The sequence below is a fragment of the Miscanthus floridulus genome, chromosome 1 (genome assembly GCF_019320115.1).
Source record: "Miscanthus floridulus cultivar M001 chromosome 1, ASM1932011v1, whole genome shotgun sequence".
Lineage (NCBI taxonomy): Eukaryota > Viridiplantae > Streptophyta > Magnoliopsida > Poales > Poaceae > Miscanthus > Miscanthus floridulus.
Genome location: NC_089580.1, coordinates 34181691 through 34252752, shown reverse-complemented (window position 1 = coordinate 34252752; position 71062 = coordinate 34181691). Strand labels below are relative to the sequence as shown.

Here is a 71062-nt window from a genome sequence, read left to right as displayed (position 1 = left end):
AGAACCTGTGGCACCGGTGAGGGAGACAGATGAGACTGATGCTGCATGGCAGAACAGAGAGCGGGATTTTGCTCCCGTAAAGATGTCCTATGACCTTGAGCATAGGAAATGGGTCACTGCCAACAAGAAGTGTCTGGCAGTGATAAAGAACACGATTGAGCCTGCTATTGTGGGCTCAATTCCAGACTGTGACACGGTCACAGAGTACCTAGACAGAATAAAGAGTCAGTTCACTGGCTCTTCAAAGACATATGCAACCTAGCTGATCAAGCAGCTGGTTACAGAAAGGTACTCTGGTGGCGACAGTGGCATTAGAGAGCACATACTGAGAATGAGCAATCTGGCATCTAAGCTCAAACCAATGGATTTGGCACTCAAGGATGAGTTTCTTATTCATTTGATTTTTGCTTCTTTGCCCAAAGAATTTGACACCTTTGTTGTTAATTACAACATACAGCCTGAAAAATGGGATTTGGAAAAGCTCATAGCCATGTGTGTGCAGGAGGAGGAAAGAATAAAAGTTTCACAAGGTGGTTCTGTCAACTACCTAAAAGATAAGAAAAAGAACTATAATAACAGTTCTTCCTCCAAGTCATCTGGAAAAGGTCCCATGCAACAGTCTCAGAACCAGCAATTCCCAGTGGCTAAAGACCAGTGTCTCCACTGCAAGAAGACGGGACATTATAAAAAGAATTGTCCTGATTTCTTAAAGATGATTATGAAGAATAAAGGTGAGAACATTATTACGTTCGTAAATGAATCCTTATATGTAAAGTTTTCAAAATCTACTTGGTGAATTGATTCAGGAGCAACTATTCATGTTGCTAATTCATTACAGGGATTCCGTTCGATGAGAACTTTGCAAAGAAGCGAAAGTTTTATTAAAGTCACAAATGGAGTACAAGCAGATGTTGAGGCCGTTGGAGATCTTCCTCTAGAGCTTCCAGATGGCTTCATACTTTTTCTTAGAGATGTTCTTTATGTACCTTCTTTGCAAAGAAACCTTATTAGTGTATTAAAGTTGGACCATGATGGTTATGATTGTCATTTTGGAAATGGCAAATGTCAGATATTGTTTAATAATAAATGTGTTGGTCTTGCCTTCCGACAAGACGAGCTTTATTTGTTATCACTTCGAGAAAATGTGAATTCCATATGTGATGTGAATGAAAATGTATCCTCATCGAACAATGGAAACAGAAAACGAAAGAGAGCTCACGATGCGTTGTCGAAATTATGGCACTGTCGTTTAGGCCATATTTCGAGGGGGAGAATAGAGAGACTAGTTAAGAATGATATTCTTCCTCCATTAGAGCTCTCAGAGTTAGAACAATGTAGAGATTGCATAAAAGGAAAGTATGTAAAGAAAATTAAGAAAGATGCCAAACGAAGCGCAGGAATTCTACAGATTATTCACACAGACATATGTGGTCCTTTTTCTGTGAAAAGTGTGGATGGTTATGATTCATTCATAACATTCACAGACGATTACTCTCGGTTTGGCTACATTTATCCAATTAAAGAAAGAACAGAAGCGTTGGATAAATTTAAAATATTTAAAGCAGAAGTTGAAAATCAGCATGATTTAAAGATTAAGATAGTCAGGTCTGACCGTGGAGGAGAGTACTACGGTCGGCATACCCCATATGGACAAGTTCCTGGACCTTTTACAAGGTTCTTACAGGAGAATGGTATAGTCGCCCAGTATTCAACACCGGGCGAACCTCAGCAGAATGGAGTAGCTGAAAGGCGTAACCGTACCCTGATGGATATGGTGCGTAGTATGATAAGTTACTCCACTTTACCCACGAGTCTGTGGATGGAGGCGTTGAAAACCGCCATTCATATTCTCAATAGAGTACCAAGTAAGTCGGTGCCCAAAACACCATATGAGTTGTGGACAGGAAGAGTACCCTCACTTAACCACTTGCGTGTGTGGGGGAGCCCTGCTGAGGCTAAAGTTTTTAACCCAAACATTGGGAAGCTAGATCCCAAAACAGTGAGTTGCCATTTCATTGGCTACCCAGAAAAGTCAAAAGGTTTTTGTTTCTACTGTCCTAACAGACATACAAAGTTTGTGGAAACGAGACACGCTGTCTTCCTAGAGGATGAAATGATTAGGGGGAGCATGGTAGCTCGAGAAATTGACCTTGAAGAGAAGCGGGTGTATGCACCCACTCCGATCATTCATGAGCCATTTTTCTCACTACCTGCTGTTGCTGCACCAACAGTACAAGACACTGTGGTGCCAGCACCTGTTGTTATCCCGCCTGTGGCAACAATGAATGATGATGAGGAACCAGTTCCTCAGGATCCTATAGAAACTATTGCCACACATGAGGGGGAGCAACAACAGCCTCAAACAGAAAATGTGCCAATTGAGGAGGCCCCTAGAAGGTCTCAAAGAGTTAGAAAATCAGCCATTCCTGCTGATTATGAAGTGTACAACACTGAAGAATTTCAAATGGAGGATGATCCCACCTCATTTGAAGAAGCCATGAAAAGTGATCATTCATCAAAATGGCTTGAGGCCATGGAAGATGAGATGAGATCAATGAATGCAAATAAAGTTTGGGATTTAGAGAAAATTCCTAAAGGAGTCAAAACAGTAGGCTGTAAATGGGTCTACAAAACAAAACTTGACTCTCAAGGGAATATAGAGAGATATAAAGCCCAACTTATGGCAAAAGGCTTTACACAAAGAGAAGGGATTGATTACAATGAGACTTTTTCTCCAGTCTCATGTAAGGATTCCTTCAGAATCATAATGGCATTAGTGGCACATTACGATTTGGAATTACATCAGATGGATGTAAAGACGACATTTCTCAACGGAGACTTAGAGGAAAATGTTTACATGGTACAACCGAAAGGTTTTGTTATGGAAGGAAAAGAACGTTTGGGATGCCGCCTAAAGAAATCTATTTATGGATTAAAACAAGCTTCAAGACAGTGGTACTTGAAGTTTGATCAGACAATAAAGAATTTTGGGTTTAAAGATAATGTTGGGGACAATTGTGTCTACGCAAAGTTTAAGAATGGAAAGTTTATCTTCCTTGTCCTGTATGTGGATGATATCTTACTTGCTAGTAGTGATGTCAGTCTACTACTGGAGACAAAGAAGTTTTTGTCCTCAAAGTTTGATATGAAAGATCTTGGTGAAGCTTCGTTCGTTCTAGGGATCGAGATTCACCGAGATAGAAGTAAAGGGGTATTAGGACTGTCACAAAAGGCATACATAGAAAAAGTCTTAAAGAAATTCAGTATGTACAAATATAGTCCCTCACCTGCTCCTATAGTCAAGGGCGATAGATATGGGGATTTTCAATGCCCCAGGAACCAATATGAGACCGATCAAATGAAAGTGGTTTCATATGCTTCAGCTGTCGGAAGCTTGCAATATGCTCAAGTGTGTACGCGCCCTGACTTGGCATTTGTTACCGGGTTACTTGGCAGATTCCAGAGCAATCCTGGAATAGAACACTGGAAATTGGTAAAGAAAGTCTTGCGTTATTTGCAAGGAACGAAAGGCCTCATGATGACGTATAGAAGATCTGATTCACTCCATATAGTGGGATATTCAGATTCTGATTATGCGGGAGATAATAGAAAATCCACGTCTGGATATGTGTTTACTCTCGCAGGGGGAGCTATTTCATGGAAAAGCTCAAAGCAAACCGTCACTACATCGTCCATAATGTATGCCGAGTTTGTAGCATGTTATGAGGCAACGGAGCAGGTGAACTGGCTAAAGAAGTTCATACCCGGTTTGAAGGTGGTTGACGACATCAATAGACCACTGAAGTTATACTGCGATAATAATCTAGCGGTACAGTATGCTCACAACAATAGGTCAAGTGGTGCTGCCAAACACATTGACATAAAGTATTATGTTGTGAAGGATAAAGTCCGGGATCAAATGATAAGTCTTGAGCATATAAGTACCGAAAAGATGCTCGCGGATCCGCTTACAAAAGGCTTACCACCCAACGTGTTCAGAGAACATGTAGCCGGCATGGGTTTAAGGGAAAGCCTATGATTCCTGGACTATAAAGGGCCCAAAAGTTAAAGTAACTATTTCAGATCAGAGACGTGCATTGTAGCTGTTAAATCTATCGGCGATTGACCGTGACGATGAGACATGCTCTATGCATCATCTGTGAAGAAATGAGTAAGGATAAAAGGATTGAAGTTTAAAGTTTAAAGATAAAAGTAATAGTGAGATCAAGGGGGGGAATGTTAGATTGATCTCCTGACCAATAAGCCCAACGGCCTATTGGGCCTTGGTCTCGCGCCCTGATCGGGGGCGCCCAACCCTACATGGTTGGTGGGCCCCCGTCGCACTGCGCTATATAAAGAGGTGGGGGCCGGCGGCTCAAAGCACGAGGTTCGCCGTAAGCCGCAAACCCACCGACAAACCCTAGACCGATCTAAGAGGGCGCGCAGCCAGCGACGGGAAGCTCCATTGACTTCGCCGTCGCCACTGCTACGCCACCAGTCTGCACCGCATCGACGTTCGTGCCACCTCTACTCCGCCCGTCGCTGCCCGTGTGCTGCCTCCATCACCGAACCTGCGATGGCCGGCTCTGCGACTCCCTCCGAGGGCTCAGGTTCATCACCCACACCTTTCTCTTTATCTCTCCGATCTTTCCCCTCTGTTCATCCCGTATTCAAAGTAAGAAAACACTAGATCTACTGCTAGAGATTCTCATTGTTTTTAACAAAAACTTGATATTCCAACACAATGAAAGTCGCCATGTGCAGCGGATGCAGATTAGGCCATCTCCAGTGGCTTCCTCAAAGCGATGCATCTTGGAGAGAGAGAGAGAGTCGGGCAAGTTTGGTAATCGATTCTTCCCAGAGAACAAGCAAGTGATGTTTCATGGATCCCACACAACTGCTTGCAACCGAATCTTGCTGCCAGAGAAAGATTTTTAAGGTGAACCCACTTGGTGAGAAGAAAAAAATAGCCTTTTGATGGATCATAGGTCTCTCACCCAATTACATGCAACATAACCTTGCTACTCGACAAGATTTTTTAAAGTGAACCCGTTTGCTGTTGGAGAAGATTTTTAAAGTGCACCATCGGACAGATGTGGCGTATGATCCTATGCAATGACTGCGGATGCTCTTATGTTGGGTGTCACAACTGTTTAAACCTAAAAAACAAGTGAATGGCATGGCAGCTTGATTCAGATGTATTCTATCCCCACTGACGTGGATAGAATAATGAAGACCGTATCCCACATCATCAGGCAGAGGAAGTGTGCTAGCTTGCCTTCATGCCTTGGCTGGCACCATGTCGTTGGCGGCGTCTTGGCCTCCGAAGGTCTCACAGCAGTTGAGCCACGATAGTGGGTCTGTCGTGCCGTCGATCATGGGGAAGGACAGCTGGGCTTAGTGTTGTTGGGGGGTTGGTGAAGGTCCTATTGCTATCAATTGCAGCGGTGGTATATGTGCTGAGCGTATTGCCTCTAGAGGTGCCGCTGTATCTGCTGGCAGGTACGGGGGCAGAAGAGGTAGCATCTCCTTGAGATGCTTGTTGTCCTCCTTGAGTTGATCTGCAACGATCTCCTGTTCTTGTTTTGCCTTGATTATCATTGCGGTGTTGGAGTCCTGTGGTGTGTTGTTCTCCGGCTGAATTGGATCCGTTATCGATGGGGAATTGTTGCACCCATCGAAGAACTCGTTGGACTTCCGCGTCCAACGATCGAGGACCTTGATGAAGTCATTGACGACGTCCTCCTTGGAGCGTGCACGCTCGATGTTGCTCAGGCGGGCGTTGTTGTTCGTCAGCTTGGTGGTGTCGGTCGCGGGAGCCCTGAGGTTGGTGATCGGTGCTAAGGCAGTCTCTTCCGAAAGCCAGTTTGGATCCGCTATCGGTTCAGGGTTGTCGAGGCGAGCGAAGAGGTGGCCGAACTTCTTCATCCACTAGTCGGTGACTTTGCAGATGTCGAGGTGCTCTTGGTGACGTGGGTGCTCGTTGTTGTGGCGAGCGTCGTTCTCCATAAGCTTGGTGTCGAGGCCGCTGTAGAGATGACTGGCGGCGGCGCGGCTGGCCGCATGTTTGATGCAGGGTGCAGCAGGGCAACGAGGGGGCTGTGGTACTGGACAATAGTGGGCTGTTGTTGTTGTTGTTTGTGGTGGCGGGAGCCCCGAAGTTGTTGTTCGGAGCATACCCGTTGTCGACGATGTGGTAGAAGTCGTTCCCATGAGGAACGAACCTGCTGTTGCGGATGTTCTTGTTGAAGTTGTCCATCAGCGCGGTTAGGATCGTTTTGGTCTCCGGATACCAGGTGTAATTCGGTTGGGAGGGGGCTTCTAAGGGGCAACGACTATGGTGGAGGAGAGGTGGCGGCTAGGGTTTGGGGAAAGAGGAGCAGGAGATGGCGCATGGAGAGAGGAGAGGGAGAGGGAGACGCTGGAGAGAGAGAGAGGGGAGGGGGGGGGGGGGGAGGGATAGGGAAGCCCTTAGGCTGTTCTTTTCTTGATCCCAGATGATTAAATTGCCTATTTATTTATAGTTCCGAGTAGACTTGCATCTTAAGTAATCTAACAAGGAATGTCCTTATAGATTTGGACTCCTCGATCCTATCTAATCTAAACCGGATCTTCCGGATATGGATGCCGGCGGTGTAGCGGGAGGCCGCCCTCACCGGGGAGATTAAAGAATATTTAGAAAAATATTAAAGCTTGACTTAGCTTGATTCATGGTCGAGAAGAGGAGTCGGTGAGCTGCTGTATCCGAGTAGGTGGATGTAGACTTGACGCCACGCTGGTCGATGCAGTCGGACAGGAGTCGGACAGCTTGCTTCCGGTTTGGACGGCTTGACGAAGTCGGATCCCAAAACTTTGTACGTGCAGGACATATGCGTACATGCATATACACATATACATATAGTCAGACCCTTGCCGTAGCAGCGGCAGGCAACCCGGAGGTGTAGTCCAACCCTTAACAGATTGCATTATCCGAGTGAAGATCGAAGCCCCCGGCGTGTCCGAGTTGGAGTCGAACTCGGTCGTCGAGGCGGAGTTAGCATGATCTGGTAGTCGGACATGGTTTGCATGACGGTGTTCGTACATGTATATACACATATACACCTTGCCCTTGCTTGGCTAATCGGCTTAAGCAGTCGGACGGGTGCCTTGGTCTCGAGTAGGAGCCAGTTCTGATGCACTCGTGTGCATGCAAATCCCAGTCGCTTGCATGGCAGATTCCTTGCTTATTTGCTTGTTGTTGATTGGAGAAAACATCCAGCAGCCAGCATATCCACTTTGGCGTACGAACCAGCCGGGATTCCCTTCCCACACGTGGTGCTAATGCCGTCGTAGTGGCGTCGTTGGCGAAAGCGTGTAGGGCTCCATACGAGTCCGATCAGTCTCGTAGCATCTTGATGGATCCCGATATGGTAGCGGCGGCAGCAATACCCAAAGCCAAGCTTTGCCGGATCGGAGTAGACTCCCGTACGGGCGCCGTGCTGGGTGCTGCGTCAGGCTTTGACTCCACGCTCGAAAGATGCCGACTCCTGCCGTGTGTGCATTACGGCCGAACAGCGATGCCGTGTGTGCGTCGTAGCCTGCCGACTACTCGAACCCGCTAGGAACATCGATCCTCGAGAAAAAAAATTTCCGCCGTAGTTGATGGATTCCGCCGTTAGAGACTTTCTCGAGATGACGGTAGGATGTACGCGTCGATCTGCATCGGAGGTTGCCGAGTTGCCGCCCTAGCAGATTGATTTCATCGTCGACAAAAATCATGGTCGAATTGAGGTCCATCGAGCTCTCGAGCGTAAAGTCGTCGAAAGCACCTACCTGGCGCATCAGCTGTCGGTGTTTGATGACCGGCAACTCATCACTGGGTTACCCGGGACGATGTTTGGTGGGCTTCGGCATATGTAAAACTCGATGGTCAACGCAGAGACAACAATTTATATTGGTTCGGTCTACCGGAATAGCGTCCCTACGTCCAGTCTAGGTGGAAAATATATTACGCGCTACGTTTGGGGTTTAGACCGTGAGGTCTATTCCTCTTTGCCGATCTAGAGAGCCTTGCCCTCATTTATATATCTCAGGAGGCAAGTCTCCTAGTCAGTTACAATATAAAAGTCAATTACAGGGTAGCATATACACACAGGGGCGGATTTGGGCCTAGGGCCATTAGGGCCATGGCCCTAGGTGTGGCCCAAAATCCACCTTATGTATATGTAGTTTTCTGGACCGGCTCTAGATGTTGGGCCAAATCTTGTAGACTCCGGCCCAGCAAAGAGAGAAGAGAGACTGAGAGAGGCAGCGCCCGTTCCGACTCCCCAACTCCCCCGTTTCTTCTCTCCGGAGTCCGGATTGGCAAACTTCAGCTCTCCCTGGCCCTCACAGCCTCACCGTTTACCGACACTGGCACGCTGCTAACCCTAGCCGCCGGAGTACCGGGCGCCGAGTGCTGATCGCCAACCACCGTCCTCCGTCGGTTCCCCGTCCCACTGCCCACCGGTCCTCCATCCCGCCGACGATCGGTCCCTGACGCTTGCCATTCCACCACGCCCACGCGCGGACGCGCACGGCGCACTGCCTCCCGACGCCCGGTGCCCACCTGGGAGTGGCCGTAGTAGCCCGCAGGGTGCAGGGTGCAGGGCGCAGCTGGCCAGCTGCACGCCTGGCCGCTACACTGGCCGAGTGGAGCCGTGGAGGTAGCAGAAGAGGACCTTGACGGCTGGATCTGCCGAGAACCTGCTGCTGCTGTTACTTTATTTGCTGTTGTCTTGCGGATTGCTATAGAAGAGGAGATTGGTAATTTCGTATTCTCAAATCTAAGTTCTATTTTAACATTGAACTTTTACCGATCTAGGAATTCCATGAATGAATAATTGATTATGCTGATTTTTGTAGCCTATATAGTTGCACAGTATAGAGTTGTTAATTTTTTTCAGGTATTATTTTTAACTACTTTCGTATTTCCATTAATTATGTTGTGGATTTAAGTATCATCTAAACTTATGCATTTATGAGTTAGTTTTGTTATCTATCAGTATTTTGACTCGGTGCGGATGGTATTTTGACCTGGAGCGAGGAGCATATACGCTTTGATAGTGGCCCTAGGCGTCTAAATTGACGAGCTCCGCCACTGCATACACATGTAGAGAATTATTAGTTGAACTACATCTTCTCCCTTATCGGGGGACTGTGTCCAACATTCGCTAAGCGGCTACGCGTGTGAACAACGCTGCATCGTCTGCGGTCCTGCACGCACGACGTTTGCTCGCGATTCACCGACTAACTGACGCGTACGGTACACTCCTCTGTTCGTGATTTGTGAAGCACCAACACGCATCCTTGGAATTGGTCACCAATGCAGGCGAAAATCCTCGTACAGCAAGCGGTAGTCGCACCAACACAGCAAGCGGCCCCGTTCGTTCTGTGAATATAATGGTGGTGGTCGCACCAACACTCTGATCCAGTTAACGAAAGATCAAAAGCCTGCTGTGCACTCACCCGGCCAGGGGCGGATCCAGCAGCCCCCTGCCCAAACCGAAGCAGTGCAAATTACTGTAGAGCCCCTATGAATTTTTAGGCAAAGTTCTATAGTGTAAGGGGGCTGAGACTTAAGATCGAGCAGCAGTGTTGTTCAGCCCCCCTAAAATATTTACTGGATCCGCCGCTGCACCCGGCTGTTATATATTAGCTGCTCTGTACTGTCTCTTTCGGCTCTGCCAGCGGAATGGCTTCCCGTACGGCACTGCTCATCACCGCCGCCATGGCCGTCGTCATCGCGGGCGCTCTGCTCCCGGCGACCGTGTCGGCGGAGGTCTACGTGGTCGGGGACGGGGACGACCGCTAAGTACGTGACCTATCGTCGCTACATCTGCAGTCCTGCATCTGCATGCATGACATGCGCTCGCGATTCACCGAGCGACCGCGTCGGAGGCGATGTACAGGGTTGGGGAAACCGACGGCGACCTCGATGTGGACTACGATGACTAGGCCAGCGGCAAGGACTTTAAGGTCGGCGACACGCTCCGTACGTGACCTATCACCACATCTGCAGTCCTGCTGCATCTGCATGAACTAATTTCAGTCAATATCTCGAAAATTTTAAGGTGTGAACATGAGGTTTTTAGTTTTAGGCTCCGATGTTTAAAGTGGGGCCCACATTTAAATCTAGCTGCACCGGTCTGCACAAAGTTGTAGACATCTATAATGAGTTATTTCACCAAGTTTCAGTTAGTTTTACTAAATTTTGAAGGTGTGAAACCAAAATTTTCAATCCAGGGGTCCGGCTTTAATGTGCAGTCCACATGTATATACAACACGTATATATGTAAAATATGAATAGAAACTAGCAGTTCAATTTAAAACAATGAGTATGAATAAGATTAACAAGGATGAGAAATGAATAATGGTGATATGGATTTGAACATGAATAAGCATGGATTTATCTATGCCCTCCCCAGTGGCAGGTATACGCCCGGGGAGACGGACGGACCGGGCGCAGCGCGTTGCCACAAGGCGTGCACGCTTGCTCGTTTCGCTTGCCTTCCCTGAAAGAGCCGCTGCGCGAGCGCGACTGAAATTTGCTCTCATCCTTCTGCCGGGAATCGCGCAGTGTCTGCTTGGGCGGAGATGACCATCGCCGCTCCCGTCGAACGGGCTCGGCGATCCGACGGGCTGCGGAGGCCTGGCTCGGCGCGGGCGAGTGTCTCTTCTGGCCTGCTTTGCGTGTCCTGCAACCGTCGACATGCCTCGGACTCGCTCAATTGTCACTGTTAAAAATCGAAAGAAAAGTCAGAGACCGGGAGAAGTTGGTGTCTACATGTGCACGGCTCATATGAGAAAGGTTCAGGTTCACACCCTGTACTGTGTGGCTGTGGCACGGACGCCGGTGCCATTTCATCGCTGGACCTTCATCGAATACACCATAAAACACACGTCTCTAGCAACGCTGCCAACGCAGCCGGTGGTCGCACCAACTCGTACAGCAAGCGGCCCCGTTGTTCGTTCACTGAATATAATGGTGGCGGCTGGCGGGCGGGGTATGTATACTATATATACACACATACGTGCGCAGTGCGCTCAACTCTGATACTGATCGATACATCCACCGTCCGATCTCACCTAATGAATGGTCCATATTTTTTTCAATTATTATAAAATTTCTCGTATAAGATACTCTGTAAAAAAACAGATTCTTGGAATTGATCGTCATCAATGAAGGCGAAAACCCACGCACCCTGCCAATGAGACGACGAATTCCAGCATGTTCGTTTGGTATAAACGATCGTCTCTCACACCAAATCAGTCAGCAGTAATAACCCACGATCGCAGCCTCAGCCGAACAGGCAGACCCTTGTACTGTGTGGCGGCTGTGGCCGAGTGCCGTTTTCATCGCTGGATCTCCATAGAATACACCGCAAAACACACGTCTTCTCGCAATGCTGCCAACGCAGCCGGTGGTCGCACCAACTCGTACAGCTAGCGGCTCCATCCATTGTTCGTTCTTGTGAATATGACGGTGGTGTTTCATGTATACTATATATACACACATACGTGTGCACTGTTGGAGTTGTTCCAAATTCACTCCAGGATATAGGCCAGGCTTTTGACGGAGCGAAGCGGAGGCCCGTCGCCGGAGGCTTGGGCCGGAGGTTCGGGGGGTGCGGGGGGCGGAGCCCCCCGCGGTACGGTACGGTATATATACCCTTGCTAGGGTTTCGTGGAGACTTGATTCTCTTGTAAGCCGCCATAGGCGTGTAACCCAAAACTCTTGAGATAGTGAGATTGTTGCTGGCTGGTGCCCGTGGTTTTTCCCCTTCACATCGGAGGGGTTTTCCACGTTAAATCGTGTGTCTCCTCTGTGGCTTGATTCTTTACTTCATATTCCTATACATCGTTCATAACACGCACTGCGCTCTACACTCTGCGGCATCGATCCAGTGAACGAAAGATCAAAAGCCTGCGGTGCACTCACCGGCTGTTAGCTGCTCTGTGCTGTCTCTTTCGGCTCTGCCAGCGGAATGGCTTCGCGTACGGCACTGCTCATCACCGCCGCCATGGCCGTCGTCGTCGTGGGCGCTCTGCTCCCGGCGACCGCGTCGGCGGAGGACTACATGGTCGGGGACGACGACGGCTGGCACCTCCATGTGGACTACAACGCCTGGGCCAGCGGCAAGACGTTCAGGGTCGGCGACAAGCTCGGTACGTGACCTATCATCGCTACATCTGCATGCATGACGTGGGCGGGCGATTCACCGATCGACTGACGCGTACGGGTCGTGATTCTTCGCAGAGTTCGTGTACTCGGTGGGCTACCACAACGTGGTGATACTGGACGACGCGGCGAGCTACGAGGCGTGCACCGTGCCGAGCGACGCGCTGAAGCTGACCTCCGGGGACGACAGCTATGAGCTTTCTGATGCAGGGGAGTTCTTTTTCATCTGCGGCTTCGAGGGCCACTGCCAGTCCGGCATGAAGTTCAAAGTCATCGTCCAGTGATATGATCATCGAGCGCGCCTTGCATTGCTCGCTCTCGACTGTTATCTACACACAACTGGAAGCCTGATGAAGCTGGAAGCCTGATGAAGAGAGTCCAGGACCTTCAGTTTAATATGTCTGTAAGTTGCAACGGGATAAAATAAGGGGCTACGTACCGGACGATCGGGTATAACAGGGACACCTCACTCGATTGGAAAAGAAAGGCAGAATCGAGTGTTTTTTACCCATCTGTCACCCGATTGGTACGACCAATAGATCGAGATCAAACGAGCCAAAAAATTATCAAAATAATAAAAAAAAAATTAAACAAACAAAACAAAAAAATAGTCAAATTATTTCTATCGAAGCCAAATTGAAAAATTTTAAAAGGAACCAAATAAAACATACAGGAAATAAAAAAATAAAAAAGATAATCAGACAGCAGTTCGAGTAATTCTGATCATTTCCAGTTACACGAATAATCAATTTACACTAATTAAACGTAGAATTTACTACCAAATAGAAATAGTAAAATATAATCTAAAATATGTAATATGTACTAAAAGAATACTAGATCTGGTGCATGTAGGGCGAGGTGATGTGACGTGACGGTGATAGGGGTTGTGCAAAAGCAGCCACCCTGTTGCTTATACTGATGTTTATGCTATGATATAATAATAATAAAATATTATTTTATAGTTGAAAAATGATGCTCGAGTGAACAGAGCGAGCATGTGCTGCACCTTCTGGCTCACCGACTCAGCACCAGAGACCACACTGCCTGCCGCGCACCTGCAGCCCGACCAAGACACGTTGCCTGCGCCTCGGTCCCTGTAGACCACCCGGGCTGCACCTGCACGCATGCCGGACCGGCGACCGAGACCGTTGACGCAGGCACGCAGGATCAGACGGCTCTAAAATCGAGTGAGCGGCGGCCGAGTTTCACTCGAGTAACGTATAGATTAAGCGTAAAACAAACTGTTGAATATACATGGGAAATGACAACATAAATGGTTTATTTATGTTTTATTTTTTATGAAATTTAAATAAAAGATACAATGTTGTTTTATGATGACCACGGCGTCAGTAATATAAGTTAATGTTGCACAATAATAGAATGAATGTCCTATTAAGATTATATTAAATTAAATATAATTTTGATATAGATCCTTTGTCTCGTGCAACACAAAAATATTTACTCAAAAAATATATTATAACTTTAGTTTCATACTATTATGTGTTGTTACATTTAAATATTGAGTTCTGTGACTTTCTTCGATCACCCATAAAAATATGTTATTCAAATCAATAAGGAGTTGATTGTCGATATATCAAGTAGTGAATTATTCGCTAATGGTTATGACGAGGGACCTCTCTTTATTTTTTTATATTGAAGAACCACTAAGTGTTAAGCTCCACCCAAGGTTTATTGTCGGTGCAAAAAGTGATCAACTAGTGAATATTTATAGTTTTATTGTACGTTGTGATCGGAGGTGGCCTAGCACTCAATGACACAGGATTTATACTGGTTCAGGCAACGTGCCCTACGTCCAGTCGGAGTCAGTCGGTGACTTTATTCCTGAGCCCAGGTGCTTGAAGTTTGCAGTGGGGTTCCAAACAGGAAGGAGAAAGAGGGGGTGTACAAGAGGTCCGGTCGGCTCCGGTCGGAAGGGCCGAGAGTGACAGAAACTTCGCTATGAGCTAAGTGTTCAAGCGGGTGCTTGAGGTCCGAACCTGGTGGTTCTGTGGTTGTGAGCTATCGATCCTAAGGAACTCTGGCGTACTGGAATCGGTCCTCTTTGTTGGGGGAAGCGCACCCCCTTTTATAGATGAAGGGGATGGCTTTACAAGTGAGAGGGTGAGGGTACGTATGCTGCCGAATCTTGTTGTCCACGCCTATCGAGCATTGTTGCCCACACCGACGGGTACAAGATAGTGGTAGGCGCCTACAACACTGTTGCTGTCACTGTAGAATGTCAGATGCACACGGGAGGTCGTGCTGCCTTTTTCAGAGATGGTGGACGTCGGTACCTGCAAATACTGTTTGATGCCTAGAGTCATGTGAGGAGTCTCGCTATGTTCACCCGGTATAGTAAATCCTGGTGCCCATACCGCTATCGATGTCCAGAGACACGCGGGGGACCTTAACGTATGGGAGTTTTAACGGCCCCTACAATACTGTAGAGGGAGATGTCGGCGCCTACAATACTGTTTGTGTCAGGGTGGCTGCAGAGTACTATTTCGTGCAGGGTATGGTCCCTGGTACAGTGATTTTGACTTGTGAGCCTTGCCTTGCCTTTCTCCGCACATCTTCTGGTTCCTACCAAGCGGGCACCCCCGGTCGGATGGCTTTAGTCGACTCTGAGTGCGCCGGTCGAAGAAGAGCGGTGAGCAGGGTTCTTGCGATCCCCCGATCGGAGATGCGGGGTTGGAGCCGAAAGTAGTGTTTTGGGCCAGGCCTTTCAATCGGAGAGGCCGTCCGGTGGCAACTGGAGTCGAAGCGAACGCTCCGGTCGGAGAGGTGGGCCGAAGCAGCCGACGGGCGGGCGCTGCTTCTCTTCGGCCAGACCTTTCGGTCGGTGACTGGGCCACCCTTCCGGCCTGTCGCTTCATACTCTCAGGTCGAGCCTTGGCGTGGAAGCCGGTCCCCGAGGGACCCCGGGTTCATGAACCCGACACTCATATTCCAAGAGCGATACCGAATTCTCTACTCTAGATCGGTGGTTCTTAAATAAAAAACAAAACAAGGAGCCTTCCAACAATCAACTCCCCCTCTTGGACGATCACCTAGTCACCTGTCGGCAACTCCAAGAGTAACAAGTATCGATCTTCACTTCAATCTCCAAGCCAAGAGCTTAAGGATGCACACTAAAATCACTTCCTACCACTCTCCTTGATTTGAAAGTGCCCTCGACACTATCTCAATGCCTCTCAATATGTGTAATCCTTATAGCATCTCCAAGAGATTAGCTAAAATCATATTCTAAATTTGATGATTTAGTCCTTTCCTAAAATAGAAACCTCCTAAAAGAATAAGACTAACCCAACAGACTTGATAAATTTTGCTATTCAATTAAGATGGGCCCACTACTTGTCATGAAAAGAAATACATCTTCCTTTTCGTTGCACAGCTCAGCTCTGCCCATGGAGTCTGCCGCGGCTGGTGGAGGAGGCCGTCGCCGTCGCACAGGAGTCCGTCGGTCTGGATTTCACGCAGGCTCCTGTGGCCAGCCGCCTAGGCTCCATCCATTCCACCAGGCGAGCGAGTGGTGGCCACATATACAGGTATAGCCGGCCGGCCAGGCAAGCATGGCGTTGCTCTGTGCGTCCTCGCTTCGCCGCTCGTAGACCTAGAGAACGGCCACCGCCTTCGCCTCCCAGCTGTTGTGCCGCACGGAATAGGAGTGCTCGGGAGTGGGGTTGGCACGCGGGAGAGGAAAATCGTTCGAGGGAGAAGGTAGCGATACGCGCGGGACAGCGCTCCGGATGGCGAGTAGGCGCGGCTCGCTGAAGTTAAAGCAGCCAGTTTACAAAGAGGTCCTCTATAGAAGACCAAATTACAACAAAACCCTACAACTGGATAAGAAGGCAACAGCATCGGTGGCGACGAGGAGAATGAATCCACCGGCGAGGGGCCACAGGGGCGTCAAAGACGCTTGCACCCGGATGGACTGACCGCGCATAGCATCAGTTAAGGGTGGGTCTGTAGAGCCGCCGAAGGAGATTCATGCGGACGACTGAAGGATGTTGTTGTAGCTGTCGCTGGAGATAGAAAAGGCTCAAGCCAAGATCCCAGATTCCCAGGTGGAGGCGGAGCTGTCAAACCAACGCCAGATGAGGAGCTGCCTGGCTGAAGCAGGGAGCGGCAGGACTGGCTGCAAGAAATAGGTGGAGGCGTGTGGCGAAGTTTGCGGAGCAGAGAAGAACGAATCTCAGTGATGGTGAGTGGAGGGAGAGGAGGAGAGATCCGCATAGCAGGAGAACGGATTTATTCATACTCACCATGGAGAGATGTTGTCGACGGTGAGGATGATGGCGAGGAAGGCCGCAGCAGCAACGACGACGGCGACAGCCATGTAGATACCCATCTCGGGGACCTCAGCTCGCTGAAGTTGAAGAGCGAGATAACCGGGATAGCGTGGAGGTAAATAAAGAAAACTATATAGAGAGCCTGTTGGACGCATTTTTTTCACCTTGCTCGGAAAATCGGATTTCACGGATAGAGTCTCTTAGAGATGCTCTTACATGCACTCAAGAGAGGTCCAGAGCGGAAGAATACACACGTATATAGATGCATGAGACGGCATCCATCCGCTGCAAAAAAGAGCTGTCAAAAAGGCACCACCGGATGATAGTTTATTTTACTAGTTTACGTCATTTTTTTAGCTTTATTTAACAGAGAGTATTAAAAAATATATCAACATTCTATCTATAACATCATATTATATTAGTCTTATTAAATCCAACATAAAATGAGCTTTATAATAGTATAGTTTAATATCGTAGAAAATACTGTACTTGTCTTACATGCTTGTAACGCTGATTTAGACCCATTTAGGGCTCGTTCGGTTAGCTCCATTCAGGTCCAGGATTCATTCTAGATTTGCTTCCTTATACAAATTAAGCCTACTGTTTCGGCTGGATTTTTTCCAGGGACTCATTCCCTGCTAAACGAACGGGACCTTACGAGTCGAGCTACAAGTTCCTCTTTAGACTTCAGAAACGACTGGCCGGAAACAAAGCACTCTGCACCTGCGAGAGCCGGGAGGCATGCATCTCGCACTGGATCGCAATGTCTGCTTGGGCTGATGCCCATCGCCCGCTCCTGTCCAACGGGCTTGGCTCCGATGGGCTGCAGAGGCCCGAGGCCTGCCTAGACTGGGTCTTGGGAGAGTGCCGTGTGGTTGTTCTGGCCTGCTTTGCTTTGCTCGAGATACTCCTCCTGGAACCGAACTATCGACGAGACGCTCAACTTAACCCTATCTCGCATCTTTTTCTGGATTTTATCTAGAAATTTTAAGGTATAAGCATGAGTTCGGTGGTACTACGTGTTTTTCACGCAGGCGTCGTATCACAATCTCTTCTTTGTATGTGTACGGACGCATACGCGTACGTATGCGTATGATGTGAGTATGGAGTGTATGGGTAGTGTTCATCAAGTTGTACCCGATCGGGAAAAAAAAACGCATAGCAGGCTTCGAATCAAATCACGTGGATTTGAGACCAAACAAGCCTGGATCGCCTTCAGCCTTGCGTCCTAAATGTGCCTTGAACCATGATGTGGACATATGGCACGCACCGAACTGAACGAGCTGCAGTCGCCAGTCGTCTGCTTCTGTTGAAAGTTGAAATACTCCTATATGAATCTCAGTCTCTATAATCCTGAAGTATACATGTATATCTTCACTTCTTCGGTACAACACTTTCTACCGCTCCAATTATTTCTCACCCAAAGAAGAAAAAAAACCCAACAAACTAATTGAATGTAGCCAGCCAGGCAGCCACCTCAACTCAAGTGCAGTAGTGCACCAGTCCTATCCATCCAATGCATTTAGCTATCATAAATAAACTATCTATTTTTATGCAAGTAACCCCTACCGTACGAGCGTGCCCAAAACGTCTAGTCTTGTGTATTCACTGTTGTTGGAGTGGAATGAAATAAAAATTAGTTTAATTTCACTTCAATTTACTTCAACACTGTCAAGAACGTGTCCAACATACATAGAACTGTACGTGTGTGCGTATATATACAAAACTTTATGTGGCCACTTTACATGCTTTATATATATATATATATATAACACATGCTAGCTACGTGTTTTATTAGAAGACCTTCTGAATTGTGTAACATAGTTTTAGTCGAGCTAGCATAATATACGCACTCGATTATGTGATGTGTTAGCGTGTAACACATTTTAGATCGCTAAAGTTCAAGGCTTAACTAACGCGTTGGTTGTTGATATTATTCACATATTTTTAACTGAGTATAATATGGGTGATGTACAATTTTAACATGACTCGGATCATAAAAAATTTGACCAATTTTATGAAAAAAATATCAGAACTAATTAAAACATAAAATAATTACATCCGTATGTAAATAGACTAAAGTATTTACTAAGGGTATTCAGTCCAAAATTCTTTGTACATTTAATGTGTGTGTATATATATTAGAAAAAATAAAAGCAAAACTGGTGTATTCACATTGAGCCCAAAAGGAAGGCGCCATGCTGGATTCTCTCTTCCGTTACTTGAGGATTTGATCGAGTTTTTATATTTTCTCATATTAATTAATTAATTAGTTAGCTCAAAAAGACTAAAAAATCAATGGCTTGTATTTAAGATATACCTCTTAGTAAGTAAAGGGTGCACCGTAGCAATGCCCCTATCTGAATCTATATAACATTGTTCCGAAGAAAGAGAGAATGGTTTTCGAAGTTCTAAATAGTGTTCTCCTAAATATCTAATTTAAAAGGGGACTAATAGGGATCAAATGGAATGACTTAGGGGTACGTTTTGCGAATGTCAGTTTACAATCAGGTAGAGACTCGTGATGTCAACGGGGAATTCCCCGTCGGGTATAGCTCCCATCCCCGCCCCCGTGGGGATAAAACTTCCCCCCGTCCCCATCCCCGTCAATGTCATCGGGGGCAAGTTTCTCCCCATCCTCGTCCCCGCGCGGGGATTTCATCCCCGTGGGGTCCCCATCCCCGGGTGGATCTGCCAGTGCTGGATCTGCAACTTGCCGTCGCCGGCCCGTAGAGAGACTGCAAGGAGTGAGCGGTAGGAGAACGAGCGAAGCTGTGGAGGCTTGGGGGCAGGGGCGAGTTGGGACGGGAGAGCAGGGCCCTCACCTTCGGCTCAGGGGGAGTGCCTAGCTGGGATGTAGGTCGCCGACGCCGGCTGCAGGGACCGGTGGAGCCGACCGGGTGGCGTTCGTTATAGGGGAGCAGCAGGACGGGATCCTGCCCACGACGCCTACTGCACGAACGGGTTCCTGGCTGGCGACGAGGCTGGCCTTCAGGTGAGCAGGGACCGGGAGCTCCTTCCGACGAGCAGGACAGGGCAGTCTCCGATGATGCCGGCGCGGGCCCAGGCGGCGTAGGGCGGGGGGCGCGCCATCGCTGAACCGCGGAGCTTGTGCGCGCTAGTGGGCTGGCGATAGCCGGCAGCTTGGTTTGGGGAACGGATGGCAGAGCGAGTAGAGGCTGAGGAATGAGGGTTAGGTCAAAGTTCCTTTTATATATACATGTATAGGTATTGGGCCTTCGTGGGCCTTCAGCGTGCAGTCCGGTCCCCGCGGGGAGCGGGATGGGGGGCTGCATACCATCCCCGCCCCCGTGATACCGACGGGGATAGGATTTGGCCCATTTAACTCCCCGTGGGGGAAGAGATCTCTCCATCCCCATCTCCTAATGGGTGAATTCTCCGTGGGGAATCGGGGAACGGTGCCCCGTTGACATCTTTAGTAGAGACATGACTACTTGGTCTTTGAACAGAAACAGTTCCAACTCAATTAGCTCTATGTACAAGTTATTGACTAATACAGGCACCAATTTCCCATAGAAAATTTGGCGGTTTAAACAACCTTTAAAAATTAAAGTCTTTATGTGGTTCCTTAAAAGAGGTGTGATACTAACTAAAGATAATCTTGCTAAGAGAAAATGGTAGGGAAGCAAACTTTATAGCTTCTATAGTGGCCATGAAACAATTCAACACATATTCTTTGATTGTTATTTGGCAAAGGCTCTTTGGTGGTGCTTATTTGTTGTTTTTGGTATTGTTCTACCTATAAGTGTTGTGAACCTTTTTGAAAGTTGTTGTAACGTAAACAAGGAGAAAAAGAAAATAGATTGTATTTACTAACGGGGGCAAGTTGACAAGAAACAAAATTGTTTTTTGACAATTGTAATAAATCTAAAACTTTATACAGGACCATCATTGGAGTCAATTGCAGTGTTGTGATGACAAACTAAGTTTATTTGGCATATAAGACTGTTTTTGTTTCAAGCATTTATGTCCTGTAATGTAATAACATTGGTTTGATTCCTCATCCGTGAGGATGAAGCCGGATGTTTTTCCATCATCTAAAAAAACAATGCAGGACAGAGGTTTATAATCCAGTAGTAGAAACTAGGGAAAGTGGATTGATAATAAGTTGATTTGAGCAAACTTGACTGAAGAACCGGACCAGACCAGACAACCGGAGCATACATACATCACTCTGTTTATTTGTAAGTTGGTACTGAAAATGCTCTGAAATGAAGGCCCATCCACCCATGTATCCAAACCCCTCGCGAACTACTACTACTGCAGTCGCAGGTGCGTGGCCGACGCTGGAGAGTGGAGAGCAAGCAACGAGACGGCGTGACCTCGCGTCTCGCCGTTGAAGGCGGCAATCCGATCAGTGGACGTTGATGGAGAGCTTCATCCCGGACGCGCACGCCCCTTCGGCGTCGCAGATGAAAAAGAACTGGCCGGACTGCCCCAGCTTCGCAGCGACTGCGTTGCCGGAGCTCAGCACCTGAGCGTTGTCCGGCGACACGCAGTCGTCGAAGCTCTGCTCGTCCACCAACACCACGTCCTGCCCCGCGTTGTTGGGCCGGAACACTGCGAGGTGCGAGCCAACCAGGCAAGTTAGTCACCACGCGACGCCGTGGCGGCGTCGTGCCCTGGCAAGTGCCAACCACAGTTACGGTTACATGTACGTACCGAGCGTGTCGCCGACCTTGAACTTCTTGCCGCTTTTCCAGGCGTCATAGTCGACGCCGACGTCCCAGCCGGAGTCGTCCCCGACCGTGAAAGTCTTCTTCGCGGTCGCCGGGACGAGCAATGCGGCGGTAGCGACGAGGACCATGGCTGCAGCTGCCAGCAGTGTCTTACGGGAAGCCATTTGACACGGAAGTGAAGCGGGTGCCGGGGCCGGTGCGTGCAGCCTTTGGTGTTTGTTGCCCGGCCGACGATCGATGCTGCTGTGCGTGTTTGGCATCAGAGTTGAGCGCACATGTATGTATATATACACCACCTGATCCTGACCTGACCACCGGGTAGCCTTGGCTGCTTGGCAACAGGACGATTGTGTCCAGCGGTGTTTCCGATGCGACTTGCACGGCAGACGACGACGACGTCACGACACGGTCCGGGTGGCCTGGATTCGTCGTCTCTTTGGCAGGGCGCATGGGTTCGTTTGTTGGACGCAGAGATGATCCATTCAACTGTCACAAGCATGGCGGTTAGTGAGCGCCGGCGGATCCAGCACTGGGCTAAAGCCTAAAAGAGGAATCTGACTACTCAGCACTTGGGTGTTTCACAGCATCTGACACCCGAGTGTTGGATGCCACCTAAACACATGATTAAGAACAGAAATAAAATCAAGTGTTTCTGATCCATAAAACAATTGATTCTCATAACCACAGGATCCAGATCAAATGAACCAAATACAAGTTATCAAAATAATACAAAAATATTAAACAAAAAAATCCAGATTATTTGTCCGGAAGCCAAATTAAAAGATTCCAAAAGGGAACCAAATTAAGCAGACAGAAAATAAAAAACCAAGAAAAAGATCATATAACTATTCAAGTAATTTTGACAATTCTTATTTACAAACAACCAATTCCAAGTGAACACAGAACTTACACACAAACAGAAATAGTAAAATATGACCTAATGAGATATAATTCGCAACTACTCAACCAATGCAGATTAGACGTATACTGAGTACGTCGCGTATTTGTCCTTGGCACGCGTTGTTTGAATAACAGTTGCCGCAGCAAGATGACCACGAAGATATTAAAGACGGCTGATAAGCCGGCTGAAGCTGATTTATTATGAGAGAAAAATACTGTAGATTCTAATTGATAAGCTGACTGATAAGTTCAAGCGAACATGCCTTAGATTCGAGCCGTGCGTCTGCTGGAGAGGCAGCGCCCAGCCACCATGCAGTCATCCTCGGCCTGGCTGCGTAAGCCGGACATCTTTGCCGTCCAATTTTTTCAGCTTTGTACGGCAAGCGTTGAAAGGTCCTAATATGGTTAGGGGAGGTGAATAGCCTATTTAAAAATCTGCAAGATCACTAGAGCAATTTGATTAGTACGATAAATAGAGAAATATAAATTTGCTCTAGCTCTACAAGGATTGCAAGCCACCTATCCAATAATTCTAGTTGCTATGATCACTAGGCACACAAGAGGCTATGTTGCTACTCACTAAGAGCTCTCAAACTTGCTACATTAAAGAGCTCCACTAGATGAATTTAAGCTACAAAGCAAGCTCTTAATTCTACCTACACTAAAGAGCTTGTTACAACTAGTTTGCGGAAAAGTAAATGAGTGAGTAGGATGATTATACCGCCGCGTCTAAGAGTGAACCAATCACAAGATGAATACCAATTTAATCACCGGAAGAATACCAAAGGGCAAGAGATAATCATTTTTTCTCCCGAAGTTCACGTGCTTGTCGACACGTTAATCTCCGTTGTGTCGACCAACACTCGGTGGTTCGGCGGCTAAGAGGTGTTGTACGAACCTCGTCTACACAATTGGACACCGCAAGAACCTACCCACAAGTGAGTTAACTCAATGACACGAGTAATTTACTAGAGCTACCTTGCAGCGCTTCGTTGGGAATGTGCAAGACCCCTCACAATTACCGGAGCCGACCACGAACAGTCACCAACATGTGATGAAGCCCCTCCGCTGCTCCAAGCCGTCTAGGTGACGTCAACCACCAAGAATAACAAGAAATCCGCAACCACAACGATCTCCAAGTGCCACTAGATGCAATCACTCAAGCAAATGCACTTGAAATCACTCCCAATCTCACTATGATGATGAATCAATGATGGAGATGAGTGGGAGGTGTTTGCTTAGGCACACAAGGATGTTAGGAATGACAAATTGCCAAGAGAGATACCTTAGAGCCGACCAAATACTATTTATAGACGTCCCCATACAAATAGAGTCGTTAGAGTCAAGGATGGGGTTTTCTACGAGATGACCAGACGCGTCGGTCTAGCGTCCGATCGCTCCCCCCCCCCCAAGCCACTCAGCGCTCGCCACGTCACGCGATTCAAATTTGACCATTGGCGCTTCTGTGCGCGCGCCCAAAGTAGTGACCGGACACGCCTCTCTGCTTGACTAGACCCAGCGACCTCCAGCGTCCGTTTAACAACAGAGAGCTCCCCGAGCGTGAAAATGACGACTGAACGCGTCAGGATAAGGATGACTGGACACGCTAGTGCGTCAGTTCCTCACAGCGCTCGCCCCTGAGCTGGCATCAGCGTACGTCAGCACGCACCTGACGCGAGGCCTACACGTCCGATCGCCACTCGTGCCACCTCCGCAAAAGATGACTGGACGCGCAGGTGCGAGTTAGCCAGCGTCCGGTTAGTGCTGCGCCACTGCCCGAGAGCCAGGGTTTAGGATCGGACGTGCAAGTCCCCTGCGTCCGGTCAGCACCATTCGCCTCCTTTTCTTTTTCTAAGTCCTCAACCGCTTCGCCCTTGCTTCCGACTTGCTAACCACAAAGTGTGTGCACGTGTGTTAGCATTTTTTAAAGCATTTTACAAGGGTCAAAGTTAGCACACTAGGTTCCTAAATGCATATGCAAGAATCATGTCACGTAGTGGCACTCGATAAACCGTTTAGCCAAATATTTCCCCTCTTTATAGTACGGCTATCAATCCTAAGTCACTAACACCCTCTATGGTGTCTTGAGTGCAAAAACAAAACCTATCTTATACCTTTACCTTAATCTTCTCGGTTTTTGTTTTTCTCTTTCTTCTTTTCTAAGTTGAGCTTGATCATCTTCATTTCATGTCCACCTCCATCACCATGGACCTCATCTTACTCAATCACTTGGATTGAATCACCTTTTCTAATTCACACACTTAGATCAAAGGTTAGTCCTAGGTTTCATTAATTATCCAAAACCAAATTAGGGCTTTCAAGCGTGTGGCCCCACCTGAACTTGTAGCTTATGGTGAGGATGGAAGCCAAAAGCAGATCTAATATCAAACTAGAAATCGTGTAATGGATCGGACCAAATCACCCGAGTGATGTATAGCTTTACTGTAAAAGATTATTACAGCGGTAGCGGTAGCCGGCGTGCTCAAGCTATATATGTCGTGTCCAAGTAGGTGCTTGAAGAGAGCTCATGGTTACGCGCCTGCGAGTTCTTGTAAGGGAGACACTAGCGCCTAGACGTCCGACCCCAGGAGGTGTCTGGGCACAACTCCCACTCAGCCTATAACGTATCTGGTTCCACCCGTTCGATCAAACCCACAATAGACAGGACCGCCCGAGCCCGTGCCTTGCTGCACGCACATAGGAGGGGACCGCCCACGCCCCGCTACCATCCAACCCTGCTTCCTAGGCTCGCCACCGCGCCGCGCTCCACCCCTCCGTTTCCCACGCGTAGGCACGATGTCTTAGCAGCTGTTGCAGGTGGGTTCTATTGTGACATGTGCAACACCTAATCAAACTCTTGCAACATCTAGATAAAACACTTCCAACATACGTCTGAAACAGTTGAAACACTTGCAACAAACGTTTGAAACACCAGAAAACCAGGTGTGTAGCCATTACAAAATATATGCAACTGAAAATACTTGAAAACATACGCTTGCAACATGCATGTATATACAACATCTAGATATATACTTTTGCAATATCCAGATGAGAGACTTGCAACATACGTCTGAAACAGATGAAACAATTGGAACATACACTTGAAACATGCGTATATAGTCATTGCAACATGTGCAACATCCCGATCTATTTTTGCAACACCGGTATAAAACACTTACAACATATATCTGAAAATTTTGAAGAATACTATCGGGTACCATAAAACGGGGTACCCCGAGCGTATACCAAAAGAATCACTTAAACCCCATAAAAAACAAGGCCAAACGGTAAGCCATTTGTTAAACCCCGGCCTCATCCGAGCCCACCGGCTCTCCGCCTCGCTCCTGGCCTCGTGTGGGAGGTCTCGGCGGCCTACCAAACCTCCACCTCGCGCGAGGCCTTGCAGAGGGGGCCTCGATGGGGAATCGATTCTCCGTCTCGCCCGAGGCCCCATGCATAAAGCCTCGGACGAGATGTCGATTCTCCGTCTCGCTCGAAGCCGGCTCGGCAATAACCCGTCGCTTCTGCCTCGACCAGGCTCCCCAATAGAGCGTCACGTCCCATTAATGCGCCAACCACTCCCGCAATCCCAGCCGGATGACGACTCGACACCGTAGAGTGGCCGACGGGACAAGAAGTCACATCAACGTCATACCGACCAGGACAGGGCGCGGCGGGGATTACCGGGCACTGTTCTCTGGTGCTGTGCCTATGATCAGCGCCTGCACTACACTGTGCCACCTAACCCCTGCCCTAGAGACAACGCGGCATGGGGAGTCAAGCCCGGGACACCGTAGCCTCAGAATCAACGTATGAGACCAACTACTCCCTCCAAGCCTCGGCAATCTACTTCAGAGGCTCGGCAACCCCAGGATTCACGACTGCCGAGCTTCCCATGATGGTTCGGCCTCGGCACCAACTGAACCTCGGCTTCTCGCGTAGTCAACACACAGTGACCCGCACACTGATGGCCACGCCCGCTTCAAGGTAACCCTGGAGCTCCCACGACGCACACGATCGGATGTGACCGGCGCCTCGCACCAGTACTTCAAGGATGGGACTACTCTGTCGCCCACGCCGTCACAGTAATAGGCTACAGGGCTCAGACATGCCGCCTCCGTTCGCACGACACCATGTAGCTAGCGAATGTATCACCCTGGTCCCCCCTTCAACTATAAAAGGGAGGGACCTAGGCCGTTTCTAGGAGGGACGGACGATTAGGCCTATGCCCACGCAACGAACTCACACACAAACGCATAGACGAACGCTCGAACTTCCCCGTTGCCTGAGATCAACATCTCAAGCAATCCACGCCGCCCCATGTAGAGACCTAGGACTAGCTCCCTCTCTCGCTCTGCTTGTAACCCCCTACTACGAGCACTTTGGTGCAAGGAATATAAGATCGATCTCTCAAACTGGACATAGGGTGCTCATTACCCAAACCAGTATAAACCTTATGTCTCTTTGCATCACCACCCGAGATTGGGAACACGCAGTACAAATTTACTAGTTGGTTGAGGGCTCGCCGATCCGAAACACCGATAGTTGGCGCGCCAGGTATGGGCCTCTGCGTGTCAGTTTCGTTGTCCCAACAAGTTTCGGATGGCAAACCCTGTACGACCGCTACGTCTCGGCACGATGATCTGGTTCGGGAGTCTAGAGTTCATGTCTCTAGGATGTGAGTATGATATGGTACTTCTCACACCCCGAGCCCCACCGACCGATGACGACGTCACGCACCCACAGCCTAGGCCCAGGCAGCGCCCGGGCGGCCACTCTCGCCGTGCTCGCTAGGCACGACGTGAGCGGGGTCACCCTGACACCACGCGAACTCAGGGCGACACGCCGCTCTCCATCGGTGTCCCATGCCTAGCTGTTGGCACGAGGTCCCTTGTTGGGGACCTGTCTAGCCTGAGCCTGGACAAGGGAAAGACGCCGATGGCATGTGGCAACGCCTTGTCATCAAGCTCTACCCCACCACCTCCTGAGGAGCTAGCTCCAGCGAAGCAGAACCCGGCGATGGCACCATCTCGGTACCCCTTCGGGTTGAGAAATGTCGTCGCCTCCTATGCTTATGCCTACGTTTCTACTCACGCGGAGCCCTCAGGACACCACCAATGTTTCGCCCTCGACTTCGGTACCGCGACTTCGACTCACTCCCACGCTGACTCCTCGAAGGAGGACGAGGCATGGGCCGGAGCGAATTTCTCTGGACTTCGTGACCCTGAAGCCATGCGTCGCTTCTTGGCCACGAGCGACTACTGCTTTGGCTACTCTGACTTCGACGATGAAGGCACTTATGATCCCGCTCGTGAATGCTTCCACGTCGGACTCAAAATGCCAAGCATGGGCGATGAGGATGAGGGGGCAGGCGATCGCACCCCGCTTCGCCAGGGAACGGGCGGTGCCACGCCCTCACGCATTGTCCCACCAGCAGCGTAGAATGAGAACCTTGCCCTCGGACAGCTTCGATGCCCGGACCTAGAGCAGCTCCGTGAGCTTTAGGCCAAAGTCGAGCAAGATCGACTCCTTCTGCAATAGCTCCGAGACACTCTCGAGTAGGAGCAGCAGGGTCGCGGTGACGACGGAGGAGCCCGATGGTGGGCCCGCAATGTCCACCACCACATCAACGATGATGAAGGGGGCGAGCATCCTAATGTCGTGGCTACGGTGATGCTAGTCCACACGATGCCCGAGCCCTCTACCACGGAGGGGCGACGGGTCCACGGCGAGCTCTAGGATCTCCTAGAGACCGTCGCACTGTAGCAAGCCGAGAGTTCCACCTCCCGACGGTGTGAAGCCGCCTCGGACCTCCCCTCGACACCGCATCGGTAGGATAGGGAGGCCTCGGTTCGTCCCGAGCCTGCTCGGGCACCGACAATCAACAGGGTCCCCTTGCTGCATGATTGCCTCAACAACCGATGTGAGGCACGGGACGACCACGAGGTGGTCAGCAGGCGACGACGCCACGATAATAAGGGGCCCACCCGTGTCTACTATCCACACCGAGGCGGCCGCTACGACAGTGGGGAGGACCGCAGCCCCTCTCCTGAACCGCCCGGCCCTTGAGTTTTTAGCAGGGCCATCCGCGGCGCTCAGTTTCTAGCCCGGTTTCGCCAACCGGCCAACCTCACGAAATACTACGGCGAAACCAACCCCGAGCTTTGGCTGGCCGATTACCGCCTGGCTTGTCAGCTAGGCGGCATGGACAATGACCTGCTCATCATCCACAACCTCCCCTTGCTCTTGTCAGACTCGGCACGAGCCTGGCTCAAGCACCTTCCTCCCTCATAAATCCACGACTGGCGTGACTTGGTTAGGATCTTCGTCAGGAATTTCTAGGGCACGTACGTGCGCCCCGAAAACTCCTATGACCTTAAGAGCTATCGCTAGAAACCGGACAAGTCTCTCCGAGACTTCATCCGGCGCTTCTCTAAACAATGCAATGAGTTGCCCAGCGTCGGCAACTTAGAAATCATCCAGGCTTTCCTCTCTGGCACCACCTGCTGAGACTTGGTCCGAGAGTTAGGCCAAAATGTGCCGTGCTCAGTCGCCATGCTCCTCGACATCGCCACCAACTTCACCTCGGGCGAAGAGGCAGTTGGAGCCATCTTCCTCGACAACGACGCCAAGGGGAAGCAGAGGGACGAGGTCGCCGAGGCCTCGGCTCCCTGCCTCCCTAGGAAAAAGAAAAAGGGTCGCTAGGGGAAGCAGGAGATCCTTGAGGCCGATTTAGTCACGGCCGCGGAGCGCAAGAATTGCCGAGGCCTAGGGGCCCCGAGCTCTTTGACGACATGCTGAAGAAGCCCTGCCCTTATCACCAGGGCCTGGTGAGGCACGCCCTCGAGAATTGCACCATGCTCCGACGTTATTACGCCAAGCTCGAGCTCCCCGACAACGACACCAAGAAGAGGGGCGTCGGCGACCGGGATGACGATAAGGACAAAGGGTTCCCCAAGGTGCACAACGCCTTCATTATCTTCGGCAGACCCTCAGTGTGCCTTATGGCATGCCAGCGAAAGAGGGAACTCTGAGAGGTCTTCTCGGTTAAGGTGGCCACTCCCCGATACCTCAACTAGTCTCGGGAGGCGATCACCTTTAATCGAGATGACCACCCCGACCATGTCCCGAATCTCGGGCAGTACCCACTCGTTGTCGACCCGATCATCGGCAACACCTGACTCACCAAGGTGTTGATGGACGGAGGCAGCGGCCTCAACATCCTCTATGCCAACACCCTGGAGCTCCTAGAGATAGACTGGTCATGGCTCCGGGGTGACGCCGCGCCTTTCCACGGCATCGTGCCAGGGAAACGAACGCGACCCCTCGAGCGCATCGACCTTCCCGTTTGCTTTGGCACCCCCTCCAACTACCGCAAGGAGGTCCTTACCTTCAAGGTGGTTGGGTTCAGGGGAACCTACCATGCCGTCCTAGGGCGACCGTGCTATGCCAAGTTCATGGCGGTCCCCAACCACACCTACCTCAAGCTCAAGATGCCGGGTCCCAACGGCGTCATCACGATTGAGTCCACGTACGAACATGCATACGACTGTGACGTTGAGTGCATTGAGTACGCCAAGGCTCTCATGGAGGCTGAGACCCTCATCATCAACCTTGACCAACTCGGCAGCCAGCTGCCCGAGCCCAAGCGTCGAGCCAGGGCTTTCGAGCCCACGGAGGCCGTCAAACTTGTCCCAGTCGACCCCGCCTACCCAACGACCGGGCGTTGAGGATCAGCGCCACTCTCGACTTCAAATAGGAAGCCGTGCTCGTCGACTTTCTCCACGCAAATGCCGATATGTTCACATGGAGTCCCTCGGACATGCCGGGCATACCGAGGGAGGTCGCCGAGCACGCCTTGCACATATGGGCCAGCTCCAGACCAGTGAAGCAGCGCCTACGCTGATTCGATGAGGAAAAATGCAGGACCATCGGCGAGGAGGTGCAGAAGCTCTTGGCGGCCGGATTCATCAAGGAAGTATCCCATCTAGAGTGGTTGGCTAACCCCTTGTTAGTCAAGAAGAAAAATGGGAAGTGGAGGATGTGTATCGACTACACCGGTTTGAATAAAGCCTGTCCGAAAGTCCCCTTCCCATTATCCTGAATCAATCAAATCGTTGACTCCACTATGGGATGCAAGACCCTGTCTTTCCTTGATGCGTATTCTGGTTACCATCAAATGAAGATGAAAGAGTCCAACTAGCTCGTGACTTCTTTTATCACACCATTCAGCATGTACTGCTATGTAACAATGCCTTTTGGCCTCAGAAACATAGGGGCCACATACCAGCAGTGCATGACCCAGGTCTTTGGCGAGCACATCGGGCGAACCGTCGAGGCCTATGTGGACAACATCGTGGTCAAGACCAGAACGGTCGGGGATCTCGTCGATGACCTAGAGATAGCCTTCAACTGCCTTAGAGAGAAGGGCATCAAGCTCAACCCCAAGAAGTGTGTGTTTGGGGTCCCCCGAGGCATGCTCTTGGGATTCATAGTCTCAAAATGCGGCATCGAGGCCAACCTAGAGAAGGTCTCGGCCGTAACCAGCATGGGACCAATTCGAGACCTCAAGAGAGTGCAGAGGGTCATGGGATGCCTTGCGGCCCTGAGCCGCTTCATCTCGCGCCTTGGCGAAAAGGGCTTGCCTCTGTACCGCCTCTTGAGAAAATCTGAACGCTTTTCTTGGACCCCCGAGGCCGAAGAAGCCCTTGCCAAGCTCAAGGCACTGCTCACCAATCCTCTTGTCCTGGTACCGCCAGCCAGGGACGAGGCCCTCTTACTCTACGTCACCGCAACAACCCAAGTGGTCAGCGCGGCCATGGTAGTGGAGAGACAGGAAGAGGGGCACGCTCTACCCATCCAACGACCTGTTTACTTCATCAGCGAAGTGCTCTCCGAGACCAAAACGTGCTACCCCCACATCTAGAAGCTGGTCTATGCTATAGTCTTGGCCCGGCGCAAGCTGCGTCACTACTTCGAGTCCTACCCACTGACCATGGTATCATCTTTCCCCTTGGGAGAGATAATCCATAACCGGGAGGCCTCGGGTAGGATAGCCAAGTGGGTCGTCGAGCTTATGGGGGAAGTCTTGACTTTTGCGCCTTGGAAAGCGATTAAGTCTCAGGTCTTGGCCAATTTTGTGGCTAAGTGGACCGACACCCAACTGCCACCTGCTCAAATTCAGACGGAGTACTGGACCATGTACTTCGATGGGTCCCTGATGAAGACCAGGGTAGGCGCAGGTCTGCTCTTCATCTCGCCCCTCGGAGTACACATGCGCTACATGGTTTGGCTCCACTTCGCCTCCTCCAACAACGTAGCCAAGTATGAAGCCCTCGTCAACGGCTTGCAAATCGCCATCGAACTTGGGGTACGGCGTCTCGACGTCCGGGGCAACTCGCAGCTTGTCGTCGATCAAGTCATGAAGGAGTCAAACTGCCTCGACCCCAAAATGGAGACATACTGCAAGTTGGTACGTCGCCTAGAAGACAAGTTCGACGGTCTTGAACTCAACCACATCGTGCGGAAATACAACGAGGCCACGGATGAACTGGCAAAGATGGCATCGGCATGGGCTCTAGCCCCCCAAACGTCTTTGCCAGAGACCTCAACAAGCCTTCCATCGACTACGCCTCGGCAGCGGAAGAGGGCCCGCCAGCCGAACCCACCGTAGGGCTCGACGCCCCCTCTGCCGCCGAGACTCCTTTAGTCGAGCCTGAGGTCATGGAAGTCGACACGGAGCCTCCCCAGACCGACCAGGACATGGACTGGCGAGTCCTGTTCCTTGATTGGCTCACTTGTGGAGAGCTTCCTACTGATAGGACCAAAGCCCGGTGGCTTACGCGACAAGCCAAAACTTACGTCCTCTGCAACGGCGAGTTATACCGATGAAGTCCATCTGGCGTCCTCCAACGATGCATCACCACTGAGGTAGGCCAGTCCCTACTTTGGGACTTGCACGTGGGGGCTTGCGGGCACCATGCGGCACCTCGGATTCTCATCGGAAACACCTTCCGCCAAGGGTTCTACTGGCCGACGGTGGTTGCTGATGCCACCAAGTTAGTACGCTCCTACGAGGGATGCCAGTACTACGCACGGTAGACGCTTCTCTTGGCCCAGGCCCTGCAAACCATCCCCATTACATGGTTGTTTGCCGTGTGGGGCTCGACATGGTCGGGCCTCTGCAGAAGGCCCCCAGGGCTACACCCATCTACTGGTAGCAATCGATAAGTTCTCCAAGTTGAGGCTCGCCTGATCAATCAAATTAAATCCGAGCAAGCGGTGCTGTTCTTCACAGACATCATCCACAGGTTTAGGGTTCTGAACACCATCATCACCGACAACGGGACATAGTTCACCGACCAAAAATTCTTAACATTCTATGACGACCACCACATCCATGTGGCCTGGTCAGCCATAGGACACCCAAGGACAAACGGCCAAGAAGAATATGCTAACAGCATGATCCTACAAGGCCTCAAGCCAAGAATTTACAACCGATTGAAGAAATTTGGCAAGAAATGGCTCGCCGAACTCCTATCGGTCATCTGGAGCCTGAGGAACACTCCAAGCCGAGCCACGGGGTTCACACCTTTCTTCCTGGTCTATGGAGCCAAGGCTGTCCTCCCCACTGACTTGGAATATGGTTCCCTGAGGCTATAGGCCTACAACGAGCAAAGCAACCGCACCACCCGCGAAGACGCCCTCGACCAACTGGAGGAAGCCAGAGATGTGGCGCTACTACATTCAGCCAATTACTAGCAAGCCCTACGGCGCTATCAGGCCCGGCGCATTCGAAGCCGAGACCTGAAGGTAGGCGACCTAGTGTTGAGGCTAACGTAGAGCAACAAGGGCCGCCACAAGCTAACCCCGCTGTGGGAAGGACCATACATCGTCGCTCAAGTGCTGAAGCCCGGGACCTACAAGCTAGCCAACGAGAAGGGTGAAATCCTCACCAACGCTTGGAACATAGAATAGCTACGTCACGTTTACCCTTAAATTTCCAAGCATTGTATACATTGTTTCTCAAAATACAATTAAGAAGCGTTCTTCAGTTATTCTAAATCCCCGAGAAACCCCCCGAGCCCCATCACAGGCCTCGGTAGTGCGATAACATCACAAGGGAGACACGGCTCTGCTTCTGCAGAACCGAGCCTCCCATAGGGGCTAGATGGGGGACTCCCCCCTAAGCCCCACACACCATTTTTTAGTCGTTTTTCGAAAAAAAATTCCTACACCAAACTCTCTAGCACGCTCTGACAAATCGGTTGTGAAAAACCCAAGGACCGAAAGTCTGTCTCGGGGCCAAAAGGCCAGTAGTGTCACAAGACGGCCTACGCCTCCGGGCTACGGCACTCCCTCACCACCTTTCACCTAAGGGGCGGCTTAGGTTCCAAAGAGGTTTTTTTGCAAAAGACATCTGATCAGAGACAACACAGGGCAAAGGCTCAGAAATACAAGAAAAACGATTAAGAAGCACGAGTACTTTAAAAAAGGCCTCGATAGCCACAAGCGTTATGATACAAAGTTAATCCCTATTCTATTTACATGGCCTCTTGGGCCCAGGTCAAGGCTCAGGGCCTTCAGCGTTGGCAGACGGTGGGGGAGGGACCACCTCCTCTTCGAACAGCTTAGCCAGCGCCGTGCCGGGGCCCTCCGCTGCCTCTATCAGCTTCGCGACCACCTCGTTAGCCTCCTCATCATCATTGGGCAGGACGTAGCCATCGCTGATGGCCTAGAGGTCAACACCGATGTAGTGCGAGGCGATGATGGCCAGCGCGCGCTTGACACCCGTGTGCAGCGCTCCTCGGAGCCGCTCGCGCACTTGGCCGCTCAATGCGATCAGACGACTCCCAAGGGAGCAGCCTGATTGAACCCCCTCGACCTCCAGGGCCTCGCAGGCAGTACGGGCGGCACCTTTCAGTGCATCGTGCTCCCCGATCTCGGTCTCGAGCACCGCCTGCACCGCGACGGAAGCCTCGGCTGCCCGGGTGACCTCCGCCTCCAACTCTGCGCCACAGGAAATGGAATGGGGTTGAGCGCAAAGGAAACAAGCCAAATAGGGGTAGAAGCCTACAGGACTCACCCTTGGCCTTCTGCTCCCAGCGTCGAGCCTCGACCCGAGAGGCCTCGGCTTTCTCCTTTGAGCGCTGGGCCTCAACCTAGGAAGCCTCGGCCTTCTCCTTTAGGCACTGGGCCTTAACCCGAGTAGCCTCGTTCCCTAGCTCTGCATCACACCAGGGAGTTAGGGGCCGAATACAAGAAAAACAAACTAAATAAAGGGAACGAGACTCACCCTCGGCCTTCCCCCTCCAGACCACAGCCTCGGTCCGAGAGGCCTCAGCCACCTTAAGGGCCACATCCAAAGCGCCTTTCGTCAGCTGGTGCGCACTCTGCTCCACCCCTAGCTGCCCAGCAAGGACCTTGTCCGAGGCCGTGGCTTCTTCTGCCCAAGACCTGAAGGCATCCCGATCACCGGCCACGCGGGTCAGCTCCTCCTTCAACTCCTTGACCCACGCCACCAGAGGGGCGACCTGCTCCTAGGCCGTGGCTGCCTCGACCTTCACATCGGCACAACGAAGGCACAGGTCCTCCACCTCTGTGCTCCATGCTGATAGGAGCTCGTTGGCACCGGCAAGAAGGCCCTTCTGCTGCTGGAGTTGGTCCTAGACGTCCCTCTCCTGCCGGAGAAAGACCGACTTCCCGAGGGACCGGGCCTCGAGCTCCTGGGGAAACAGAACGGGGGTCATTCACTACAAGAAAACTCAGAAAAAGATAACACCACATGAGAAAAGAAAGCATGAACCTGGGCGACTCCGGGCAGATCGTCAGCCACCACGGACAGCGCCGTCCATAGTGACCACTCTGCCAGCTGGCGGTATTGCTCGAAGGTGTCCTAGCGCCCACCCTTGGCCGCGTCCTCGAGGGCGAACAGAGGCTCCGCCTCAGGGTCATCCCGGCTCTACCATAGGACACGTGGGTGATCCCACCCACGGGGCTCGGGTCGTACCTGTGTGAGGGCCGAGCTTCCCTCGCCCAGGGTCGAAACCGGCTATTCCACGGCGCTGGCCACCTCGGCGTCGACCACCTCCTATGCCCGAGAAGTATCGTCGGAGGAGATCGAATGGACCTCCACCTCCCGGGCGTTGTCCCGCAACGACGACAGGCCTTGAACCAAGGGTGCCACCAAGGCCTCCGCCGCCTTTATCTCCACTTCCTGGGCTGATGGCCTCGCCATGATCACATCGGCCTCGGTGGTCCTGGGGGCTCCAGCCTCCGCCATCATAGCCTCGGTGGTCGCAGGGGCTCTGGCGCCCGCCGCTGCGGCCTCGGTAGTCATGGGCGCCCCGGCCTCCGCCGCCTCGGCCTCGGAGACCGTAGGGGCCTCGACCTCGGTGGCCTCGGCAACTGAGGGCACCTCAGCCCCATCTGACTCATGGGCCTCGCCCTCGTGGGGCGGAGGCGCTCCCTTCCCCGTCTATGTCGGGGCCGCCTCAGCAGCCCCTCCTTGGGCGGTCGGCTCCTTCAGGTCGGCCCTCGCCGACGCCATGCCACGTTGTAGGGCGGCTTGCACCTCTGCCACCCAGTGGGTGGTGGAGCTGGGGTTCACCTTGAACGCCTTAAGGGGCGCCAAGGTGGGCACCTCCGCAGGTCGCTTCCGGCTAAGGACAAAACACTTACAGGGTCAACATGAGACAAAAGAATGAACGGAAAAGGATGTGGCTCCACCAAAAATACGCTTACCTCGAGCTGGGCTGTAACCACTTTGGCACGGCGACCCTCGTCTGCAAAGGCGGTGGCGGTGGTAGAGGCACGGCCTCTGTATCCGTCGGCGCCGACTGGTCTCGATGAACCCCGGCGCCCCCTCGGTCCTCTACGGGGGCAGTTGCGTCGCCCCCGCCACCACCTGCTCCACCACTACCGTCGAGCCCACCGGGTTGACAGCATGCTTTAACAGTGCCCGTGCCTCAGGCGTGTCGGCCTCGGCCCCGAGGCAGGTGAGTGCCGACCCCAGGTTAGCTCCTCCTCCTCCCCCTAGGAGCGCCGGGCTACTTGCCGACGCCCCGGGCACCGTCTCCCCGATGTTAGGGAGATGGTCCAGGGGACCCTGCCCCATCTCGCCCTCATCATCTCCGTCCGAGGCATCCATCGATAGCGACGGCGATGGGGACTCCTCCAATGGGAGACCATCCTTCCTTTGCTACCGGTGGCGCTTGTCCAGTTCCTCGCGTGCAAGGATCTTCTTCGTGCGCTTCGCCACCTTGGCATCCTTCTGCCTTTTTTGCGCCTCGGCATGCACCCGGTTGATTGCCCGCCGCCTCGCGTCCTCGGAAACAGGCGGTGGGGAGGCTCGCACGTCCCTCATCCCCTATAGGAACGGCGAACATGGGTAAGGGAATAAGAAACAATGAAAAACGGGGAGGCCTCAGGGGCTGCAGCGGCACATGACTTACCAGCGAGAGGAACCCTCGCAATGGGCGCATCGCGAAGGGGGTCAGGCCACCGCCCCTCAGCTTCGCCTCCACCGTCTCCCTCACTCGATGAAGAATTTCCTCGTCGGAAAGGGCGGAGGTAGACATCTGGATGCCCTCGATCGGCTCATCCGGCCTCATCTCGAACAGGCGCCGCCACCGAGCCATCAGCGGCAGCACCCTCCAGTGGTGGAAGGCGGCCACGACCACAGCCGCAGTAAGGCCACGGTCTCGTAGCCTCTCCAGCCCCTCCAGGAGCGGCTGCAGCTTGGGCTGATCCTCCCTCGGGACGTCATACTTCCACCTCTCCGGGCAGCTCCCCACGATCCGCCCGGTGTAGGGGGGAAGTCCACCATCGTCATTACAAAGATAGAACCAGCTCGTGTACCATCGGCGATTGGTTGACGTGAGCTGGGCCGGTATGTAGAGGTGCTGATGGTCCTGGTGCACTTGGAGAGTGCAGCCACCGGCCCTCACCGCCTTCCTCATGCCCGACGTACCCGTTAGCTTGGTGGTGTGCCTACCCGGAGGAGGTGGAGCCATAGCTCCCAATGGGGAGCAATCCCCAGATACCCCTCGCAGACAGCAACGAAGATGGCTACCTATGCGATGGAATTGGGGTTGAAGTTGTGGAGCTCCATGCCATAGTAGTGCGAGAGCACCCACATGAACCGATCCGTCGGAAAGCCGAGGCCGCGCTCATGAAAAGACACGAAGCTCACGACATAACCGTTGCGAGGCCTCGGCTCTGGCTCGCCAGACGGAGCGATCCACTCTGGCCTGTTGGGGTCGGTGACCGGATGAAGAAGCCTACCATCGACGAGCGACTGAAGCATCTCCACGGTGATGTCGGATGGACCCTAAGGGTCCGCCTCGATGACAACAATGTCGCCGGCCATGAGTGCAGTGGAGGGTTCGACTACGGCTGTGAGTCCCTCTCCCCCTCTCTCTCTCCACCTCGCCTCTCTCCCTTCTTCCTCCCAGGGCTCTCTGCTCTAGCGATGGCTCAAAGGCGGCAAAGCTAATGTAGGCAAGGTAAGGAGGGGAGGGGCGAGGCTCGTTGCATATTTATGTAGGATGCAGGCAAAACGGACGGGCGATAAAATCGAGGAAGTTTCCCTTAGATCCAGCATGGTTAATCCCGATCTGATTTTACCGCCCACGTGCCCACCTTTTCCTCATTAATTGTGGGAACAGTTACGTCCCATCCACTGACACCACGTCACGTCCGATCGCAGCAGCGACAGGCGTCGTTCCGCCTCTCCGAGAAAATCGCCTCAAAAGGCGCGCCGGCCATTGTCGAGCCGATGGGGGAGATATCCCCCACCCTATTCCTTTCAGACGAAGGAACTGGGCACCGAGCCCATTACGGTCCAGGGGTTTGAAGGCTGGGCCCCTAAGGGTTTCGACAGTCGCCCTAGGGCAACAGAGTTAGGGACGACCGCGGGCGAGCCCACATGGGGCCGAGACCCAAGCAAGCGAAACGCTTGGGATGCCCTAAGTCGTGTCCGAGACCGGTAGGGAGGTCTTCGAATGGGATTCCACCGTAGGGAGGCACCGAGCCACCGGGGCCCAGCGAACGGACCTAGCACCCACTAGAGAAACCCTCTGGTACTCTTGGAGTGCGTCTCTAGACTGCTAGCCGACCCCCAGCGAACGGGGCATGAGCCTCCACTCAGACTCACCCAATAACAACTCACCGGAAGTGCCACCGCTCGCGCCCATCGAGGGTAGCTTGGCATATTCCAGCCCTCCTTCTGAACAAAAATGAAGCGTGAGGGTTGTACAAAAAGCCATGGGAATCCCTAATAGCCCTCTTGCTCCGTGTAGAGGCTAAGGGGCTCTTCCTGCAACCTTGCCGAGACCCAGCGACGCAGGCTCGCATTGAAGGGGGCTCGGCAAAACAACCCCTTCTTCCGAGCAAAAAGGACGCTCGAGGGTCATTCAAAAAGCTAGGGGAACTCCTGACGGCCCTCTCGCTCCGTGCAGAGGCTAGGGAGCTCTTCCTGCAAATATGCTGAGACCCCGTGACCCAGGCTCACACCCGAGGGGGGCTCGGCAAACAAACCCTCATGCGCGAAGGGCGTACAAAAAGCCAGGGGAACTCCTGATCGCCCTCTTGCTCCATGTAGAGGCTCGGGGGCTCTCCCTGCAATTTTGCCGAGACCCAGCGACCTAGGCTCACACACGAGTGGGCTCGGCAAAAAACCCCTCCGTCCAAACGAAAAGGATGTGCGAGGGTCGAACAAAATAGTCGGGGGGGAGGGGCCCTGACCGCCCTCTCGCTCTGTGCGGAGGCTCGGGGGTTCCTCCTGCAGCCAAGACAAAGACAAGCGACCCAAGCCCACACTTGAAGACCCAAAAAAACGTGATAAAGGGCATCGAGCCCGTTACGGTCTAGGGGTTCGAAGGCTGGGCCCCTAGGGGTTTCGATAGCCGCCCTAGGGCAACAGAGTCAGGGACGACTATGGGCGAGCCCGTACGGGGCCAAGGACCAAGCAAGCGAAATGCTTGGGACACCCTAAGTCGTGTCCGAGATCGACAGGGAGGTCTCCGAATGGGATCCCACCGTAGGGAGGCACCAAGCCACCGGGGCCCAGCGAACGGCCCCGGCACCCACTAGAGAAACCCTTTGGTACTCTTGGAGTGTGTCTCTAGACCGCTAGCCGACCCCTAGCGAACGGGGCACGGGCCTCCACTCGGACTTACCCAATAACAGCTCACCAGAAGTGTCACCGCTCGCGCCCACCGAGGGTAGCCTGGCATATTCCACCCCTCCTTCCGAGCGAAAAGGAAGCGCGAGGGTCGCATAAAAAGTCAGGAGGACTCCTGATCGCCCTCTCGCTCTGTGCAGAGGCTCGGGGGTTCTTCCTGCGATCTTGCCAAGACCCCGCGACCCAAACTCGCACTTGTGGGCTCGGCAAATACGATAACATCTCTCGGTCAACGTGAGAAAAAGGCCCTGGAGGAATAAATCCACTCCCCCAGGGCCTCAGGGGCTACATCCGGCGGGTGCGCTCGCGCGCACCCACCGAGGCCTCAAAGTATGAAACACTATTTCGCCAGGAGCTACCGTAAGTCAAGCCTCGCCAAAACCTCAAGAAGAGCGCTCACACTCTCCCTGAGGCTCAGGGGCTACTGTCGGGTACCATAAAACAGGGTACCCCGAGCGTATACCAAAAGAATCACTTAAACCCCATCAAAAACAAAGCCAAAGGGTAAGCCATTTGTTAAACCCCAGCCTCGTCCGAGTACACCGGCTCTCCGCCTCGCTCCTAGCCTCGCGCAGGAGGTCTCGGCGGCCTGCCAAACCTTCGCCTCGCGCGAGGCCTTACACAGGGGGCCTCGATGGGGAACCGATTCTCCATCTCGCCCGAGGCCCCACGCGTAAAGCCTCGGACGAGATGTCGATTCTCCGTCTCGCTCGAAGCCGGCTCGGTAATAACCCGTCGCTTCTGCCTCGACCGGGCTCCCCGACAGAGCGTCACGTCCCATTAATGCGCCAACCACTCCCGCAATCTTAGCCAAACGATGGCTCGACACCGTAGAGTGGCCGACGGGACAAGAAGTCACATCAACGCCATACCGACCAAGACAGGGCGTGGCGGGGATTACTAGGCACTGTTCTCTGGTGCTGTGCCCACGATCAGCGCCTGCACTACACTGTGCCACCTAACCCCCGCCCCAGAGACAACACGGCATGGGGAGTCAAGCCCGGGACACCGTAGCCTCGGAATCAGCGTATGAGACCAACTACTCCCTCCAAGCCTCGGCAATCTACTTCAGAGGCTCGGCAACCTCGGGATTCACGACTGCCGAGCCTCCCACGATGGTTCGGTCTTGGCACCAACTGAACCTCGGCTTCTTGCGTAGTCAACACATAGTGACCCGCACGCCGACCGCCACGCCCGCTTCAAGGTAACCCTAGAGCTCCCACGACGCACAGGATCGGATGTGACCGGCGCGTCGCACCAGTACTTCAAGGACGGGACCACTCCGTTGCCCACGCCGCCACAGTAACAGGCTACAGGGCTCGGACATGCCGTCTCCGTTCGCACGACGCCGTATAGCTAGCGAATGTATCACCCTGGTCCCCCCTTCAACTATAAAAGGGAGGGACCTGGGCCATTTCTAGGAGGAGGGACGGACGATTAGGCCTATGCCCACGCAACGAATTCACGCACAAACGCACAGACGAACGCTCGAACTTTCCCGCTGCCTGAGATCATCATCTCAAGCAATCCACACCGCCCCACGTAGAGACCTGAGACTAGCTTCCTCTCTCGCCCTGCTTGTAACCCCCTACTACGAGCACTTCGGTGCAAGAAATACAAGATCGATCTCTCAAACTGGACGTAGGGTGCTCATTACCCGAACCAGTATAAACCTTGTGTCTCTTTGCATCACCATCTGGGATTGGGAACACGCAGTACAAATTTACTAGTTGGTTGAGGGCCCGTCGGTCCGAAACACCGACAAATACGATTGCAACACGCGCTTTCATCGCAATATCTCCTTGCTGTTTGGGAATGGAGGCTCGTCAGCGCGTGGAGTTCATCAGTGTAGAGCTCGCCGGTAGCGTGGAGCTCGCTGATCCGGTGGTGAAGGCCGCGGCAGGTCCGATGGAGAAGGTCACGGCGGATCCACGCGCTCTAGAAGGCCACTGTGGGCGAGAGGTGCAGTGGAAAGGGATGAAGATGGGCTACCATGCTTTGACACGGTGGAGATGCTGTGTGGCGAAGCGCAGGCGCGGTGAAGAGGGAAGTGTAGTGGAGAGCACGGTCGCCGAGACAGTGGGGTGCATGGTGGAGCGCGGTCGCGGAGCGCTGCAGGGAGGTGAGCTTTTTTAAATAGTTGGAGGCGAGTGGGTGAGCGGATAAGAGGTGGCCGTTTTGTTGGCGCAGACGGCCCACCATCGGAACGTCGACGCGGACGGACGTCCTATACCAAGTTCTTGTAATCCTGTACGCCTACTGCTATCGATCTGTTGATGACGCAGAGAACGATGCAAAGCCTACATACGTCTGCGGTATTCATATGGAGACATGAGACGATCTCTGCCGACGCGCACGTACGGTGGTGCACCGTGCACGGCGGCCATCGTCCAACTAGACTAGATGAGCCTATCCGGCAGATCGATGGATTAGGGCGTATCCAAAAAATTTTGGATTTTGGCTCAATGTAGCATTTCGTTTGTATTTACTAATTAGTGTCTAATTATGGACTAATTAGGTTTAAAAGTTTCGTCTCGCGATTTCTCGACCAACTGTGTAATTAGTTTTTTTTTTTCGTCTACATTTAGTACTCCATGCATGTGCCGTAAGATTCGATGTGACAGTTACTATGCAAAATTTTTTGGCAACTAAATGGGGCCTTATTTACAAAAGCCAAAATCAAACACAGAGTCTAGTGCTGCCTGCAAACTACTAGCTAGCTCCTGTGTCACACTGGTCGATCGTTTCTCCTTGCTGTCATGTTCAAATCTTGGCGATCTTGTCGGCGACCACGACCGGGTTGTTCTTGGCGATCCGCTCGCGGCCGGCGCTTTTGTAGTCGAAGCCGCATTCGTGCTTCTCCGCGTAGCGGTGCGCTCCGCAGAAGGTTTCCCCGCAGCAGCACCGGAACCCCAGCAGGCCCACCTTCTTGCGGCACGCCGAGCACCGGTTCGCCGCCGGCTTCGGGGGACCCACCGGCTGCGGCTCCGTGGACGGTGCCCAGGCCGCGGCTGCATCGGCGCCTCCGTCAGGGGACGACGTCGACGACGCGACAGCGGCTGCGGCGCACACGATCTTGACCTTCTTCTCTGCCGGCGCCGCCGTCCGCTCTGGCGGCGGCGTGTCGAAAACAGCCTGATGCATCTTCTTCTCAGCGGTGGTGGACGCCGTCGCCGTGGCGCCGGCGGCGTGCTCGCGGTAGCACTTGGAGCACATGCCGCCGGTCGCGACGTTGCCGAAGAACCCGCACCCGTTGGCGCACATGGCGGCGCCGCAGTCCTCGACGACGTCGATCCTCTTCCGCTTCTGCGCCATGGCTAGCGTAGCGTGCCGATCGATCGGCGACGTCGTCTTTCGCTTGTACGGGCTGTGGCCGAGCACGTTGTGGGCGACGGCGACGAGTTTGCTCGCGTCTCGAGCTTGGCTTTGCTGTGTCGGGGTTGCTCCTTGCTCGATCGGGTTAATAAGGTTTTATATGCAGGCGGCGGGGGCGTGGCTGGTTGTGAGTTTTCTCCCGTTCGGATCAATAGTCCATTCGTGACACGGAAGCGGATACGGTGTACCGTGTACGATGCATGTAGGATTTGCTGGAACGCTAAGGTCGCGCGATTGCATGCTATTTTGAGCTAGGATCCTTGCCCGTTTGATACAATCCTTTTTAAGTACAATTGATCTTGCCGCGGCACCTCGCCTCCTCGCCGGTGGGAGAGGCTCAAAAAGGCTTTCTTCCTCGTTCTTCTATCCTCTCTCCTCTACTTTTCCCCTCCACGAACCCCAAATCCCTCAATCTGTGCATGTTTTGCACCTGGGGCTGGATCCGTGCGGGGAGGGACCGGATCTGTGCAGCTGCTGTAGGCGTTGGCCGTGGCGGGCCTTCAGGCGCGGGGCTTGGCCGTGGAGGCCGTGCGGGACTCGGCGCTTGAGACCGGGCCGTGCGGGGCAGCTACGAGGCGTGCGGAGGCCTTACGCTTACGGGTCTACCGCGCCGGACGCGGGGCTCCGCCTGACGCCGTCTCCGGGGCTCCGGTCGCGGGGGCACCTGGGTCGTTTGCCATGAAGGCGCCGACCGCGGGGGCTTCTGCGCGACGTCTCGGTCGCATGAGGCCACACGCGCTTCGTCAGCATGGATCTGTGCACGGCGCACGAGTGCTGTGTGGGGCCGTCTGCCGCTTGCTGTGAGACGCGCGGAGGTCGCCACGGTGGCGGCGCGGCGCACTCTGCGAGGCTGCGCGGGCTTCAGCGCAGGAGGTGAGAGGCCCGCACAAGGTTGCTATGATCCTCTTGGCCTCCGCTGTTGTTGGTTCACCTTGTGGATACTTTGCGGTTGGCGTTGTCCTCTCGGACGGATGCCTTGTCGTTGTTGGCGTTAGTTCATCGACTACTCTTGGTGGATGCTTTGCCACCGTGACTTTGGTTCGCTCTGTAGGCAACTTTTGTGTTGATGTATTTTCTTCTCGCTGGTTTTGGCTAGTAGGGTTTTGTGGATTGGGTTCTTCCCCTTCTCTATTCTTTCTCTTTCTTTTGTGTTGGGGTTGCGTTCTTGCTTGATAATCTGGATTACTTGGATTGGTTGTATCTCGTTAAACTCTGCTTCCTCTTAATGAAAAATGTGTCACACGAACACGATTGAGAAAAAAATCTACATGGTAACCTACAATTAGCCGGCCAGGATCACAGGTTAACAAAAAAAAATCATACACAATATTCTAACACCTTGTTTCAAAAAAATATATATTTCTAACACGTCCCTTGATCACAACTTATCTATGAGTATCAATGTGAAGTTGTGGGCTAGTCAGTGCCTTACCACCCTGTCTTTGGTTCCGGGACGGGATGTAAGCGATCCCAGATTCAAAGGCGGTTGGATAGGAGTCAAAGGGGATAGGGTCATCCTCGTAGAGAAATATTCCTTTAATATGTGTATGTCCCTTAAAATGGAGGCAAGCAAACTCGTCCGACTTGATAGAAGAAGATACATGAAAACACTGGAAGCTCGCCAGGCTCATGGACAACGACAGGGAGAACGATGAGTCCAGGCGACAGTAGGCGATCTAAATAGCCATGAGGTGCCTGTGGGGAGGAAGGGTAGCATATGGGCGGACGAGCATATATATTTCCTTGGAATTTTTCTTGAAATTTCAAGGTTCATGACCCTGGTTGGTTGACGGCCAGTATTAAGAACTAGTTAATAACTAAAATTAAGATTAAGATGTGGCACTTTATAGATTTCCTATATACTTTTTATTTGGTACACTCTTTCCACAGGGGTTATCGGTTCAAATCCTATAGTTGGCCTTTTTCTCTATCGATGTTGCATATGAAAATTATTCTTTTTTCTCCAAAATAAATGGGGAATCCAAGGTCTATTTACCTAACAATTTTACTAGATATACACAACATAAAAATAAATAATACATATACAAAAAAATTGAGATGTTGACGAAATTCTATTTTTCCTATTACTCTACTAGATTTTAGTTTGTTACCCTTTAGTTTGAATTTCGTTTTATTCTATATGTAAATAGAATAAAATTTATTGTGTAGAATGAAATTTCAACGAAATAGGAAACAAATATTCATGTCCAGTTATCACCGAGGTCTCTTTTGAAGGAAATACACCGTTTGTGAGATTTGACTCACTAGAAAACACCTAAATCTAGAAGTCTAGAAAATTCGTCTTCAAGAAAAACATAAATTATGCTTTTAGTATGGTACGATAGAACGACAATTACTGCTAAACATGCCCGTATAACTGGAAAAAGAAAAAGATCAACAGATCACCTCTTTTCGGTTTGCCAACATCACATAATAAGCTTACCAAATGTTTGGCAACTTTTTTTTGCCCAACCTTTAATAATTTCTGCTTACCAAATCTTTGGTGAGGTAAATTATTTTGGTAGCAAGCCAAGCAGCCATTGATTTACAGATTTACATAGATTTCCATGAATTTGTTTTGAAGTAATTCTCGGTACATGCTGTTGACCTGGCTCTGTTGCTAGGTGGCCTTAGATGATACGAAGTATACCGCAAAACACAGCCCAATACAAAATTGGGCTGGATAGGCTCTTTTGTTGTTCTCAATCCTGATCCGTCCTAATTTCGACCCAGCTCGTCCATACCCAACCCTTCCTTCCCCTAAAAAGTTTTCCAGTGCCTATACTGGCAGCATCGAAATTATTTTCTTGTAAAACACCCATCTCCGCCGCCCCCCCCCCCCCCCCCCCCCCCCCCCCATCCCCTGAATTTTTCTTTCTCTTGCTTGACAGCTCTGGACTTGTCTCTATGCTCCCTTTTCTTGTTTTTTTCCCTCAACTAGCAAATGTACTTGTATTTTGCAATGGGATGCATGACTTGTTGCCTAGTCACATGGACATCTTGTATTGAGAGATTTATTCAAGGATCATGTCACACACTTTAATTCGTCCAAGAATTATGGACACAGGAGGCTTGGAGATTTACCCATATTGCACTCAATGACTCAATAAAAGAATTTTTTTTAGCTTATGACAAAAATCTTTGTTAAAACAAAAAAAAATCGTTCAAGTATATTTAATGTGGTTTTGTTTCGAAGCTTAAACACAAGGATACAGCTAGAATTTAATTTTGATCCTTCATTTAAAAGATGTAGCTTTTTAGTTCTATAAATTTTGTTTTATTAAATACTGTTCAACAACATTTTCATTTTTTTCCTGAAGCTCGCTTAGACACACACAAAAAAAATGGAGACACAGCGTCGGAACAGAGCACCAATGGCGATGGACGGAGACGAAGCGTCGAACTGAACACGCCAACAGAGCACCAACAGAGATGGACGGAGACGCAGCGTCGAATGGGTGGAGACGCGGACAAAAAATGGAGACCCGGTGCTGAATAGGATGATAGAGTATGAAGATCGAGCGTGGACAACAGGCCATAACGAAGAAACTCTTTATGGTTTAACTATGGTTTATGATAAAATAGAGCTAACATATCTTAAAATCGATGAAGCATTGCGTCACACCGTAAACCACTAAGGGGCCATTCGGTTATTCAGGAATGGGGCAGGAACCAATCCAGCTCAAAAATTGTTATACAAATTACACAATCATTTCAGCCAGGAATAGTTCCAGGCCATGAATTCTAAACAACCGAACAAGCCCTAAAGAAATTATTTCTTCCCAAAATAAATTTAAAAATAAAAGCATCGGTATTAAACCTAGAACTTGACTGTAGATAGACAAGCTCCACTACCAGATCGAGCTAGGCTAAGCTCGCCTCATTTTTCTTGTTCTCTCGACTCTAATGGTGTGGGCGCGCGTTTCATCCTCTATCCTAATCTCCCTTTGGACACTTTGCAGACAAGTTTTGTAACGCATGCTTATCTGAGATTATAGTTATTAGGATCGGATCGAACCGGTGGTCTGTCCGGAGAAATAAACCAGAACCTGAGCCTATGCAAGTTCGGTCTAGTTAGTTGAACTGGTGATTTTTTTTAACAGCAAACCGTTGAAAGCCAAGCATAGAAAACTTCTTGCTCGAGAAGTTAAGATTACTGGATCACATCTCTCAAAATAATCAATCAGTCAAGACACATGAATGATTGATGATGTTTAATGTTGAGTGTTGACTGAGCTCTCCTAAATATATAGGATTCCTAAATTATTTTGGCAATGTCCGCATCTCGACTGCAGCCACTAGGCATAGCAGTCTACCGTCTGGCAGTCTAGTATGTACTAAATCCGTTCTAAATTATAATTTATTTAACTTTTTTGATCTTAAGTTTGACCACTTGTCTTCAAAAGTGTGTGCAAAATATCAATTCTTTATTAACAAAATTTTCTTCAAGAATGACTTAAATTTGACTATGTTTGTATAAATTTTTTGAATAAGATGAGTGATCAAACTTGTGGTTAAAAAGTCAAACGAACTATAATTTAGAACGGAGGAAGTACGTTTCTAAAATTGCTGCGCATTCACACACTAAAAAGAAGACATACTGGCTATATTAGCGCGCCGTCATTCGCCAAAAAGATGTTGATGGACCGTCTCCATGCCAGTTTCTACTACCACGTAAACCCTAAGCTACAACCTTGCATTGATCAGGTACTGACTATCGCCGCGTACAAATTTCTCTTTGATTTGGCATGGGGTGATGGGACCATCCATCCATGCATGCATGCTTGCTTTATGATGCATTTTTAGTAGTTTATAGGATCATTTTTCCTTGAACTTGGAGTGCATTTGTTAATTATTCACAGTCTTCTGCGTTCATGTGCATGAGAAGTTGAATCTGATACTCTCTCGATACGATACACCGGTAGTAGCGCGCGCCAGCGAATTTTCCAATGATGACAGTGCAGATCACCACCTTCCACGAAGCACATGAACGGAGGAAGGAGAAGTTCCAATTCTGTCACTCTCGCCAAGCAAACCAGAAGTCAAGAGTGACCAGCAAGTAGTAGCTCGCTACTGCAGCAGTTGCACCGACACGTCCGCATGCAGGAAAAAAAAAACAACCAATGGTGGCGTACCGGGCTTTGCTGCGGACTTTCGTTTTTAGAAAAATTCATGCGGCTGACTTTTGAGAGCAGGGCACAGGCGCAGGCTCCGGTATATGAGCGTACGAATCCCCAAGATATCAGGCCATTTTCTTTGTGATGTCATGAGTGACGCATCCATTTTCAGACCCACAGTTGATTCTACAAAAACGTCAAACCCTAATTATTTGTGTGGTACATACACACAATATAATTCTCCTTTCATCGAAAAAAATATATTTGTGTGGTACTCCGTGGTAGTAGGAGATAATAAGGTTCGTAATGCAGCCGCGCTTTATAACTTATCGTGGGTTAGTCACGACTAGGCTCCGTTCGGTTTTCTGAAACTGGTTGAAAACACTGTTCTGGCTGAATTTTTGTGAAAGAAAAATATTGTTCCAACTGAAAAAACAAGCCAAACAAACCGGTTTCTAGATAAGCCGAACGGGGCCTAAAAGTGGACTTAGAAAGGTTCAAAGGTAACAAAAGGAAAAGGGTCCCCCAACGGAAAAAAAGCTCGCCAATCTGGCACGTTGTTAGTGGCTAGAAAGTAGAAATGCTGGGCTTGAAATATCTTTAAATAATATGGGTTCAGTGCTTTAGCTGCAGAAGTGCAGAGTGATTAGATTTGGAGAGTAGTAGAGGGCCCGGCACACTAGTTTCAACTAAACAAAAACTCTTGTTTCATCTATCTATCCATGTAGCACCATGCGAGTCTGGCTCGTCGAAAACGCAAATGAAATCCGTATATGCAGAGCCAGCCTTTGGGCTGCCTTTAGCATCTAGTTAACCGAGTTCAGACCCTGATGCGGGCAACAAAATTCCTGAAAGTTGCACGCGCCAAGCCTGGCCTCCATGAACCAGACAACCAAACACGATGTTAGAGTCTAAGGAGCAAGGTCTGCCTTTGGGGGTATGGCACACAGGGGTGCGCATATGGCCTCATTAGACTTCTAGTCTAATTTTGGCATGGTCTCGAATGGTTCTGGTTACTTGCTATGGTATATGAAGGAGCCGAAGGCAGTAATGGCAAAAATAATGGCTTCACTAGCTCCTAATTTATTTTAAAAGGAAAGAAAAAAAATTTAGCTCATCACTACGGTACATAGAGAAGCTAGAGCCAAAGGGTCTAATGACAGCAAATGGATGTATTAGGCAGCCAGCCACAGGTGTAGCTTTAGCAATAGATTGTTCTAATGGTTCTAGATTTCCAAATTCAAATAAATATATCGTTCTTCGTGAACCATTCTTTTGCTTTTGGCGACTGGTGGAGGTGTGGAGCCAATGTAATATAATAATTAAAGCATCTCATGATATGGAGGCTTGGATATTTATATTAATTTCCATTATCTAAAATAATATGTTAATTCACTTTTGTATCATCCACTAGGTGGTGGATTAGATCTTGATGATGTCCATGCCCAAAATAATTAATGATTTTAGGCGATCTCGTTGCTTGAAAACTAGTGGATGATACAAAAGTGAATTAGCATCGTGTCTAGAACTTGACAGAGTAGCTTGTCCACTTGAGCTTATCAGACAGAATTAACCCTACTTTTCAGTCGTGGAACAATGTTTTTCTCTCACACAAATCCGCCGAAACCGTATTTTTCGGGATAGGTTCTCCGGCCGGTGCGGATCTAACAAACAAGCATATCCATGAGGCTCATCGCCCACGTGTACTCGATTACATGATTGTTTTGAATGGTGAGCCCTAAGCCGGCTTATTAGCCTTTACACCCTCCCAGTAACAAAAGGAGTGCCCGCGCGATTCTATACTTTGTTTAAGCCAACCCATCTCAAGTCTAATTACACCGTGTACTAATCTTTATGGTATCGAATAAGTACTATCTTTGTGTTGGTTACGAAATATATCTTTGTATTAAATATATTTAGAACATATAAATATTGATATTATTTCCTTCTCATCTAATTAGTAGTTAACCTTATTGGTCTCACCTAAAATTCCACTCGTTTTTATATAGGAAAATTCCACTCGTTTTGGGACCAAATAAAAGGGAGTACGTACTTGCGTCAGCCAGGGCATCACGCGGCGGAGCCATGAGAGCAGTGAGTTTCGCCGAGATGTACTACGTTTGGAGCACGTACAGAGGACACACGATACACTGTCGTCGCAACTGCTGGTGTCGTTAACCCGCTAGCCAACCATGGCTGACTGGCTGTGCCGGACGGGTCGCTGTCATGTGCCATGCACTGCCACAAAATGGGCTTGGGTGTGGAGATTTTAAAAGGAAAAAAAACGTCCAGTAACTAACGTCAGTCTCGCGCGGGCTGGGATTATTAATTATTCCTACCGCGCGCGCGACTGCTAAAGCGAAGCAGCAGCAGGGTGCAGGGATGAACCGAGACGATGGGGACATCTCAAAATCTGGAGCCCGTTCGTTTGGACGTGGCTTATTATAAACGATCATAAATTTTTAGTTAGAAAAGTATTTTTCTCTCACACAAATTAGCCAATAATACTTCTTTACAAACCAGAAATAATATAAACCAGCCAACCGAACAAGCTATCCTCACCCTCGCCCATTCCCATTGCGTAGTGTAGCTATCAGCCTATCCGTCGGCATCCGTGTACGTCTGCAGACGACTGCAACCTGCAGGTGATGTCCGGGACCTCGTGGCTATCCGGCAGACCGGCAGGCACCAAGAAAACGACGCGCGCCGCCGCGAGTCATGGGATGGATCGGCGACGAGACGATTCGGTCTCGGGGGGGCGGCCGCCGCTCAGCCGCAGCTGGGTCGCGCTTGTACTTGGCTCCGCCCGTCCCTTTGGGTGGTGGATAGATATGGGCTTCATATCATATCATTATCGTCCGGCCAGGCCGGGTGGCTAGTGTAGATTATTCTAATGGCTTTAGATTTCCAAATGCAAACATATCGTTCTTCGTGAACCATTCTTTTGCTTTCGCTACCGGTGGTGGAGGCGTGGAGCCGTGGTAACAATTAATTATTAATACATCTCATGATATGGACATGGAGGCTTGGATGTTTATATTCCATTGGTTAATTCATTCTTTATCAGACACTAGGTGGTGGATTAGATCTGGATCTCGACGCCCAAAATAATATATTTACTAGTCTCGATCCATGTTATATAGTAAGTTTTGAAGCAAGGAGATCGTCAAGAATTCAAAGGCCCCGTTCGCTTCATTGAAAAAACAAGCCGAAACAATGTTATGACTAATTTATCGTGAGAGAAAAATACTATTACGACTAAAAAAACAAACTAAAAAGTATAAATTATAATAGAAGCGAACATGGCCTATGAATTCTCGGTGATCTCCTTGTTTCAAAACTTACTATATAACATGGATCGACACTAGTAATTTTTTTTTTGAAAAGTACCGTACGTACTAAAATATTTGGGAATACTGTGATCTTGCCTTAGGCCTTATTTAGTTTCTCTCCTAAAACTTTTTACACCATATCACATCAAATATTTGACACATGCATGGAGTATTAAATATAGACTAAAAATAACTAATTGCACAGATTGCGACTACTTTGCGAGACGAATTTTTTAAGTCTAATTAGTCCATGATTTGACAATAAAGTGCTACAGTACACATATGCTAATGATGGATTAGTTAGGCTTAATAAATTCATCTCACGGTTTACTGATGCATTCTGTAATTTATTTTTTTATTAGTATCCGAATACCCTAATGCGACACCTCCATATTACATCTGATGTGACACACCAAAACTTTACATCCTGGATCCAAACACCACCTTAGGCTGGCTCTCCTGGCAAAGTTGTCGCTTAAGTACATTGAACTTTCACCTCCGACCGTGAGCTCCGATTTTTTTTATTTTTTAGCCTCTTTTTTGAATTTTTTTTCACAAATATGCCGCTAGAGGTAAGATTTCAAAATCTGGACCCTTAGCTCGGCGCCATCGTTGCTAGCATCGAGGTCTTGGGCTCGACACAGACGTGGCGATGATTTAGCAGGCAGCTCGCCTGAAAGCTCTAGTTTGGTTTTGGTGAATTGATGAAACCCTAAGTGCTAACCTAGTTTATCAAGTGATTATGAGATAGGTAGCACATTCCAAGTGGTGAAGCAAATGAAGATCATAACATGATGATGATACCATGATGATGATCAAGTGTTTGGACTTGGAAAGAAGAAAGAGAAAAACAAAAAGCTCAAGGCAAAGGTATAAACCATAGGAGCTATTTTGTTTTGGTGATCAAGACACTTAGAGAGTGTGATCACATTTAGGTTTGATAGCCGTACTATTAAGAGGGGTGAAACTCGTATCGGAATGCGGTTATCAAAGTGCCACTAGATGCTCTAACTCATTGCATATGCATTTAGGATCTAGTGGAGTACTAACACCCTTGAAAATGTTTGTGAAAATATGCTAACACATGTGCACAAGGTGATACACTTGGTGGTTGGCACATTTGATCAAGGGTGGTGAAGTTTGGGAGCAAGGGTAAGAAACTCCACCGGCGGAGTGTCCGCCCGTAGAGTGCGGACAGTCCGACGGTGACATCGGTGCCCTAGACAGAAAAGACGGAGGTCACTAGGAGTGACCGGACGCTGGCCACGATTGGACCGGCGCATCTGGTCAGGTGTAACAGCAAAGACGCTGGCATCGGTCAAATGACCGGACGCTGGGTCGCTCTGCGACCGGACGCTGCCAGGGTGCGTCCAGTCAGTGCTGACGTACGCTGACGTAAGGCACACAGAGGAGACATCATCAGACCGGACGCTGGCATGGTCCGGTCAAGCATGACCGGATGCGTCCGGTCGGCAAAAACACGTTTTGGACCCTTACTGTAAACGACCGGACGCTGAGGGTCCAGCGTCTGGTCAGCTTTGTCAGAGCGTCCGGTCAACATTTCGACCGTTGAGATCAAACGTTCACTGTTGAACGCAGGAGACACGTGGCCGCCATCGGGCGACCGAACGCTGAGGAGCAGCGTCCGGTCAGTAGGACCGGAGCGTCCGGTCAGCCCGAGTTATGCCCAGTGAAGGGGTATAACAGCTCTTTTTCGTGGGGGCTTCTATTTAAGCCCTATGGCCGGCTGTAGCTCACGATCTTTGGCCATTTTCATTGACATAGCAACCCTTGTGAGCTTAGCCAAAGTCCTCCCACTCATCTTCATCATTGATTCATCATCATAGTGAGATTGGGAGTGAATCCAAGTGCATTGCTTGAATGTTTGCATCTAGAGACACTTGGTGTTCGTGTCTCGCTGCGGGATTCGCTTGTTACTCTTGGTGATTGCCGCCACCTAGACGGCTTGGAGCAGCGAGGATCGTCGAGCGGAGGGTGGTGATTGTCTCCGGCTCCGATCGTGGTGATTGTGAGGGGTTCTTGACCTTTCTCCGGCGGAGCGCTAAAAGGTATTCTAGTGGATTGCTCGTGGCTTGTGTGATCCTCATCTTGTGTTGGTTGTGCGGCACCCTATCGAGGGTTTGACGTATGAAGCCAATTAGCGCGTGAACCTCCAAGTGAGTGAATCGCCACAACGAGGAGTAGCTTGCCAGCAAGCAAGTGAACCTTGGAAAAGAATTATTATGTTCATCCTTTGATTCCGAGGTAATTGTTCTTCATTGATATTGATTCTTGTGATTGATTGGTTCACTCCTCGACACGGCGGTATAACTATCTTGCTTATTCTCTTTACATTACCGCAAACTAGTTGTCAAGCTCTTTAGTGTAGCTAGTTGTGAGAGCTTGTTAGTTTGGTTAGTGTGGCTCTTTAGTTAGCATTTGAGAGTGCACTAACTTAGTGTAGTGACATAGCTATTGTGTGGATACATACTATATAAACTAGAATTGTGGTAGGTGACTTGCATTTTGAGTAGGCTAGCGCAATATTTGCTTCGCCTCATAATTGTCTAATCATTTTGTTAAGTGTTGTTGTAGAAATTTTTATTAGGCTATTCACCCCCCTCTAGCCATTAGGACATTTCATCGCCGCCATAGATCCTGGCGCCAAGCTTGGCGCCGTAGATCCTAGCGCCGTAGATCTTGGCGCTGAGCTTAGCACCATGATTTATGGTGTCGAGGTGGTGTTTTAACCCCGGCCCCAACCTTCCGGCCCGAGTCTTCTTCCTATTCTTTCTTCTTCCTCTCGAGTTTTTTCTCTCCCCACTTCGCCCTACCTCACGAATTGGCATATTGGACTTTGAAAACTTTGATTTGATTAGTAGATCTTCGAGAGCAATATATCCTAGCTCCCCTTCGAGGGCGTGGGGAAGGGCGGCCAGGTGCAGGCGCGGGCGGCCGGTGCGGACGAGGGTGAGGGCATGCGGGCGGCCGAGGGCGGGAAAGGGCGCGGGCGACGGCGGCGGCGGCGGTGCGAGAGAGAGAGGGGGAGCAAGAGAAAGGAAATGATGGCCCATACGTAAGACAGGCTTAGCGCCAGTAAGAACGGCGCCGAGCTTGGCGCGAAGATCTACGGCGCGAAGATCTACGGTGCTGAGCTGTCTGCCATGTCACCGCCACGTCCGTGTCGAGCCCAAGAGCTCGGCACCAGCAACAATGGTGCGCTGGCGCCGAGTTAAAGGTCCAGATTTTAAAATCTTACGTGCAGAGACATATTTGTGATTTTTTTTTAAAAAGCTAAAAAATAAAAAAATTTCGGCCCTGAGCTATATCAGTTGGAACGTGGGGGCAGAAAGAACCACTGACAGACAAGCTAGCTAGTACCTGGGTGGAAGCCGTCTGGAACTTGATAGAATATTATAGAGATTAATTAAAGCTGAAAGATGACAGGTTCTCCGATCCTCCTCTCCTGCGCCTGCGCGGATCAATATTTTTGCTCACGTGTTCGCACTCGCTCCAGCTGCATGTACTTGTAGTATTAAAATTAAAAATAATTAGCCACTTGAGTGACATGATTGTTTTGAGTTGTGAGCCCGGCTTAGCCTTTACACCCTCACGGTAACGAAAAGGGTGTAACTCTAGTTCCCTCAGAAAAGAGTGTAATTCTATATTTTGTTTTCTCTGTCAATAAACTCAAGTTTAAAGTTCTAAGCTTTATGATATCGAATAAGTATCAATAAATTAATTCTAATTATATTTTTATACTAAATCTATTTGGAGCATAGATATTGACATTATTTTTTTATAAACCTAATCAATAACTTAAGAAGTTTGACTTACTGCAAACATAGAATTTCGAGTTTAAGTACTCCCTCCGTCCCCCAAAAGAATGTAATTCTCATGTTTTAGTATACCAAGTTTGACCAATTATAGATAAAAAGGTATATTTTTTTATAATATCAAATAAATATCATTGAATTAATTACGAAATGTATTTTCATAACAAATTGATTTGGAGCCATAAATATGAATATTATTTTACTAAAAACTTGGTCATGAAACATTTAAAGTGGCGGCACGCATACCATAGTTGCATCCTTTCAGAGACAGAGGTAGTATATCGAACAAGTACTATTAAAAATTATAAAATGTACTTTTATAGTAAACTTGTTTAGGGCATCAACATTGATACTGTTTTTTTTCAAATAAATGTAACCAATAAAAATTTGGCTTAATCCAAACATAGAATTTAGCTCTTCCGAGACCGAGGGGAATACTTGGTTGCGTCAGCCAGGACATCACGCAGAGTCATGTGAGCAGTCGGTGGTTAAAGTTTCGCTGAGATTTTCATCAAAAGAAAAAAAGTTTCGATGAGATGTACTGTATGGAGCAAATACGATATCTCAACTGCTGGTGTCGTGTTAATTAACCCGCCGACCAACCGCGGGCCGTCTGACTGTGCCGGACGGACGGGATGTTGCCTTGCCAACATTGCAACTGTGCCCCCACAAATGGGTCTGTGGAAATTAAAAGAAAAACGTCCAATAATGTCCAGTCTCGGACTGGGATTATTTTTGGCGGTTGGCGCGACTGCGAAAGGCGAAAGCTAAAGCAGCAGGAATGATGGATGAACCGAGACGGGAAAGCTATCTCAGAATCCGATCCGCACCCATTCCCACTGCGTAGTGTAGCTATCGCCTATCGGCATCCGTGTACGTCCGGGATCGCGGGACGGACGGGCCTTTGGCCTTTGCTGGGCTGTGGCTGCCCGCAGCTCGATCGTTTCCGCTATCCAGCAGCACCAAGAAAACGACGACGCTCTTGTTAAGGTTACATGCGTGTGCATCCCGCGAGTGCGTGGGTGGGGCAAGATGCATATATATAGTTCCTGTTGCTATCGAGTTTATAGTGTTGTGGTACGTTGCTTAGCGACACCTTCATCGGCTATATTTCTCTCTTTATTTGTCATCTTGTGTTTGCTTTGTTTGTTATTACGCAACAAAAGGGGCTCGCACTATGCCCTAGCTACTTATTAATTACTACTAACCAGAAAACTCCAGCAGAAAGCAATGGCTGGCTCCCGGCCAATTGGAACGAGGAGACAGATAATACGTAGTCGCTCTCGCGCTAGATGGATCATACCGAATCTTTTGACTTCGCGAGCAACTAGGCGGCCGGCTGGGTGCCCGTGCCCTGCATACTTGAACATGCCACACGGAGAGTAGGTTCTAGACGGCATATCATATGCCGAAATTGTAGTAAGCAAACCATCCGTGGCAGTGTGGCACAGGCCGGCCGGTTCACCTGTTGCATTGTATTGTATACACACTACACGGCTACACCTGAGCTACCCGCCCCGTGCAGAGTCCCCTCGCCATCCGACTCCATGTGGCCAGATGCTCTCTGCTTGTACAAAGCTGGAATCTGACAAGGCTGTGGACCTGTGGTTTGGTATCAGTGTACCACTAGACCAATGCTACCAGTATCCATCACACTGGGACACTGTACTCCTAGACCTGCACAGTGCGTGCCCAGCGACGGACGAACCCCTCGCCGGTCGCTTTCCACCGCCGGCGTCAGCGCGTGCATCACCCACGCGACCCCGGCGCTGCAACACCCGCCGCTCCGTGTATAATAGGCGCGCGCGTGGCGGCTGTGTGACTGTGAGTGCCTCCGGCTCTCTCGGCTGTGTGACTGTGGAGTGGAGGCAACTCGAGTCGTCAAGAAGGCTGCAGGTGGAGATGGGGAAGGCGGCGGCGGCGGCGGCGGTGCTGGCCGTGAACGGCAAGCGGTACGAGGCCGCCGGCGTGGACCCGTCGACGACGCTGCTGGAGTTCCTCCGCACCCAGACGCCCGTCAGGGGGCCCAAGCTCGGCTGCGGTGAAGGTACGTGCCCGCCGTCACCATGCGCATGCATCCTTGTATGATGCTGTAGCTTCTGCCTTCGTGGATTAATTCGCAGCTGAGCTCCTATAGCTTGGTTGCTAGAGAATCATCATCTGAACATCAGGAGAGCAGGCACGAACGGTAGCACGTAGCTTCCTTGAAACTTGAAAGCATGTCCTAACCAAGCTTTAGGTGGTGAAGCTATGCTGTCCGATCCATACATGAGAGTTCATTTCCTAGCCTCTCTGTGTCTTCCTAGTAGAGGAGAATAGGTGGCGAGGGAATTCGCGTACTCGTTGGTGTGGGCTTCACCGCTTCACCGCAGCAGATTTAACTTGCTGGTTCTTCTCATGGGCCCCTTCTGCGTCCCTGTTCCTGGACAGGCTGCCTTCGATTTTTCCATTTTCATCCCCAGTTTTCTTGGGATATCAGAGCCGTCTCACGGACGCGCCAAGAAGCTGAGAGCTAGCCATAGAAAGGCACATAACATCCCAGTACAAATTCATACAAGTCTGTCTCCCAGGTACCCTCTCTGATCAGAGAAAAATCAGACACAATATATTATATCGTCTTCAATTAACAGCAACAACAACGAGATCACAGTGTTCGCCAGAAAAGGCCGAGAGTCCAAGACGACCAAGAACTGAAGAGCTTCCCAGTCCCAGGCATCGGGCCTGCTTTCTTGCCAAAACACTCAAAGAACAGACGAAGAAACTAAACATACAGTCACAGACCACTCTGTTTTCGGCAGGCAACTGCTAATCCAATTCCTGCTTTTCAGGTCTTCGTCATATATCATCAGAACACCAAAAAAGGCAGGAAAAGTTGCTACGGACCACTTTCTATGCAGTAGGGCCAAAGCTTTTTTTTTTCTTGCCCCTTCGTTTTCTGTAGATCAAGTACCCAAGATCTCGAAATGTCAAGCTCAATTATTGCGACGTTCCACCACAAATTAGCACCTTTAGGGCACTCCCAATGCAGAAACCACTATAGTTTCTATGGACATTAATTGTACTGCCACCTAAGTATTTTGCTGATGTGGCAAGGTAGTTATTGAAGAGAGAGAACAAAAATCATAGAAACCGGGTCTAAGTTAGAAACCATGTCTACACGAGAACCAAGACACGAAGGGATGTGATTGGTAGCGAATAGAGAGAGAGTGTATGTGATTGGATAAAAAGTTGTTCTGTAGAAACTATCCATTGAAACCATGGTTTCTATATATAGTGTCTATGAAAATTAATAGGTATAGAAACTATACGTAGTTTCTAGCATTGGGACTGCCCTTAGGGCACTCCCAATGCAGAAACCACTATAGTTTCTATGGGCATTAATTGTACTACCACCTAAGCATTTTGCTGATGTGGCAAGGTAGTTATTGAAGAGAGAGAACAAAAATCGTAGAAACCGGGTCTAAGTTAGAAACCATGTCTACACGAGAACCAAGACACGAAGGGATGTGATTGGTAGCGAATGGAGAGAGAGTGTATGTGATTGGATAAAAAGTTGTTCTGTAGAAACTATCCATTGGAACCATGGTTTCTATACATAGTGTCTATGAAAATTAATAGGTATAGAAACTATACGTAGTTTCTAGAATTGGGACTGCGCTTTATACACATCAGGAATAGTAGCTGTAGGGTGTGCGCTTTATACAGCACAGTTGTGCCAACCTTAACCAACTTGCATTTTTTATGTTGATCTAATGATGCACAAATTTTCTGCGTGCTTAGGGGGAAAAAGGAAGCTAACCTCTTGCTTCTTTTGAAATTTTTCGTTGTTACAGGTGGCTGCGGTGCATGCGTTGTGCTTGTCTCAAAGTACGACCCGGCCACGGATAAGGTGACAGAGTTCTCAGCGAGCTCCTGCCTGACGCTGCTCCATAGCGTGGACCGCTGCTCGGTGACCACCAGCGAGGGCATTGGCAACACCAAGGATGGCTACCACCCTGTGCAGCAGCGCCTCTCTGGCTTCCATGCCTCCCAGTGCGGCTTCTGCACGCCTGGCATGTGCATGTCCATCTTCTCTGCGCTTGTCAAAGCCGACAAGGCGGCTGATCGACCAGCCCCACCTGCCGGCTTCTCCAAGCTCACTTCCTCAGAGGCTGAGAAGGCTGTCTCCGGCAACCTGTGCCGGTGCACTGGGTACAGGCCCATTGTCGACGCCTGCAAGAGCTTCGCAGCCGATGTCGATCTTGAGGACCTGGGCCTCAACTGCTTCTGGAAGAAGGGTGACGAGCCTGCAGATGTCAGCAAGCTGCCAGGCTACAATAGTGGTGCCGTCTGCACTTTCCCTGAGTTTCTCAAATCTGAGATAAAGTCCTCGATTGAGCAGGTTAACAGTGCTCCAGTTCCTGTTTCTGACGATGGCTGGTATCGTCCTAAGAGCATTGACGAGCTTCACAGACTGTTTCAATCTGACTCCTTCGATGAAAATTCTGTGAAGATAGTTGCTTCAAACACTGGGTCTGGGGTGTATAAGGATCAAGACCTTCATGACAAGTACATTGACATCAAAGAGATCCCAGAGCTTTCAGTCATCAACAGAAGCAGCAAGGGTGTTGAGCTTGGATCAGTTGTGTCCATTTCTAAAGCAATTGAGGTGCTGTCAGATGGAAATGTGGTTTTCAAAAAGATTGCAGATCACCTGAACAAAGTGGCCTCTCCATTTGTTCGGAACACAGCAACCATAGGTGGAAACGTCATTATGGCGCAACGGTTGCAATTTGCATCGGACATTGTGACTGTCCTACTAGCTGCAGGTTCAACTGTCACTATCCAGGAGGCTTCCAAAAGGCTTTGCCTCGCCTTGGAGGAATTCTTGCAGCAGCCTCCATGTGATTCTAGGACCCTGCTGCTGAGCATATTTATCCCCGATTGGAGTTCAGATGGCATCAACTTTGAGACTTTCCGAGCAGCACCTCGTCCACTTGGCAATGCTGTCTCATATGTCAATTCAGCTTTCTTGGCAAGGACTTCAGTGGATGCAGCATCAAGGGACCATCTCATTGAGGATATATGTCTGGCATTCGGTGCGCATGGAGCAGATCATGCTATTAGAGCTAGGAAGGTTGAGGATTACCTGAAGGGCAAAACAATGAGCTCGTCTGTTATACTTGAAGCTGTTCGGTTGCTTAAAGGGACTGTTAAACCATCAGAAGGCACAACACATCCTGAGTATAGAATCAGCTTGGCTGTCAGTTTCTTGTTTACATTCCTATCTTCCCTTGCCAACAGTTTGAATGAATCTGCAAAGGTTAATGGTGCCAGTGGGTTATATAGTAATGAAGCCACAAACGGTGCCATTGAGCACTCACTGGAGAAGCATCTTAAGTTTGATAGCAATGATTTGCCAATACGGTCAAGACAAGAAATGTTTCTCACTGATGAATACAAGCCAGTTGGCAAGCCAATTAAGAAAGCAGGGGCAGAGATCCAAGCTTCAGGTATACAATCTTATTTCCAATACACAAATAAACATGTTCATAAGATCATCATAACTTTTTTCTTCAGCATACTCCGCAAAGAAACCATATAATGGTCCTTCTGTTCATTTCTGACACACTAATTTTAGTCATCGCTGAACTGTCCAATAAGCATCACCCCTGAACATTTTTAGTGCCTGCAGTTTCTCCACAAGACAATACCCTTAACCATATTCCTTTTAATGACACAGGGGAAGCTGTGTACGTTGATGATATCCCTGCTCCCAAAGATTGCCTCTATGGAGCATTTATCTATAGCACCCACCCTCATGCCCATGTAAAGGCTATCAACTTTAAATCATCTCTGGCTTCACAGAAGGTCATCACAGTTATCACCGCAAAGGATATTCCAAGCGGTGGACAAAATGTTGGTTCCAGCTTCCCGGGGTTGGGAGAAGAGCCACTTTTTGCAGATCCAGTTGCTGAATTTGCTGGTCAAAATATTGGTGTTGTGGTAATATTTCTTAAGTGTTCTTTAGATTTCACAAAACCATTTATATGTTTATGTCTCTCCAACCTTACTGCATCATGTTGATTTTTCAATCACTCAGATTGCTGAAACACAAAAGTATGCCTACATGGCAGCAAAGCAAGCCGTTATTGAGTATAGCACAGAAAATCTGGAGCCACCAATTCTGACAATAGAAGATGCAATCCAACGAAACAGCTACTTCCAAACCCCCCCATTTTTAGCTCCTAAGCCAGTTGGTGATTACAACCAAGGGATGTCTGAAGCTGATCACAAGATTCTATCAGCGGAGGTACATGTTTTGTGATGTTTAAAGAGGATGTATACTTGACTTTCCCACAAGGGCAAACAACTCATGCTTGGCATTTTTGTTTCTGCAGGTAAAACTTGAATCCCAATACTATTTCTACATGGAGACACAAGTGGCGCTAGCTATTCCTGATGAAGATAACTGCATAACCATCTATTCTTCAACACAAATTCCTGAGGTCACGCAAAATGTGGTTGCAAAGTGCCTTGGCATTCCATTTCATAATGTCCGCCTCATCACCAGAAGAGTCGGAGGAGGCTTTGGTGGAAAGGCAATGAAAGCAATACATGTAAGTCCTAAATAACTAGAGCTTATGCTGAACTTCTCTATTTTCAGTTACCAATGTACAGTGAACTAATATTCACACATCAGATTGAGGAAAAATGTGTTATAGATGACTGAATTTCCTCTGTCAGGTTGCATGTGCATGTGCGGTTGCCGCATTCAAGCTACGGCGTCCAGTTCGGATGTACCTTGATCGCAAGACAGACATGATAATGGCAGGCGGTCGACATCCTATGAAGGTGAAGTACTCTGTTGGGTTCAAGTCAGATGGCAAGATCACAGCCTTGCACATTGATCTTGGGATCAATGCTGGAATATCGCCGGATGTGAGTCCAATCATCGCAGCACCTATTATAGGTTCTCTCAAAAAGTACAACTGGGGCAATCTTGCATTTGACACCAAGGTCTGCAAGACAAATGTCTCATCAAAATCGGCAATGAGGGGTCCTGGAGATGTGCAGGGCTCTTTCATCGCTGAAGCCATCATTGAGCATGTTGCCTCAGCACTTTCAGTCGACACTAACACCATAAGGAGGAAGAACCTTCATGACTTCGAGAGCCTTGTGGTGTTCTTCGGAGATACTGCAGGTGAAGCTTCTACCTACAGCCTAGTTACCATGTTTGATAAGCTGGCCTCCTCTCCAGAATACCAGCGCCGAGCTGAAATGCTGGAGCACTTCAACAGAAGCAACAAGTGGAAGAAGCGTGGCATTTCTTGTGTGCCAATTACATATGCGGTCAGGCTTCAGCCAGCTCCAGGCAAGGTGTCTATCATGAATGATGGTTCCATTGCTGTTGAGGTCGGAGGGGTTGAGATAGGCCAAGGATTGTGGACAAAAGTGAAGCAGATGACAGCATTCGGATTGGGAGAGCTGTGTCCTGACGGCGGCGAAAGCCTACTGGACAAGGTTCGGGTTATCCAGGCTGATACATTGAGCATGATCCAGGGAGGGTTCACCGGTGGGAGCACCACTTCTGAAACTAGCTGTGAAGCAGTTCGACAGTCGTGTGTTGCGCTCGTTGAGAGACTGAAGCCAATCAAGGAGAATCTGGAGGCTAAGGCCGGCACAGTGGAATGGAGTGCCTTGATTGCTCAGGTGATGATAAGCTTGTAAATTCCAATTTTCTCACTACCATGCCAATAAAACAAATTGTTTAAATCCTTGTCTCCTTCCTTTAAGACATTAACAAACGACAAGCAATAGCAGTAGCAATTTAGTGAGGAGATCCCATGATTCTGAGGAACACAATATTTGTCAGTATTTCAATTGGTCATGTCATTTTGTTGCTCATTTGCAGGCAAGTATGGCGAGTGTGAACTTATCGGTGCATGCATACTGGACCCCTGATCCCACTTTCACAAGCTATTTGAACTATGGAGCTGGCATTAGTGAGGTATCCAAACTGCATGAAAAGCACAGCAAGCGCAGTTATCAAGCCAAATTGTTGGAGGCTGCACCTTTAGTCGTGCTTAATGCTGACACATGATTGGTAATTTCATCACAGGTGGAAATTGATGTCCTGACGGGAGCAACAACAATTCTAAGGAGTGACCTTGTCTACGATTGCGGGCAAAGCTTGAACCCTGCTGTCGATTTGGGCCAGGTCAGCCGAAAAATAAAAACCACTCCAGCTGATCACTTCATCAAAGGAAATATGATGATCCTCTAAACATTATTCATCATTAACACAGGTAGAAGGTGCATTCATCCAAGGAGTAGGCTTCTTCACAAACGAGGAGTACACAACCAACTCTAACGGGTTGGTCATCCACGATGGCACATGGACGTACAAGATCCCTACAGTCGATACCATTCCAAAGCAGCTCAACGTTGAGCTGATCAACAGCGCCCGTGACCAGAAGCGTGTCCTCTCTTCCAAAGGTGAGCCTTTTCTCACAATTCAATCCCCTCCACATTCCAAGACTGTAAGCTGCAATTTGAACTCACCGACAATTGCTGCCTGCAGTCCTGACATAACGTGCTTCGGATCTTTGTTTGCAGCATCGGGCGAGCCTCCGCTTCTTCTAGCTTCCTCGGTGCACTGTGCAATGAGGGAGGCCATCAGGGCCGCCAGGAAGGAATTCTCGGTCTGCACTGGTCCAGCGAACTCCGCCATCACGTTCCAGATGGACGTGCCAGCGACGATGCCTGTCGTCAAGGAGCTGTGTGGCCTGGATGTCGTGGAGAGGTACCTGGAGAGCATGTCCGCTGCTGGCACAACAACCACTGCTAAAGCATAGATCCAGCAGGCGCACTGCCCATGGTGAGAGAGCTTAATCAGTCTGTGTAAAATACTAAAGAACGGCATGACATGCCGAGCTTGCCTGTGTGTTAGTTATGATGTACAGAAGAGAGGTAGCAATGGCGAGCTGTGGCCTTGCGAATCAGGCAATAGAAGAAAAAATAAACTAAATAAGTGTCGGGCAGGCGAACGTGTGGATGAAATCATGTGGTTTCGACTGGATTTTGAAGAAATTTTGCAATGGATATTCGTTTGTACTCCTAGGTGCGTACCTGCCTTCTGGGTACATGGGGGATAGGATTGTACCAGCCAGCTAGGTTTGTCCTTGCTGCCTTGTTGTGACCTTCACCGGTAGCTACTCCATGCGCGCTTATTTGAACGTGGCGGCACAGCTGAGATCAGACGCTGCTTGATTTCACGGGATGTGTCGTGTGTTCCTGCCCGTGACACACGAGAGCTGATGCTGTGAGGGGGTTGCTGGCTTGCTGCTGCCGGTTGGGCTCTGTGATTGGTCTCATAGTTCATTGCTAGGGACATATGCACCAATTAGCCGGGAATCCAAACATACACATGCGAATAGTTAGCTGGCAATTGTCTAATCTTTTTTCTCTCCTTTTTTGTTTCATAAGATGTTGTAAGACCCTGGGTCCTCTTTTGTTCTAATAAATTCCAGTAGGGGACAACCCCTCCTGTTCTCCTAAAAAAAGTTAGCTGGCTAATTTTTAGCTCTGGCTAACAATTTGTCTTAGACGATCCAAACAAGCTCAATCTATATTCCATTAATGACACTATGGACGGAAGTTGATGTTCAGTGTTATAATCTATATCTTATATTTTCAAACCCCACCAATTTATCTTGCCATGCAAAGTGTCCACATCAGCATCCACTAGAACAACCCACTAGCACATGCAACTATCTCGCCATGCAAAGTGTCCACATCAGCATCCACTAACACATCCAACTAACACATGTCATTATGTCTTCATTCAAGCTATTCACATTAGCAAACCACATCATTTACTAACATATACATTTAGTTGTCCACATCAGTATCCACTAGAACAACCCACTAGCATATGCAACTATCTCCAATAGCAATTTATATTGCCATGCAAAGTGTCCACATCAGCATCCACTAGAACAACCCACTAGCACATGCAACTATCTCGCCATGCAAAGTGTCCACATCAGCATCCACTAACACATCCAACTAACACATGTCATTATGTCTTCATTCAAGCTATTCACATTAGCAAACCACATTATTTACTAACCTATACATTTAGTTGTCCACATCAGGATGCTAAAAATCATCCACTAACCTGTAGTATTGTGATATTTATTTATTCATATTAGTAAATATAAAGAGTATAATTTCACCTGCCATTCTAGCAGGAACGCGCGGGGCATTCTTCTAGTTCTTTAGATTCCAAATTCTCAGCGTTTAGATAAGACTAGGAAGAAGCGACACCTCGCCCAGTCAGTTACAACAGCTACAGCATATAGGATTTCTACTAGAAATTACTAAGCAAAGACATATCATCTAGTAATGCTATGGGCTAAATTGCTCCAACCTATTTGAACTCAGTCTAAACTAAGATGGGCCCTACTTGTAAATAGAAATATATTATCCCTTCAATTTTCTCTCAAAAAAATAACAATGATATATTTATATCACTAGGTGCAGAAACAAGCACCCTTGTCAAGGAGGGGCTTCATAGAACCCCATGCTCCAGCATTGAGTACCCAGAGAATCATTCTCTGGCAAACGTTGCAGATGCTATTAGTTTGTGAAGGCACACCTTGAGACAGTGATGTAGGAAATTTTGGAACATGTACTATTGTAACATATGAGATGCCTTATTGAACTATTTTCTCAGAAAATGTAGAATAATATTTTTCATGTTTAAAGCTTGTTCTAAACTTTTGCGAATAAATCATTGCCACAGAAAGGATAATTATCATGTGTTAACAGAGCCCTGCCATCAAAATTATGTGATTATGTGCCAGGGCTACCACAGAACTTTGCAGGCAATATAAGAATGGGCATGAGAAAACTAACCATCATTAAGCAGGATTTAAGGCACTTGGAAGTTGGAACAGTGGATTACATACTGTGATAATCAAACCACTTAAAAAATACTACTGAACACATATTCCAGCGACAATAGTTGAGAGAATGGGACATAAATGCAAAACTTGGAATATATATATATATATATATATATATATATATATATATATATATAGAGAGAGAGAGAGAGAGAGAGAGAGAGAGAGAGAGAGAGAGAGAGAGAGCATGGCTTGTGCAGAAATGCGCAATTAAAATAGATTTCAGTGCATGAACAAAAGCAAAACAAAACGGTTGTTGTTGACAATATAATACAACTAGTAATTGTATAATATATAGCAGACACAGCACATAATTGAGCATGATTTGAAATTGTTTAACATATATAAATACAAACTGTTTTCAACATACAAAATGGAAACATCAAAATATACAGCGGATTTGAAACAACAAAAAGATGAACATTGGCGAATCAGTAAATTACTCTAAGCAAGTAACCAACTATGACTGTCTTAGCCACTGTATCAGTTTAATAGGCAAATTGCAATGGATAATATATGTAAACTGTAAGCCAATTAACCAAATTAACTTACAATTTGAATTAATTCGCCGGTTAGTCATCTACTCCAATCAGCAGCATGCCTCCGGCCGCCAGCCTCCCAGGTCCAGGCTCACAGCAGTTCCGCGCTTCTGGCTGCTGCCTCCGCGGCTCCGCCTTCCACTCAGTGCTCCAGCGCTGCAGCTTTGCATGTGGTCGCCGCCTCGCGCCCTCATCGCAACGCCGCCTCGGTCGGACGGCCGCCCGTTGCCGCGCTGCCCCCGCCGCCGCCACGCCGCTGCAGGTGCTCGGCGCCTCGCGCCCTCGCCTAGAGTGCCCGCTGCTGCGCTGCGCCCGCAACTGCCACGGCGGAGTGAGCCGCCTGTCCGCCGCCTACTCGCCGGTGTGCGCCGGCCTCCCCTAGGCTTTTTCTTTTTTCTTTTTTCTTTTTTTGAAGCGTTTTTTGTTTTTTTAGGAGAATGGGGAACGAGAAGAAAGAGAGCACGAGAAGCCGCTGGCCGTGCAGTAGGGTGGCTGGGTGGGATGGTTTGCATTAACTGTTGGATTAAACATTTTTAAACTGCAATTTATAGAAAAAGAGCATTAAAATTTATGATACGAAATTAATATATTTTGATACACTATAAACCACTCTCTATTCTAAATTATAAGTAATTTTTATTTTTTCTAGATACATAGTTTGTACTATACACCCTCTATCCCAAATTATAGGTTGTTCTGTCTTGTTAGTACCTAGTTTTTATTATGCACTTAAATATAATATATGTCTATTTAGATACATAATAAAAGTTATGTATTTAGGAAAGTCAAAACAACCTATAAAATTGGAACGGAGAGAGTACTAGATATACGCTATGTCTAGAAATATATAGTAAAAGCAATGTATTTATAAAATCAAAACATACTATAATTTAGAATAGATAAAGTATATTTTTATGATATGCTCATTTGAGTCACAAATATTTGTATCTTTTTCTATAAATTCGGTTAAATATAAAAAAAATTAACTTAAGACAACTTTAAATATTAGTTTATTCAAAGATAAAGACAACATGTTTTTAAAATACTGGTTATATTTCTTAATCTGTTTGGGCTAATATATTCCTCGTGACCAAATCTGCAAAAATGAAGACCCATAGTGACTATGCCTTGCTGATAAAACTAGTATTAACATATGTGGTCTGAGTACCATACTCGTGATAACAAAATTTGGCAAGTTTAGCATGTGGTTTCTTAGGTGTTTGGTTCGGGGGTTCATGAGATGTGGGTCGAACCCACTAGGGAATATGCTCCCTAGATGCGGGTATGCGTAGTACCACCGAATTGTCCGGATCCGCTTGACCTAGAGGGAGCGAGAGCGGGGCGAGCGGCGTGGCCTCCCGAGTGGTGCGCGGCGCAACGAGCGGTCTCCCGGCAAGATCGAGCGACGAACGGCCTCTTGAAGCAGTTCCCGGAGCGATGAGTGGCCTCCCGAGTGGCGAGTGGCTCGCGGCCTCCTAGATGCGGTTTGAATGAGGAAGAAGGGAACATAGGCTTACATATAGGCCCCACATGTCAATGACCTTACCCACTTCAAAATATTCCCCCAACCAAACAAAAAAAACTAGAATCTAACAAATCTTGTCAACCAAATAAGAGATAGGTTCAACCCAACCCGCGAACCGTTCAACTCATCCCACGTCGTTCCCAAACCAAACACATGCTTATATAATCAAAAATCAAAACACCTCCTGCTCTGCTAAAATCTTGCCACGAACAAATTTCAGCTTGGCACACTAGAGTTGTAAACCAAATTAGCATGCTCCAACTGGATAGCAGGGCGCACGCGCGAACCGTTCGCCGCGGACATTTTCTGAGTTGACTGGTCGCTCTCGTGCCGGGCGCGGGCTGCGCGACCAATTTTTTTTGCTTTTTTTTTTTTTGCCCTTTTTTAAATAATTTCATAAATAGGCTCTGGCAGTATCTTTTTAAAAAATAGACCCTAAACTTGGTGTCGTAGCAATCGACGTCGAGCTTACATGTCTTGGCACCATAGTCATTGACGCCGAGGTCAAGGTTATTTTCTGCATGGCGTGGACGTCGCTGCTTGTATGACGTAGACATGACGCCGGCTCGGTGCCACTTCGACTGGTGCCAACCTGATTTGCAGGTGCAGCCGTCCGGCAACCAGAGAGAGGGGGCAAAGGAGTCTTAGCATGAGCATCGAAAAGACAAACATGCATTCATCCGCCGCAAGCGTGTGGAAATTTCCTCCTGTGCACGTGTATCAAGGAGAGCTTTTTCACCCTTTCTATTGTGCATAGTGGTTTGTAGTATGCACGTTATGCTTCAACATTTCTACTGCTTACTTCAATCTTTCTACTACTCCGTAGTTTCTACCGACAATAGTGCACATGCATAATTTAGAGCAGTGTTATATTAAAGTTTGTTAAGTTAAATCAAATTTATATAAAAAAATATATATGAAAGCAAAACTCAGAAAAAAGGGATTTAAGTAGGTTTAAAGAAAAATATTAGTAATATTTATATCTCCAAATAAGTTTCTCATAAAAGTAGGTTCAATGATCTATCAAATGGTTTAACTTAAATATTCACTCCATCTTAGAAAGAATGTAATTCTAGCGCAAAGTGACATGTGTTTCAATTTGTCTTTAAATCTTGCTCTAACTCGTACAAACATGAAAAGATTGAAGATTTATCTAACGATGCGTCGTATTTTAATTCATGCTGCGATTGAACTCCGTGGGCCATGCTCATATAACTTCAGATCAATTACTTTTTGATCAAAATCTGAGACATCATAGGCCTTGTTTGGTTCCAAGCTCCTAAAACTTTTAGGAGCTAAAAGTTTTAGGAGTTTTTAGGATGTTACCAAAACCTCATAAAAGAGTGTTTGGTTCCACCTCATAAAACTGACTAAAAGCAATAAATGCACTAGCAAAAAGATCATGCAACCCTCCTCCATACCCCTGCTCATTCTCTGCTCCCATCGTGGCCCACGCTCTCCTCCTCCTCGCCGTCTCCGCGGAGGTGGCCATCTCGACGGACGGGAGCGTGAGCAACTCCACCACGCACCGCCGCCTTGTCTTAGTCGCGGCATTCCCCTGCCCGTCGGGGAGCACGGGTGGCGGCAGGGGCCGGCGGATCTAGCGGCGCGAGGGTCGAGGACGGGGAACTGCAGGAGGAGGTCAGAGGGGCGGTGTCGACTCGGGCCCCATGGCGGCGGGGAAGACGGAGGGTACATGGAGGCGAGCAGCGTCGCCGCCATCTCCAGGTCCAGCGCGAAGGAGCAGCGAACCGGTTTGGGGCCGGCAAATCCGGCGAGGTGAGGCCGGAGGCGTGGGCGGGCGGGGCGCGGGAGACGGATCCAGCGGGCGCCACACGGGAGAGGAGATCCCGGTGGGTGGCGGCGGCGGGGATCCGTCGGTGGAGGGTAGGGGCCGCAAGAGGGAGGCGCGGGTGGGAGGGAGGGTGGGAGAGAGAGAGGGGGGGCAGCCGAGTAGGGCAATAAAGTAGGGGTAGTGGGGGTTCAGGATGAACTTTAGAAGCTTTTAGGAGGAGGTGGAGCTCCTAAAGTTTTTGGCCCCTCCTAAAGTTTTTAGGAGCTTTTAGGTGGAGGTGTTTGGTTCTTTAGGCAAATCCTATCCAGATTTTAGTTCCTAAAACTTTTAAGAGGGGTAACCAAACATGGCCATAGTCCCCTCATTTGAAGGAAGAAAAAAGAATAGAAAACAATGTTAGGCGTAGACTACTTGGCAGTAGAAATAAAACAAGAAAACATGTATTCCTGGTGTCTGCATTTTTTTAAATCTTAACATAGACAGTTAAAAACATATGTCGTACAATGGACTATCTGTAAGCTGTTTGATGTTATGTATTTAGCCAAAATCAACCATGAATACCATTTTATATAGTATTTTCTTTCCATAGAAAACGGATCAAACATAAATAAGATGAACATCATTACAGTATTTTTTAAACCCATAAATATAAGTCATATACATTATATGTAACCACAATATTTTTAAAAACATTTGGTAAAACATATTTTTTCTCCTAGTTAAAAAGAATGAAAGGTCAAAAAAGAATGAAAGATCCCCCCCCCCCACGGCTCCTTCTCCGCAACCGGCAGCAGCGGACGTGGCTGCAGGCGACCCCCCATGGCTCCTTCTCTGCGACTGGCAGCCGCGCCCACGCCCGTCTTCCCAGCTAGTCGGAGCAAGTTTTCCCAGCAGCTTTTCACACACGGGCGCCCAACGGTGGCTCAAGCTTGATTTTTCCACATGCTGCACCATATCCACGTCTCGGTTGCCGCCGTCGCCGTTCGCTCGTGCACGTTGCACTCCTTAATTTATGTCTTGGTATGTTCTATTTGATTCGGTCTAGTTGTCCATGGTGTATTAGAATAAATACATTAGATTTATTATGAAATATATTTTTATATTAAATTGATTCTAAGTCATAAATTTAAATACGGTCCACTAGAAACTTAGTTAAATATAAACCATTTAACTTAACAGATACAATGGCCGTATATACATTACAAACTTTAATCAACTCTGCTCATGCTCACAGCCAGGGCAGGGCAGGTGGTGCCGTGCCTACGCGGTCCACCGAGCACAACAGTAAGCTCTCATCGATATGCGTGCAGGAGAG

The 71062-nt window shown here is 49.2% G+C and overlaps 5 protein-coding genes across 5 annotated transcripts; 3 read left to right on the top strand and 2 right to left on the bottom strand.

Moving 5' to 3' along the window:
- Positions 1-12005: 12005 nt before the first annotated feature.
- On the top strand, positions 12006-12483 carry LOC136454381 (basic blue protein-like). The gene is made up of 2 exons (XM_066454828.1): positions 12006-12186; positions 12278-12483. The coding sequence occupies exons 1-2, from the start codon at positions 12006-12008 to the stop codon at positions 12481-12483; spliced, it is 387 nt and encodes a 128-aa protein (XP_066310925.1).
- An 8187-nt stretch (positions 12484-20670) lies between these two features.
- Positions 20671-21365, bottom strand: LOC136478196 (basic blue protein-like). Its single transcript, XM_066476551.1, has 2 exons — positions 21175-21365; positions 20671-21072 (listed from the first exon to the last, which is right to left on the bottom strand). The coding sequence occupies exons 1-2, from the start codon at positions 21353-21355 to the stop codon at positions 20867-20869; spliced, it is 387 nt and encodes a 128-aa protein (XP_066332648.1). The 5' UTR covers positions 21356-21365; the 3' UTR covers positions 20671-20866.
- A 7922-nt stretch (positions 21366-29287) lies between these two features.
- Positions 29288-29821, top strand: LOC136454370 (uncharacterized). The gene has a single exon (XM_066454820.1). It carries the CDS (start codon positions 29288-29290, stop codon positions 29819-29821), a length of 534 nt encoding a protein of 177 aa, XP_066310917.1.
- A 12218-nt stretch (positions 29822-42039) lies between these two features.
- LOC136454359 (zinc finger A20 and AN1 domain-containing stress-associated protein 7-like) lies at positions 42040-42591 on the bottom strand. The gene has a single exon (XM_066454809.1). It carries the CDS (start codon positions 42589-42591, stop codon positions 42040-42042), a length of 552 nt encoding a protein of 183 aa, XP_066310906.1.
- Positions 42592-56765: 14174 nt separating this feature from the next.
- On the top strand, positions 56766-64020 carry LOC136477528 (indole-3-acetaldehyde oxidase-like). Its single transcript, XM_066475761.1, has 10 exons — positions 56766-56983; positions 58770-60428; positions 60659-60921; positions 61019-61228; positions 61317-61535; positions 61663-62628; positions 62831-62926; positions 63038-63136; positions 63225-63414; positions 63535-64020. The coding sequence occupies exons 1-10, from the start codon at positions 56839-56841 to the stop codon at positions 63771-63773; spliced, it is 4086 nt and encodes a 1361-aa protein (XP_066331858.1). The 5' UTR covers positions 56766-56838; the 3' UTR covers positions 63774-64020.
- The last annotated feature ends 7042 nt before the right edge of the window (positions 64021-71062 follow it).

Bases quoted from the DNA above. Each gene is read 5' to 3' on its own strand.
- LOC136454381 (XM_066454828.1), top strand. From the start codon at position 12,006: ATGGCTTCGCGTACGGCACTGCTCATCACCGCCGCCATGGCCGTCGTC. The intron at 12,187-12,277 runs GTACGTGACCTA...GATTCTTCGCAG, and splicing joins CAGGGTCGGCGACAAGCTCG to AGTTCGTGTACTCGGTGGGC.
- LOC136478196 (XM_066476551.1), bottom strand. From the start codon at position 21,355: ATGGCTTCCCGTAAGACACTGCTGGCAGCTGCAGCCATGGTCCTCGTC. The intron at 21,073-21,174 runs GTACGTACATGT...CGCACCTCGCAG, and splicing joins CAAGGTCGGCGACACGCTCG to TGTTCCGGCCCAACAACGCG.
- LOC136454370 (XM_066454820.1), top strand. From the start codon at position 29,288: ATGGACGGAGGCAGCGGCCTCAACATCCTCTATGCCAACACCCTGGAG.
- LOC136454359 (XM_066454809.1), bottom strand. From the start codon at position 42,591: ATGGCGCAGAAGCGGAAGAGGATCGACGTCGTCGAGGACTGCGGCGCC.
- LOC136477528 (XM_066475761.1), top strand. From the start codon at position 56,839: ATGGGGAAGGCGGCGGCGGCGGCGGCGGTGCTGGCCGTGAACGGCAAG. The intron at 61,229-61,316 runs GTACATGTTTTG...TTGTTTCTGCAG, and splicing joins ACAAGATTCTATCAGCGGAG to GTAAAACTTGAATCCCAATA. The intron at 63,415-63,534 runs GTGAGCCTTTTC...CTTTGTTTGCAG, and splicing joins GCGTGTCCTCTCTTCCAAAG to CATCGGGCGAGCCTCCGCTT.